Genomic DNA, 62194 nt, shown 5'->3' on the forward strand with positions numbered 1-62194 from the left:
TGTACTTTTTGATACGACAATACTTCTCATGCCACTCCATCACTCCCTGTGTACTGTTTGATACGACAGTACTTCCCATGCCACTCCGTCACTCCCAGTGTACTGTTTCATATGACAGTGCCTCCAATGCCACTCTGTCATTCCCAGTGTACTTTTTGATACGACAGTACTTCCCATGCCACTCCGTCACTCCCGGTGTACTTTTTGATACAACAGTACTTCTCATGTCACCCCGTCACTCCCAGGGTACTGTTTGATACGACAGTACTTCCCATGCCACTCCGTCACTCCCGTGTGTACTTTTTGATGCGAGAGTACTTCCCATGCCACTCCGGCACTCCCAGTGTACTTTTTGATACAACAGTACTTCTCACGCCACCCCGTCACTCCCAGTGTACTGTTTGATACGACAGTAATTCTCATGCCACTCCGTCACTCCCAGTGTACTTTTTGATACGACAGTGCCTCCTGTGCCACTCCGTTACTCCCAGTGTACTGTTTGGTACGACAGTACTTCTCATGCCACTCAATCACTCCCAGTGTACTGTTTGATACGACAGTACTTCCCATGCCACTCCGTCACTCCCATTGTACTGCTTGATACAACAGTACTTCTCATGCCACTCCGTCACCACAGTGTACTGTTTGATACGACAGTACTTCTCATGCCACTCCGTTACTCCCAGTGTACTGTTTGATACTACAGTGATTCCCATGCCACTCCGTCACTCCCACTGTACTCTTTGATACGACAGTGCTTCCCATGCCACTCCGTCACTCCAATTGTACTGTTTGATACGACAGTGCTTCCCATGCCACTCCGTCACCCCCAGTGTACTGTCTGATATGACAGTACTTCCCATGCCACATTGTCACTCCCATTGTATTGTTTGGTACGACAGTACTTCTCATGCCACTCCGTTACCCCCAGTGTACTGTTTGATACTACAGTACTTCCCGTGCCACTGTTTGATACAAGAGTGCTTCTCGTGCCACTCCGTCACTCCCAGTGTACTGTTTGTTACGACAGTGCTTCTCGTGCCACTCCGTCACTCCCAGTGTACTGTTTGATACGACAGTGCTTCTCGTTCCACTCCGTCACTCCCGGTGTACTGTTTGGTACGATGCTTCTCATGCCACTCCGTCATTCTCAGTGTACTGTTTGTTACGACAGTGCTTCTCGTGCCACTCCGTCGCTCCCAGTGTACTGTTTGTTACGACAGTGCTTCTCATGCCACTCCGTCACTCCCAGTGTACTGTTGGATACGGCAGTGCTTCTCGTTCCACTCCGTCACTTCCAGTGTACTGTTTGATACGATGCTTCTCATGCCACTCCGTCATTCCCAGTGTACTGTTTGTTACGACAGTGCGTTTCAGGCCACAACTCCTTTACGACAGTGCTTCTCGTGCCACTCCGTCACTCCTAGCTTTAAATAGCAGATTTGGCTTCATCTAAATCTATAACTTTTGTAAGTCATTTTTTAGAGGCAGATTTGAAGAAATCAGGTGTTTTCTTCAGCAAAACGGACTGTAATTGTCTTTGACCTGCTTTTTCTCCTGAAACTTGCTTGTTGACAGACACTTTGCTTAGCATGGCTTTGCACCCTCAGGATTGATTTATATGAAAGTACATAAACGAGTGTATTGCATCTGTCGGAAATAAGATTTTCTTGATTTTAAGAGGGATCAGGAGTTTGCTAATATGTCTACTCCTTTTAAAGGCGATCACATAGGTCAAGATTTAAGCTTTCATTTTGAAGCTTACCTTAGTGGTATATCACAATGTAAAGCAGATGTACTGATTATTTGTACTTATTACCTATAAAGAAAAACAGTTGAGAACCATGGACGTGCATAAAATCTAGCAAATAAAAAAAATAAAAAATGAAAACCCACTCCCCTGCCTCTTCACCGATACGGGAGACAATTATGTTACTTTCACTCAGGTTCAGCCTTCGTGAAAATATTGAACTGTCTCCCTTATCGTTAAAGAGATTTTACATATCACACTGAAAACAAATAAATGTCCTCTATATAATTTTGTTACTTTTAACTGTTCATTTTCTTGCTAAAGGAAATTCTATCATATGTCTTAAACATTGGTCAGTTATCCTTCACAGGAAATATACAATTGTCAACAATCATAAGGAAGAAAGTGATTAAATATATAAAGAATGTACAGAAGTATGAATCTGCAGCAGATAATTAGTTGCAGGTGTGGTCAAGAAAGAATGTTGTTGTATGCAATTGTTTTGGTAATTTTTGCGGAATATCTAGCATTTCATGATGGCTCATTTATCAAAGGCCGGTAACTTACCTGTATGAGAGTGTTCCCGTTCGGACGTTGAGACGACGACATGGCTTTTCCCAGCATTCGCGAGAGCGGTCTGAGGAACGAGTATTGCGTCGAAATAATTATGTTGAAAAATTAGCTAAATTTATGATGTTTGACACTATCACGTAATTTTTTTTTTTTTACTGCATTGATAGTATATTGTAAATTTTAAAACATGTTGAATTTGTAACAAAACATATATAATGATCGAGACATATGCTCAGTGTGTATTCAAAGGCTAAATATATTGGCTGAAATTAACACAATGGCAGGGGGAGGGGTGGGTGACGAGGGCTTGAGCTCCAAGTGTCTGTGTTTCCGACCGACAAGTACATGTATAAACTGATGGATCAGAACAAATACCGAGCGGAGTCCGCTATTATCTTATTTGATTTGGGTTTTATGCGGTCAATAGATCATCTTACTATAGATATATTTTCTTGTGTTTTTCTTATTCGTAATATACAGTACAAAGGTTGCGAACAATGTTTTTTTATTTTGGGGGGTAAAATGTTCAAATGTTTGTATCAGCTTTTGTAACAGTTAGAACGTATATAAACCTATATATTTTTGTAAAGGTCTAGTAAATCTCTAAACAGATAAAACAAAACTGACGTGAGAACTACTCAAGGGAATAAAATGTATTACCCATCATAATTTTTATCGCATGGGATATCCCAATATACCCCCTAAATTACCGCTTTTTATACAGTATCCTCTGATTTAAAGATATAATTACGTTTAAGTACTTTCCAATATAATAACAAATACAAACCTTTTAAGATTCAAGTGCATAGAATTTTATAAAGAGTTAACTCTACCTTATACACATTCTATATATATACACTAAATAATAGCTATACGGTGAAATATTAATATGCAAATAAATCGATGCCTCATTTCACATTTAGTAAATAACCATTTCACATTTATAGTCTTACACGAGATTCGTAAATATATCTAAAACGTCCTCAATCGTTTCAAAAGAGTCACTTACAAAGGTTATCTCCATACCACTATAGTCTAAACACGATATATCGATCGCCATTATATTGGTATTCAATGCAAATTACTTCCCGGTTTATTACAAGGAAAAACTTGAGATTTTCATCGAACTAGAATAATCTGGAATAATTTATAACGGTTTTGATCATTTTCAGACTGATCACTATGGATTTTCAACTCTCTTAGCAGGTATTTTAACTATCAATCTGTACTATAGTATTTTATACAGTGTATGAGCTTAAAACTAGCGTATTTTTAACGTGAAAACTAAAGTATGTCGTTTGTAGAAAGGGTATGTAATACTTAAAATACACCTTAGGCTTTGTATTTCTTTTGTTTTCCACTGCTGAAACTTGAATGCGAAACCGAAAGTAGGTACATCGGTGTCGATGTAACTAACAGCAGAACGGTCATTGAATTTTTTTCATCCTTTCTTATTATGCTCTCAGAACGGGAAGCGTATAGTCACTGCTCCGTCCGTCCATGCGTCCGTCCCGCAAGTTTTGTCACAAGTTGGAATATTTCTCAGCAACCACTGATTGGAATTTAGCGAAACTTCATATATTTAGCGAAACTTCATAGGAGAGGAGATGCGCATAATATCTTCGTGTTCCAGCCGGATGATTTTCACTGAGTTATTGCCCTTCAATTATTCAACATTACTATACTAAAGTGCAATTCTTGTAGCAACAACAGGTTGGAATTTAGCGAAACTTCATAGAAAGCTTTAATATCAAGAGAAGATGCACACATTGTCTTCGTTTTCCGGCAGAATGCTTCTTCACTGAGTTATTGCCTTTTGACTCTTTAACATTAGTATACTATAGTACTTTTCATGCAACCATAGGTTGGAATTTAACGAAACTTCATAGGAAGCTTCAATTTAAAAAAAAAAGGGATGCACATATTGTCTATACTTTTCTTTTGGTGCGGATGGTCTTTCATTGAGTTACTGCCTTTTGATTATTCAACATTAGTATACTATACTAAACAGCAAAAGAAACTATCCAGATGTATAACAGGTATGTTTTGAAATAAAAAATTGATTTTTCAAATTTGAATTGTTTCTTCGTACCAAAATTACACTTGAAGATCTTCACGTGATAAATTTTTAAAAATCAATCAACCACGAAGTCAGTAGTCCCACAATAGCCGTTTGAAAGGCTATATCTTCTGCGCGTCAGATGCATTGTAACATCCCAATTGGGCGCTCGCGCTAAACTTGATTCAGTCGTGGGTGCAACCAACAATATTTTTTAAACTTTTTGCTGTTTTTCCGGTTAGTCAATTATCAATATTTCCAATAACAATAAAATTTCACAAAGAATATTGTTAATTACAGGCGTACATGAATTTCGTGCAAAACGGCTATTGTGGGACTGCTGACTTCACGGTTGATTGATTTCTTAAAATTTTACACGTGAAGTTCCGTTCAAGTGTAATGTGACATGAAAAACACAAGTGATTTATAAATTAAAGTTTTTTAATAAAAAAGACCCCAGTTATAAAACTGGATAGTTTCTTTTGCTGTTCAGTATATATTACAATTCTTTTCCGTAGTATTTGTCAGCAACCACTGATTGGAATGTAGTGAAACCATAGGAAACTTCAAAACAAGAGGAAATGCGCATGTTGGCTTCATGTACCTGTTGGATAATTTTTCTCTGAAATATTGTCCTTTGATTATTCAACAGTAGTATAGGCACTTGAAATAGAGATCAATGTATTTTAGCATCTCATATATTGTATTATCTGTACCGGTATTGATTCACACATATAATGTGTAGGTTTTGCATAGCAACTGCGTCGATGTTTTTCTATTTCTTCACTTATTTTATATCTAGGCACATACAAACGCACGCACACACTCATGTAGGCACGCATGCACGCATGTACTTATGCGCGCACACAAAACACATGCAACACACACATGATTTTCCAATCTCCTATATATACATTCCTCTTGTATAAATTCGCACGCACGTATACACACACACGCGCGTTAATTATATTGACACTCAGTAAATTTATAAGAAGCAGCCATAATCACTCTTCAAAGATAATACATCTCAAAAGTTTTTTTACAATAGTTTTACTGTGATTTATCAATAGTTTTGAGTAAGTAGGGAAGATAATGAACATTTTACGGTTTAAGAGAATGAGATACATAAAGCTATATAAAATGGCCATTTACTTGTACATATTTCCTATTTTATGTTTTTATATGAGTATAAAATATAAAAAGGATGAGACTTTAATGCTGGCTCGTCTCGACGAGACAGTATTACGATAGGATTTTACTATTAAATCTACCTAAAAGGCAGAACATCTCCTAAACCTAGCTCTCAGCTTTTTACTTTCATTACAAATGCAAGCCAGCAACCAAGAAAACAAAATAGCGTTTCCTTTACGAGAAGTGTCCAATCGAAAGCAGGCTTACAAAAAGTGACCAATCGAAAGCTGGTTTACGAAAAAGTCATGTAATCCACATAGGCCGCAACCATCTTATATTAATGAACACAAAGAAGCTCAATGACAGGCAAAGGACCAATCTATGCAAGTAGAAAATGCATCGATTGCCTGTCCCTTATTGTAGTTGTTGAAATTATGCAGAAAGATTCAGATTGCTCCTTTTCTGGAAAAAATGAATGAATATACGCCTCAGAACTATGTAGACAAGATCTGAAATAGTAATAAGGCAAAATTTCAAGGCGTTATCAACACAGAATACAGTACCCTTCGTTCCTTTTCGGTTCTTCTTGTTTAATTTTTCGTTTTTTCCCTTCCTTCCTTTTCGGCTCTTCTCGTAAAATGTTTCGGTTTTTGCAACTCTCTACACTAGAGGTTCCCGCAAAAACGCAAGAAAAACAGAAAAAAACGTACTTATATTACGCTATATGATATCCATCGCCATGAATGTACAAGAGAGAGGAAGTTGGTTTTCTTTTTAATGCTAAGCAAAAAGCAAGGGAATTTCTGGTAAAATGCTCACGTTCAGGCATTGAACACATAACCTGTGTACCCACAATAAATGTTCTACCACTGACCTATCCAGGCATCACAGACCCTATAATTTTCACTGGCATATCACTGTGCTTCATAACTGCCCTGTTAGAACAAGAGCTAAGCGAGCCACTTTCTAGCTTTTTTAAAAGCTAAACTTGTAAACGATCTTATCTTAAAAGACAAATGGGTTGCTTAATTTAATAATCCCTTGCTTGTTGAGTTTATTACCTTTTATGTAATTAATCCAAAGACCATACTAGGGGATAATAATGGAGGTTGATTATTGGAGAGGTCTATCAAGACCTTTAGGAGGATTTAGACTAATCTATTAATTTTACGTCGTTAGATTTCACTTTCTAGCGCAAATTACGGTGAGCCAGTCTAAAATGGCCCAATGCGCTTGCGCACAAGTAAGAAATCCTCTAAGACGAAAGAAAATGTTCGTTTAAAATAAAGAATATAGTGTAATACTATTGTTACAAATGTTGGAAACAGTTCAGTTATTAACAAAAGTATATAAATATATATTTACTATTCTTTGTTCGCAGTATTCAAAGATATGCATGATGATATGAACTGAGTCACGTTAAAATGTATTTCGTTCAATTAAATGAATTTATTGTTTAATTGGCGGGTTCGTTTGCCCCGTTCGGAAGATCTGCTGGAATAAGAAGAGTTCTTCCGAGCTTCTGTGTTTTCCACCTGATGGTCGGAGATGTTAATCACGTGATCAAAACAAGGCGGCATTTCGACATATAAACCTTACAAACTGAGTAATAAACTAGAACAATTAAAATGTTTAGAATCTCTTTTTCGAATAGCACATTAACAATAAAAATCTCCGAAAAAAATACATTTAAAAAATAATGATGATATATTTTTTTCACTTTCGGCAGACGTCCGTTCAATTAGGATTTTCTTCTAAGCTTTTCTAAAGCTTCTCGGAAGATATTCTCTTGGGCCAAAATGAAAGGTGCAGTTAACAAACAAGCTTGTCAGTTTAGGTTCTCGCAAAAATGGTAAGATGCTAATTTGGCAGCTTTCACCATAGCCAAGTTCAGTGTACAATTATTGCAGTTGTAGCTTTTGAACCTTTTTAAATGGAATTCAGTAACTAGGAAATGCTGGGCCTACAGTTGATCATAACCTGAAGATGACTTATTGATTTTGAGGTCATTAGGTCATCGTCACAGTGACTATGGCCCCTTATAGGTCACAGTGACCTGCAACAGGGAAACTGTTTTTCGACTATAGCACACATAATAACAATTGTTATCATATTAGTATCATTTCTTTATTCACATGCATGCATTGCATAATAAAGTAGTTCAAGAAGCATAAATAATTGTAACTGTTTATGGTTTTCGAGAAAATATTGATGTTATCAAGTACCCCACCCATGTGTAGTAACATTGTGAGTACATTTTTGTTTCACGAATCCCCCTATGAATGTTTCTTTCTTGCTTCTGACTTTGACATACACATGATTGGTGTTTAAACCTTTCAACTCCAATGCCGACTAGTCTGTTTTAGGAATATGTATGTATAAATGTGGTTAGAAGTTCTGTTCTGAATTTTGACAGCTATGTTCTGAATTTTGACACCCCAACGCTTTATGACAAAGATGGTAGTAGTAGTATAATAGTATAGTAATAGTAGTAGTGGTATAGTAGTAGTAGTAGTAGTAGTAGTAGTAGTAGTATAGTAGTACAGTAATAGTAGTAGTATAGTAGTAGTAGTCGTAGTAGTATAGTAGTCGTAATAGTATAGTAGTAGTAGTAGTAATAGTATAGTAGTAGTAGTATAGTAGTAGTAGTAGTAGTAGTATAGTAGTAGTAGTAGTAGTAGTATAGTAGTAGTAGTGGTATAGTAGTAGTAGAAGTATAGTAGTAGTAGAAGTATAGTAGTAGTAGTAGTAGTACAGCAGTAGTAGTAGTAGTAGTATAGTAGTAGTAGTAGTATAGTAGTAGTAGTAGTAGTAGTAGTATAGTAGTAGTAGTAGTGTAGTAGTAGTAGTATAGTAGTAGTAGTATAGTAGTAGAATAGTAGTAGTAGTAGTAGTAGTAGTATAGTAGTAGTAGTAGTATAGTAGTATAGTAGTAGTATTAGTAGTAGTAGTAGTAGTAGTATAGTAGTAGTAGTAGTAGTATAGTAGTATAGTAGTAGTAGTAGTAGTAGTAGTAGTATAGTAGTAGTAGTAGTATAGTAGTATAGTAGTACAGTAGTAGAAGTAGAATAGTAGTAGTAGTAGTAGTATAGTAGTAGTAGTAGTAGAAGTAGTATAGTAGTAGTAGTAGTAGTAGTATAGTAGTAGTAGTAGTAGTAGTAGTAGCATAGTAGTATAGTAGTAGTAGTACGTATGTATAAATGTGGTTAGAAGTTCTGTTCTGAATTTTGACAGCTATGTTCTGAATTTTGACACCCCAACGCTTTATGACAAAGATGGTAGTAGTATAATAGTATAGTAATAGTAGTAGTGGTATAGTATAGTAGTAGTAGTCGTACTAGTATAGTAGTCGTAGTAGTATAGTAGTAGTAGTAGTAGTAGTATAGTAGTAGTAGTAGTAGTAGTAGTAGTATAGTAGTAGTAGTAGTATAGTAGTAGTATATAAGTAGTAGTAGTATAGTAGTAGTAGTATAGTAGTAGTATAGTAGTAGTAGTAGTAGTAGTATAGTAGTAGTAGTAGTAGTAGTAGTATAGTAGTAGTAGTAGTATAGTAATAGTAGTAGTAGTAGTAGTAGTATAGTAGTAGTAGTATAGTAGTAGTAGTATAGTAGTAGTAGTAGTATAGTAGTAGTAGTATAGTAGTAGTATAAGTATAGTAGGAGTAGTAGTATAGTAGTAAGAGTAGTATAGTAGAAGTAGTATAGTAGAAGTAGTATAGTAGTAGTAGTAGTATAGTAGTATAATAGTATAGTAATACTAGTAGTATAGTAGTCGTAGTAGTATAGTAGTAGTAGTATAGTAGTAGTAGTATAGTCGTAGTATATTAGTAGTAGTATAGTAGTAGTAGTAGTAGTATAGTAGTAGTAGTAGTAGTATAGTAGTAGTAGTTGTATAGTAGTAGTAGTAGTATAGTAGTATAGTAGTAGTAGTAGTATAGTAATAGTAGCAGTAGTAGTATAGTAGTAGTAGTATAGTAGTAGTAGTAGTATAGTAGTAGTAGTATAGTAGTAGTAGTATAGTAGTAGTATAGTAGTAGTAGTAGTAGTAGTATAGTAGTAGTAGTAGTAGTAGTAGTATAGTAGTAGTAGTAGTATAGTAATAGTAGTAGTAGTAGTAGTAGTATAGTAGTAGTAGTATAGTAGTAGTAATAGTAGTATAGTAGTAGTAGTAGTAGTAGTATAGTAGTAGTAGTATAGTAGTAGTATAAGTATAGTAGGAGTAGTAGTATAGTAGTAAGAGTAGTATAGTAGAAGTAGTATAGTAGAAGTAGTATAGTAGTAGTAGTATAATAGTATAGTAATACTAGTAGTATAGTAGTCGTAGTAGTATAGTAGTAGTAGTATAGTAGTAGTAGTATAGTCGTAGTATATTAGTAGTAGTATAGTAGTAGTAGTAGTAGTATAGTAGTAGTAGTAGTAGTAGTAGTATAGTAGTAGTAGTTGTATAGTAGTAGTAGTAGTATAGTAGTATAGTAGTAGTAGTAGTATAGTAATAGTAGCAGTAGTAGTATAGTAGTAGTAGTATAGTAGTAGTAGTAGTATAGTAGTAGTAGTATAGTAGTAGTAGTATAGCAGTAGTAGTAGTATAGTAGTAGTAGTAGTAGTAGTAGTAGTATAGTAATAGTAGTAGTGGTACTAGTAGTAGTAGTATAGTAGTAGTAGTATAGTAGTAGTAGTAGTAGTAGTAGAAGTAGTAGTATAGTCGTAGTAGTATAGTCGTAGTAGTAATAGTCGTAGTAGTATAGTAGTAGTATAGTAGTAGTAGTTGTTGTAGTAGTAGTAGTAGTAGTAATAGTAGCAGTAGTATTTGTTGGGTTTAACGTCTCGCCGACACAATTATAGGTCATATGGCGAGTTTCCAGCTTTGATGGTGGTGGAAGACCCCAGTGCCCTCCGTGCATTTTTCATTACGAGCGGGCAAGCGGGCACCTGGTTAGAACCACCGACCTTCCGTAAGCCAACTGGATAGCTTCCTCACATGATGAATTCAACGCCCCGAGTGAAGCTCGAAACCACATCGATGAGGAACAAGTGGTTTGAAGTCAGCGGCTTCAACCACTCGGCCACGGAGCCCCTAGTAGTAGTAATAGTGGTAGCAGTTGTAGTAGTAGTAGTAGTAGTAGTAGTAGTAAGTAGTAGTAGTTGTTGTAGTAGTAGTAAATAGTAGTAGTAGTAAGTAACATAGTAGTAGTAAGTATTATCAGTAGTAGTAGTAAGTAGTAGTGGTAGCAGTTGTAGTTGTAGTAGTAAGTAGTAGTAGTAGTTGTAGTAGTAGTAAGTAGTAGTACTAAGTAGTAGTAGTTGTTGTTGTAGTAGTTAGTAATAGTAGTAGTGAAAGTAGTAGTAGTAGTAGTAGTAGTAGTAAGTAATATAAGCAGCAGCAGCAGTAGTAGTAAGTAGTAGTAGTACTTTAGTGGTAGTAGTAGCAGTAAAATGGTAGTAGTAAGTCGAAGTAGTTGTAGTAAGTAGTAGTAGTCGTAGTAGAAGTAGTAAGTAGTAGTAGTAAGTACTAGTAGTAAGTATTAGTAGTAGTAAGTAGTATAATAGTAGTAGTAAGTAGTAGTAGTATTAGTAAGTAGTATTAATAGTAGTAGTAATAGTAGTAGTAGAAGTAGTTAGTAGTAGTAGTAGTAGTAGTAGTGGTGAATGCAGTTAGTAACTGTAGTTGGTAGTAGTAGGGGTTCTCTCACTGTCCATTGGTCAACCTCTTGATTGTTATCACACTTAAGCTGGCTGTGTAACTCGAACTAACTTATCGTCTGCTTAGTTTGCAGAACAAAGATACTAAAGAAATGGCTTTTAAGAGATTATCGAAATTGCTCTGGGAAAGAATTTATTCCTGACTAAAAACATACAACTGTATAAACTCTGTCCAGCCAAAAAATAAATGAATAATAAAGCCAATGATAAATTGATAATAATAAATAATAAATTTAATAAAACTACCGAGTTTGTGTAGCATAGTAGAAGTAGTAGTAGTAGTAGTAGAGTTAGTAGATAGTAGTAGTCGGTCTGGAAGTTAGTTGTAGTAGAAGTAGTAGTTGTTAGTAGTAGTAGTAGTAGTACAAGTAGCAGTAGAATTAACAGTAGCAGTAGTAGTTAATAGTAATAGTAGCAGAAATTAGTAGAAGTAGTTAGTAGTAGTAGTTAATAGAAATAGTAGCAGTTTGTAGTAGTAGTAGTTAGTAGATGTAGTAATAATAGTAGTAATAGTACTAGCAGTTAGTAGAAATAGTAGAAGTAGAAGTATTAGTAGTAGTAGTCGTAGTTATTAGTAGTAGTGGTAGGGAGGGATATGGTTAGAAACACCAGGATAAAATCTATTCAGTTTAGGTTATTGCATTAAAATATTATTGTAATGGTTTTTGCAGGAACTGGAACACACTTACCATGGCAGCAATGTTTGAATTCAAAGACCTGCAAATGGCAGCCAAGAATGTTGCTTTTAAATCTGACGACATGTTAAAAACTTTTGAAGAACAAATACAGAAACTGGAAAACGCAATAATTAACGTACGTAAAACTCTTCCACCATATTTCAGATTTACAAATATTACCAAACGGTTTTTTTTAATTTTTATTGCACGGGTAATTTTATTGACTTTAAAGCAACTGAAATAATGTGGTTTTAACTTGACATATATCTGGTTAGCATTCAATACGTTGTGTGTTCCATCTCAAAATAAATCCTATAACAGTATACAAATGAATTGTTTGTCTACTTGTTGCTAGCCTTTATATTCAAACAACATTAAAATAATCTTTCTGATTTAATGTTAAGATAAAAAAACAAACATTTTTTGTGTGTCGCCCATAAAACATCGCCCTGTACTTGGCCTCATTGTTGTTATGGGGTGTATTAAATCTTTAATTGTAACAGACTTTTTATTAAAAGAATGTTTGCTTTGGAACTGAGATGACCATTCCAAGTTTGTATATACAGACCTATCAGTCTAGTTACAAGATTTTCTTTTCTTTTTTCAACACTTTGTCGTAATACCATACTATGAAATCATTAATATTCGTGGGGGACTAATTTTCGTGGATTTCGTGGTTGAGTCAATCCACGAAATTTAATCCCAACGAACAAGTAAAATTCTCATTCATTTTATGTTCAAAAGTTGAAATCCACGAATTCATATCCCCACGAAATTGCCGTTTTGACCAAAACCACGAAATTTCATGCCCACGAAATTTAATGATTTTACAGTATACCAAAACAAAATCCTATATAAACTTCATGGACACATACAACCCGATCCTTACCTTGACTTTAACATAACACTTCTTCGAGTAACCGCTTTCTGGTTGCTATTGGTAAGGCCTATGTATATGCATAGGAAAATGTCCTCTGTCGCATAGAACTTCAGCGTTACAAGATTTTAAACGACTTCAAATACATTACAAACATATCGCTGTATCATCTCTGTTATGTACACGTGTAGGACCCCCAAATGTAAAAATGGTCACATATGTAAAAATGGTAACAAACGTAAAATAATTTTACCGTATATGTAAAAACTTTCTACAAAATTTAATGTAAAACAGAGTTGTTACAAATGTAAAAACGTTGCTGGTGACATATGTAAGAGAAAAGCGTCACAAACGTAAAAACAAAATTTTGGTCACAGATGTAAAATCAATTTTCTACAAATGTAAAACGCAATTTTCGCAGTCACCCTGTCAATTCATCTGTATGAAATAGTTACGACTTTACAGCCGGAGTGTTCTATACAGTGATATATATTTTTAACTTTTGCAAAACATTTTTTTTTACACGAAATACACCTTTTTTGGATAACATTCTTAGATCACGGGGACATAACCCTCCATCATCTTTACGGATATGCGTCAAAATATGTCTTGCACATCTACACTTCACATTAACTATTTTATTGTAATCCGTTGAAATTTGAAGAAGTTCGCACCACAAAATGCAAACGTTACCTGCTTCTACGTTTTAATTGTTATGGATAAAAGTTTGAGGGACCTATACCCAAAGGTTCCCTAGTTATTGATCGGAAGCCGTTTTACTGTTCAATGTCACTGTGACAATGATCTGAGACCTACTACTGACTCCAAAGTAGGGATCATCTACTCTATGACACCAATTATCATATGACGTCTGAATTTGAAACGATGTTAAAATAACTAAAGTAGACCGGGAACGTTATGACCGAGTCTTGCATGTGTTCTATCAACACTTATTAATTCCCGTAACATCTAAACCATTCTTAATATTTTCGTTATTTTCCCAGCTATTTCAATCCCGATTTATTTTCTTTAATTTATTCACTTCAACGGAAAAGTGCATTTGTCTGACGGCATAAAAACAAGTATCCCACTTGGACACCTTTTTTTCGCTATATTATTCACTTATGTGTCGTGATAAAACACGAGCTGTCACTGTAAAATGCAAAACGCCCTTAAAATTTAAATCATTGCTCAGAATGGGCCTTAACTCATGAAAAATGAAAGGTAGAGTTATGTAACATGCATACATTACAGAGTATCCTTATGATAATAAAAACTTTTATAGTTCAGGAGATTAGTTGATCTAGACATACAATTTAACGTAAGAAAACAACCGAGAAGATGAAGATCCAGTCTGAACCAGTTTTTATATTTAAAGTAAAAAGTTAAAATGAAAGCTTGAACAAGCAAGGTTTTAAAAGAGCTGTTGCACCTTTGTGTAACAGTATGACCCCCACCCCTTCCCCATCCTAACGCCGCAGCCCTGCTAATTCCTGTCTTCGAAGGTTTTTCATGAACTGACTGTTGTCTGACTGACTGTTGTCTGTCTTTTCCTGGCACGTGCTGGTTATGAACGTAGAAAAATGGCACGAAATTGTGGCATGAGGTGGAGTGGGGAAATGTATGTCAATTTTCTGATGAACTGTACGCACTTGTGTATTTGCGTAACGGCAGCTAGGCCCCTAAAATTCCACAGTTCTGCCAAAAGTGAGTTAAAGTTAAAAGCATGTTACTTGTAGTACATACATACTTTATGGTAGTGAATACATATTTTAACAGCCTGGGCACATTTCCGGATCGAGCTATTTATGTGTTTTAGTAGCCTTACCAAAGTGTTGATGGATCAGTTAATGATTTAAACGTTAGATCTTACCGTCTACTATTATATAATGATCATTTTGTCAGAAAAAAAAATAAAATGGGTAAAAAAAGTTCCTCGTGTGCGAGTCGAACCCACGGCCCTACGTTAACATTCAGTTTAGCCTCGTTAAACTACTTTACAAGTGAGTGCTGGTTTTCTTGAAATTGAGCGTGGGCTTATAAATTTGATATAAAGAGGTTCCGTGTCAATAAACAAAGCTTATTTGAAACAAGAAATATCTTTTATAAATGGTCGGCGAATTGTAATAAGGAAAGAAGTTTCTGAAATTTTCATCTAACATTCATCTTTCATCTACCATTTTTCAAATTGCAAAACTAAACACCACACTTTAACAATTTAAATGGTTCTCTTTTAATTTTTCACAAAGGTTTCGTAGGGTTGCAATTTTGTTTCGTTTATCCTTAGACGAATAATTACAGCAGTAGTTTGATGAAGATTCATCAAGCGGTTCATGAGAAGAGGTCATTAAAAGTGTTTATATTTTTAGCTAAATCGGTCCCTATCCCCATTTGTAACAAAATAGCAGGAGACCTTACGATATTGTTACACACCAAGTTTGATAAAAATCCATTACATTTTAGTGGTTAATGCGAAGAAAGGCATATTTACTTTTAGCTATAGTGGCCCCTAATAGGGCCCACGTTCCTATATAAATAGATTTGGAAGAAGACCTTATAATGATGCTCCAGACCAAGTATGACAAAGATCCATCAAGCTGTTCATGAGACGCTGTCTAAAGGCATTTCTAGTTTTAGCTCTAGCAGCGCCTAAAAGAGGTCAAATGTCCCGACTGAACAGTTGGCTGTGGGCCTAATAAAGATGCTACAAATCAAGTTTGATGAGAATACATGAGAAAAAATCAATTAAAGGATTTTTTATTTTTAGCTTTAGCGGCCCCTAAAATATGCCAACTGATCCCGCTTTAACAAATGCATATTCGCTATTCATGAATCTTTGGACAATGACGTCACACCTATAAAAAAAGTGAAGGTCAAGGGACACATACAACTGTAATTATTTCAATATTTCTGTTTCATAAGCAAAGTATCACGTAGATAAACTGTATTCAGCGTACCTTCATTTTAATGTTATGATTATATAGCATACGTAACAAAACAGATTTCAGCTGAGTTCAATATTTGCATACCATACTAAAGAAAAATATTCATATATAATAAATCAGTTAAATAATTTATAACAAATATATCAAAGCAAACAAGTACTCATTTTAATATGCAATCTGAATAAGTCACAAAAGCAAGAAACCTTTTCATATACAGACGACAATTGTAACAAGGACAATCTTTTTAAAGGCACTTCTCTACATAGAAGACTCTTATCACACCCTTATTCATGTGATACGCAGACCGTATTTAGCTCTTTCTTTAATTTGATATATGTTTGTATTTGAACAGGTTTTTTTATCACATTTATTAAACTTACTTATCATTTTGAAATATATCAATGTTCTTGCCAAATATACTGAGCGAAAGTTAGGTTTAAAATGTGAACAGTGTCGTTTGGAATAAACGCTTTGTCTACATTTCACTCAGTGTAGCACAATCAGCAGAGTGAAACAAATTGACACTCTCGTCCAATCAGGCAGAGTGTTGCATAAATCTTTCATTTTGATAAATTATCTATAATGCATTATCAAGTAGTTTGATTTGCAAACTGAAGTCACGTGGCATGAGTCGGTCAAGGTCACGAATTCGTTCTTATAACGGCATTCGCCGAAAAAATAGAACGAATTACTTATCTGAATAATTATCTTATTTAGCATTCTTTCTTGTTTTTGACTGACGAAAAATAGGTTTTTATACTAAAATCAGGAGTTGCGCATTGTTGTGGAGTGTCATTTTATAATATTTTATACATCTCATTTCATGTTTTACAACATTTCTAAAATGACAACGAGTCAATGTAAACATAGGCTGTATTTCACGTCCAAGAAGCATGCTCCTTGTGGAACTGTTTTCCGAAAAAACATCTGTTATCACTACTCCTTCCCCTCCCCCCCCCCCACCCTTCCTTTACTATTCGCCGCGAGGAGCATTGTCTTCTATATTTTATTCAGAAGGAACATACAAACTGTGGGGCGGACAAGCCCATTACTACACACACGAGCGCACACTACACATATCACTGTGTAGACCACTCGGCTATATATTTTTGTTTTAGATAATAGAAGGCGAAACTATTTCATATAGATGAAATCACATGTTGACGACTGCGAAAATTGTGTTTTACATTTGTAGGTAGTTGATTTTACATATGTGACCAAAATTTTGTTTTTACATTTGTGACGCTTTTTTATTACATATGTCACCAGCAACGTTTTTACATTTGTAACAACTCGGTTTTACATTTGTAGAAAGTTTTTAAATATACGGTATTTTACGTTTGTTACCATTTTTACATATGCGACCATTTTTACATTTGGGGGTCCTACATACACGTCATTCCCCATTATCTTCACATTTTATCTCTTTTTATATCGATGACTCGTTGTTTACTGATAAAGCCTGTCCTAGTTTTGAGTATGTCAATAAGTTCTTTATAGACTATGGTTTTTAGGAGTTTCCATAAACAGGATTGCACACTATTTTCAAGTCTGGGTTATTCTGGGATTTTCCAGAATCTTCTTTTTATTCTTGGTGATAGACGAAAGTGATGCAACCTTCCATGATGGTTTAAATAAGAAGCTGTCTAAGGACAGGGGAGGACCTAAAGTAAGGTTTTATTGAAAAAAAAAACAAAAAAACTTTCCTGTATTTTGTAATAGCAAAAATTTACCACTTTGAACATTAACATTGTGGATTTGAAAATGTATCATTAAAGAGTGGACTTATTTCCGTTTGATAATGAGAAGTTTGTGGAGCCATCCCAGTAGATGTTCCTGTTAGCTAAAAAATCTGATTTACTACTTGCCAAGGATTATAACATGTCTGAAGTAAAGTCATGCATGCAAACAAGAGATTAAGAAATTTTGTTCAATACTTCATGGACGAACAGTTTTGATTCATCTGCTAAGTCATTTGTTGTTGAATTTCAATCTGATTTAAAATTAAAATGAATGCAATTAAAGCTGGAATATCAAGAGAGAGACGAAGAAAATGTAAGGAAATGACCTAGCTGGAGATAAAGTAGGGTAACTGACACACCATGTTTGGATAAAAAAACTGATCCAACAGAGTAGGAATACTGTCTTTTACCCCTCATGTCCAGTTAACCGTTTTATAGCTAAAATACCCATTGAGAGTGATATTGTGTCAGGCATACATTTGTCTGATACTATTATCTATGACACATTTAATTCTGAGACAGATAATTCTGTTTTTTCAAATCCGTCTGACTCAGACAACTTCTCTGATCATTCTCTATTCAATGACCAATGTCATAACTCCCTGAGGACGTGCATCAAACCGCCCTTCTAATCTCAAACATGTTCCTAAATTACAAGACAGTTTAAAAAATGTCAATCCTACCAGGCGAATTCCTATTACACATTAAACATGGACAAAATATTAACAGGAAAATAAGCCACATTCAAAGAAGGCAGCCGCCCATACAGCACTACAAATGGAAATATGGTTATGTGTAACTGTAACACAGTGACTGAACACTTGCACACATACACATGTGAAACACGAATATGCTCTTGTAACTTTTTGTTAAACAGAAAAAGTGTAAACCCACAGGTCGCCCAACACGACAGAACTGAAAATGTTGCAAGCTTAGTTTGATTGAGCCTGTTTCTGGATGGTAGTGGAAATGTTTGCTACAAAGACACTGGTCCAAAAGCAACATTATTTTGATTTAGCTGAAAATCCGTCGGACTGATTACTGCATTTTTAGAATGTGGCTTTCTTTGTTGTTGTTTTTTTTCCACATTTTGCTTTCACGTTGTTTTTTTCTGTAAGCAATATATTTGATATTTTACTCTCTTGAGTCTGCTTTGCATTAGAACTACACATGAAGCTCGCACACCATATTCTAGACAAATAAAACATCCCACATTTACTCAAAACTATCATCAGCATATTACTTATTTATATCTCACATTGCATGTGTAAGGAATTCATCTCGCGGGTATAATGTTTACAATGTTCTGTAACTTTAGAACATGGTGGGAGTTTGCCCGCAGTTTAAGCTCGTCAGTGGAGTGCCAAGTCGGCGCCACACGTTGTTCCTTCATGTGTTTGTTTTGTCCATGTTGTTTATCTGTCTCCGTTCGTCTCTATGTATGTTTAGCATATGTCTGTCGGGCTCAACATAAATAGATACACTACACTATGACTGTTTTGGCGTTCTATTGAATCTTTGTTCTTGTTTGATTTAACTATCTATTCATATCTATAACATTCCATACCCATATATATTGGAAACCAGGTCAATCAATGTGTACTGTCCTGTGTTCACGTCCAAAGTAAGTTTTGTGTACATATTCTATCACATGCCAATAAATTGCTATTAATCTTATGTGTTCCTGAATAGGAGGAAATGAAGAGAATACATATAAATGGGTTTTTTTTAAAATTTGAGGAAGCCCTCGGGCCATTATTCATTTTCCGGGCCGATTATTACCTCCCGGCCCGGCTCTGTCGTGTATTAACCTCTAAATAATGCATCAAGCAATACGATAACAGGATAATTTCCAGTATAAAGGGGGGTGGGGGTCCCAGTTAGGTGTCTGCGCAAAATGCTTTTTGATTTTATTTATACTTTGTGGTAATATACCAGCATGTATTAAGTTTCATTAAGGTAGTTCTGCACGTTTGATAAACCGGAAGTGATGGCGTAACGTCATTTATCCGGAAAACGTGGAATAAAACCTGGATTCGGCGTACGGTAATGAAAATCATTTTATCAATTAATAGCAGCCTATGAGTAAATTTATTACAATGGCACTGTTACTGTCTTTCGAAAGTTAAAATATGATATTAAAACATCTGACACGTTAAAAATTCAAAATAATATCTTAAAATTAGCGTGTTCACTTTAATCATGGTCAAATATATCTCAAAATTAAGCACACGGACCTATACATTTTATTTCACCACATTATAGACCATATGTTTATTTACAACTGTGGGAAGTTTCATTAAATTCTACATTGTAGAAAAAATTCTATTCGCGAAAATGTTATAAAAGTAATGATTTTCCCATAGACTTCCATTATGAAAAATTGCGCTAGGTCTAATTTTTTCAAATCAGTCTAGCAAAAAATAAAGCACACGACCCTATCTTTTTTATTTGCTGAATTTTCTAGATATATTCTGAAGTTTTGAAAAATCAGAGTTTAATCAAATTCTACATTGTAGAAAATATTTCGATCCAAACGTGCAGAACTACCTTAACAAGTGTTACTGTTACCAGTTTTGACTTACTTTTATAGATATTCACATTTAAAGTGGGTGGGGTAATCTGACATGTGACCAGCCAGGAACACGATTTCTGTTATTTTTTTTTTAAATGGTTCAAACTTTTTACCTGAAACTTTCATGATTAAATAACTAGGCAATGGCCATTCACACAACATGTTGCATTTTAAATTGTACTGAATACTTTTTTCATCACAGAGCCACAAAGTGGTCTAATCAAATTTACTGATTTTCAATGGACGAACTTTACCAAAAAGCTAAAACATTTTTCATTTTTGAGATATTAAGGTGTTATTTTCAGCAGATATTGTAAACTAAATAAACATTAAAATGACAGTATATCAGTTTACCCTGATTAATATTAGAAGAGTGGTACACTCTCAAACTGGGAAAAAGTGGGTGGGGTAAATAAATATTCGAAGCGACACTACAAAAATTGTGCAGTTGTTACGAAATGGCCTCAGATTGTCTATTACTATCTTAATTTTATTAAATACAGCATTGATTGATAAATTTTAACAAAAAATTTCCCACTTTATACATGTGTGTCATGGAAAAAGCATGGACCTTGAACATGACTTGTAGACGAACCAAATTAACCCTGAAAGCTCAAAGTATTTAACAAAAAGTTTTGCCTGAGGCAGAATATTTTGAGGAATGCTATTGTTCAAATTAACATTAAATTTTCTGCATTGATTTTTCCATGGCACACATGTATAAAGTCTTATTAAAGAGAAATATTTTTTTGTTAAAATTTATCAACCAAGTCTGTATTTAATAAAACTAGAATGTGTCTGTAGGACACATGGAGTAGACACCTCCCCACCCCTCCCCCGCCTCCCCCCACCCCGACTGGTACATTTGTCACAAATAAGGGGAAATAATTCAAATGTTTGCAGTCTTAATGGGGTATAGCCTCAAAAAAAGTATGAAAAGGATTCAATATTCTATACCATATACTTTTTGAGCTATGAGCATCACAAACAAAAAATCCACTAATTTTGGCTATTTCAAGGGTTATAACTCTGTAATGAATGCTAAAATTCTCAAGAAGAATGCCATGTGTGCAAAGGTCACATTATGATAAAGACTCAAGCAAGGTTTCATAAATTTACATTTAAATACTTCTGAGTAAGGCACCGAGAATACTTCTGAGTATGGCATATAATTAGGTAAAAATGTGCATTTGTTTACTATTTCAGGGGCCATAACTCTAGAAATAGGGGGCAGACCCAGATAAAAAATAGTAGGTGCGAAAGTTCATATCATGATAAACACTCATCAATTTATATCAAATACTTTTTGAGCTAGGCGTGTCACAAGGTGAAAATGTGCATTTTTGACTATTTCAGGGACCATAACTCTAGAAATAGGATGTGGACCCAGATTAAAAATAGGAGATGTGCAAGTTCATATCATGATTAAGACTAATGCAAGGTTTCATGAATCTATATCAAGTGCTTTTTGAGCTAGGCGTGTCACAAGGTGAAATTGTGCATTTTTTACTATTTCAGTGTCCATAACTATAGAAATAGGGGGCGGAGCCAGACGAAAAATAGGAGGTGTGCTAGTTCATATCATTATAAAGACTTATGCAACATTTCATCAATTTATATCAAATACTTTTTGAGCTAGGCGTGTCACAAGGTGAAAATTTGCAATTTTTTACTATTTCAGGGGCAGTAACTCTAAAATTAGGGGGCGGAGCCAGACGAAAAATAGAAGGTGTGCAAGTCCATATCATGATAAAGACTCTTGCAAGGTTTCATCAATTTGTATCAAATACTTTTCAAGCTAGGCGCGTCACGATCTTTGGACGGACGCACGGACGGATGGACGGACAGACGCACGGACAAGAGCAAATTTATATGCCCCCACCATTCATGGGGGCACAATTAAGATAGTAATAGACAATCTGAGGCCATTTCGTAACAACTGCACAATTTTTTGTAGTGTTGCTTCGAATATTTTTTACCCCACCCACTTTTAACCAGTTTGAGAGTGTACCAGTCTTCTAATATTAATCAGAGTATACTGATATACTGTCATTTTTATGTTTATTTAGTTTACAATATCTGCTGAAAATAACACCTTAATATCTCAACTAATAAAAAATGTTTTAGCTTTTTGGTGAAATTCGTCCATTGAAAATCAGTAAATTTGATTAGACCACTTTGTGGCTCTGTGGTGAAAAAAGTAAAAAAGTATTCAGTACAATTTAAAATGCAACATGCTGTGTGAATGTCCATTGCATAGTTATTTTATCATGAAAGTTTCAGGTAAAAAGTTAGAACCATTTTTAAAAAAATAACAGAAATCGTGTTCCTGGCTGGTCACATGTCAGATTACCCCACCCACTTTAAATGTGAATATCTATAAAAGTAAGTCAAAACTGGTAACAGTAACACTTGTTAATGAAACTTAATACATGCTGGTATATTACCACAAAGTATAAAGTAAATCAAAAAACATTTTGCGCAGACACCTAACTGGGCCCCCCCCCCCCCCCTATACTACTTATTGTAGGCAATCATGTAATAACATTGTTTATTTTGCTAATGTATAGATGTATAGATTTATAGAGGTATGAGCTGATGTGGGTTTTTTTTTTTCAGAAAAAAATCACTGCATTTAACAGTGCTGTCAAAGATATTCAAGAATTTTTGAAGGGAGTCAAATATCAAAAGAGTGTTAAGGAGTTTACAAGCAAGCTTTCTAGTTTGGACATGACTGTGGTAAGTAAACCTCAAACATTCATGTGGGACGGAACAATTTCTGTAGTGCAGTATAAATCAGATGATGATGTTTCATTCCATTTTATGAGCGTTCAGTATAACTTAAAGGCAAAATATGCATAAATGTCGTAAGAATTTGCTCAAAACAAAGTAATAAGATGAGAATCATGGTACCAAACGGGCAAATATATTAGACCATTTCAGTCGCGCATTTCTCACCTAAAACGCACAGTTCGGCAAATGGTTACTATGCATATTGAGCAACTGGTATACTCAACATCACTAATCTGTGGTTTGCACACTGGCCTTCCGATCCTGAGGTCGGGGTTCGATCCCCGGCAGCTACTCGGGAATTTTCAGAAACGCTTTTCAGTGTTTCCCACCCAACTAGAGGTGTACTGGTCAGGAACCCAGGCAATCCTTGCGTGTATCAGTGCTATACACTGGGCACGTTAAAGAACCAGGCTGTCTATTCGCAACGAGCTAGGCTAAGTTAGCCGGACAAGCCTGTATCTGATTTCTGATCTCTCTGTGGGGGCTTTGTCTCACTCTGTCCCTCTGGTCAGATCGCTCTGTGTCTGTACTAGTAGAGGATGATTTCGCGCCCTGTGTGGCTGCAGTTGCTGTAAAGCGCCTTTGAACGTGTTTATCATGAAAAGGGCGCTATATAAATCTGGTATAATAATAATCTCGCGTCATCACTAATTTCGCGGTATTTGAGTTGCGCCACCTACGTGGTGTTTACCGGGGAAGTTCGTGACCTATTTTACTCATGCAGGCGAAAAATGTTCCTACCTGCAGTAACATTGCTAAATATCTGTCAATATTTATTAAAATCGTATTTTTCACACATCTATTGCAAAAATCCATGAATTAAGCAATATTTGCAATGTTTATAAGTTCGTCTACCAGCTGATCGGCATTTGTCCTCATTAATTATGCAAATTAAGTCCCGCCTATAGGTTAGAGGACACAAAATTTTAAGTAACATCCCCCAGCTACACAAAAATGAATGAAATATCGGTATCAGGCGAAACATCAAAACGTCTTAACTCGACGGATTTTAAGGGGGAGGAAGGGATGGGGGCCCCTGACCATCTCCTCAAAATACACCCACGATACTGAGCAGTGAATTTTAACATGTTAGATAACTATCAAATAGAAAATATTAAGTAATAGTACGATTCTTAGGCTCCGCTACATTATGACCACGCCCGCGACCTTGTGATTTACTTGCAAAATATCTGGTGTGTCCGCTGCCCAGAGGAGAATATTTTCGATAGTGCCAATGTAAACAGATAATATAAAACGTTTAAATTGGCGTTTAATGACTTTTGAGTGTTCCTGTTAGTTTGACTTAGATAGCTTTTCAATGTCTGAATGTTTGAATTATATTTAGTGTTTTTAAACCTATGATAGTTTGATTGACACAATTGTTGACCTATACCGCGACATTAGTGATGTGACGTCACATGATAACAATGGCTGACTATTGTTGTTCGAAGTACACATGGATGTTTCTTGAATGATATCTTATTCATTTTCACACAGTTATTGATGCATATGACATGAAATATTGTGGTAAAGACAAGAAATACACTGTTGTGTTGTTTCTTGTTTAATGTCGTTACGTCGAATGTCAAGTACCGCGACATTACAGATGAACGGTATAATTTATTTTCTGTCATGCACCTGTCACATTTTCTCAGTCATTATGTTTCTTATGACAGAGCTACTTATTTTAAGTTTACATTAACGTTTATAGAAACATCTTGTTAACCTTCCCAACTGACATTCCGGTCCAGACGACAAGGCCGTGTGCACATGTTGGTGAAACGTAAACAAACAAACACAGAATGTGCAGTAGCCACTGTTGAAGTCATGAATCTTGAAGTCGAGGGTTCGCTTCCTGGCCGCGTTATACAGAAAAAAAACAACGTCATATGGTACTAGAAGGCTCAGCATTAAGAAGATAGTACTAGGACTGGTCAGCCCGGTGTCTGTATATTGTGACTGGGAGGAGTATCTCGTAACGTGTCTACGGCGTGATATTTCACTGAGGCAGAAATATAAAGTTTGGATTGTGCTTACCGCTACAAATAGACACCGTCGTTTATATGACTAAAATTGTCGAAAAAGACGTTAAACCCAAGCAGAATCTATTTGTTGTCATTTGTTGGACCTTCAGGGCTTTTTTAATGCGTGAGTTATTCGGCAGGATTTACACATGCTTTAATACCAGAAAAATTAGTCCTTGTAATTATTATGTTGCTGTATTTAATGGTTTCATCACTGTTCAGAATTATGAATTTCAAACATACATGCATTATAGTGATATATTTTATGTTCACTAATAAAATATTTACTGTAAAATTAAAAAATGGCATTTACAAAAACTAACAAAAAAGGAAATATACTGATATTTTAAATAAGATTTAAATTCATGAAATTGTAGAAAAAGTTGTCAGTTTGAACTATATTAAAAAGTAGATATCCAAGTAATGAGAAATACATATCAACTTAATGGATATGAAATGAAGAAAACTTGATAGTTATCATTTTGTAACATTAAGAAATATCATAAAATATCCCAAATATGATAAACATATAGTAATACTACACTGTGCTAAGACATTATGTGACAAAAATACTTAATAAATTTTGAACCAAAATAATATATTCTAAATCTTATTAAATAATTTAGAATAATAAAGTTACACTAAACCATTAAAAATAAAAATAATACTAGAAAACTAGAAAAATACTACACTGCAATGTCATAATTAAGATGTGACTGGCGATATTTTCATTCTAATGTAACTTAAATTAGCATATTTGCTCTCTAATTGGTCAACTGTTATGAATAATGTTTTGCTTTATAACATGTTATTTACAAACATGGAAGGCGAATGACAAATACTAGGCTATCAAAACTGGGTCATTTCAACTTGTCAGACATATTAACTGTAGCAGAAGTCTCTATCAAGTATAGTGGTATTAGCAACCAGCCTACATGTTGTCGTTTGTAACAATTTCATGAATAGTATCACTTTATTTTTATAAATAATAATTTCATTACAATTTGAACGTGAATCATTTTGTATAATTTCATTGTAAATACTCTTAAGTCTCCTGCTAGAGTATGGACTTTTGACAAAGAAAGGTTCTGCCTTCTTCGTAGCCTTTGATACATAATTAGTTTAATATTCAGACTTCTATAGACATTGTCATCCATGAATTATATGAATTATATATACGCCCGATTACCTGACTCAGGACTCCGTGAACCATATATTCTGTGGTAGGTAGGTACCGGGTAGGATTTATATACTTCCGTATAACGCAACTATTTCTGAAATTCAAAGAACACTTTTTTACAGAACTTGCTTCTTATCTAAGCTAAGCGTTATGATCCTTTGACTGAACAGAATGATAGTATTGCGATTTCTGTTGATATTTACTCTCCAATACTAGTTATATCAATGATACAGCTTACTTTATGATATTCATTCATATGGTTTAGAAGATACGGAGTAGATACGAATTTAAACTATCTGATCTTTGTTTAGCAGCAGTTGTTAACCTCATTCATACGATATGCAGAGTGCACAACGCAGATCGTAATGCCGAAGGTCAAAGTCTACCTTAGCAGTCAAATACAAATAGCTTCAATTGGTGTTGGCTCCGCTAGAGGGATTTCCATAAAACTAACATCAATTGTAACCTAATCAGGACAACTTGCAGAGTGTACAACCCAGGTCATTATTTTCAAAGTCAAGGTCAACTGGAAGATCAAAGGTCATGATCACAACATTTTAATTTCCTTGTATCAAAGCGGCGTCTATGGGTATTAATCAGCATTAATGAAAGCTTAAGTTTTATTTGCAATAAATATTTTTATCTATATATTTCAGAAAAGCACAAGAGGAAACAAATTTTCTGCCATTAAACTGTGAGTATTCATGTTTTCAGAATGCAAATAAAACATATATATTTTCTAATCAGTTACGAAATGTCGTATATGCATGCTTGATATAACTGGCATATTAGGGGCAGCAATGGCTCAACATACATTGACGTTTATGTAAACTAAGACAATGTTTGTTTGTGTGCACAATTATTGGAATTATTAAAGTTTTAATTGCAAATATGGCAAGTCCTGTAAGAGTTGCTTTATCTAAATATTCTTGCATAAAATGTAAACAAACAAGGATTTTTCCTTGGAGCCAGATTGTTTTTTCGGCGCAGCCGTATCAAGTTCGATCTCATGAGCTACAAGAAACTATACCACTTCACTAAGTTGGCAAATCAGATTTCCTGTTATCTATCATAAAGTCTGTCGTCTGGTCCCACCTGAACGTGTTATAATAATACTGATACTATGCTTTGCGAGCGGAGCGAGCAGAAGATTTCTTCTAGAATGATCTGTGGTCTGAATTTTAAGCGCTGGCCGTCTTTAGGTGGTACTTTGTGTGCACCCCTAAATCAGATAACGATAAGCAATATGGATACCATATTTTCATGTCTTGCACCAGGGTTCGGGAGACTATGAGAGGGGAAACTCTGTTTTGAAGGTTGGGGTACGGGGTCCTCCCACCAGACAATTTTGATATTTTAAAAGCTGGAGTCTGGTTAGTTTTGAGAAAAAGAAATATGTTATAAACTGAAGCTCCACATTGTTATCTAGAGAAAAGGGTATATCCTGACATAATAAACTTAATGCAAGATATAATCAGTCTTTTCTAAGGTAAGTAAAATCAAGGAGTGGCTGGGTACAAAAAATGGAGCAGCAACATATTGTAGTTGAATTCATGTAGTTATTTCAGTTCAGCCATTTGTGTTAAGGTATAGGTCCATATTTCGGAGAAAAAAGTTCGAACGTCATCAAATCATAGAAAGAAATCATTGTATTACATGAAAATTTAACAGCATATAAAACATTTATATTATTCTACAAAATCATTGTCAATTTATTAATGTATGTATTGAATTCTGGAGAGGGACTGCATGAAGGGGCCACATTCTGGACAGTTCAGCGCCTTTAAAAACTCACTATTTTGAAAAAGCTGTTACATATCTTCGTTTTGATGCATTTGCAACATCAAGCGAGTGTTTAAACTTTACATAACTAGGTAAAACGTCGTTTTTGACAATTGTTTACATTTATTTCTTTACAAATGGCATTCTTATTCAAAGGGGGACAACTCATTAAGAATATTTTAAGTATCCAACTCTGTGGGACAGAACAGTAAAGCATGTATTTGACAGATAAGTTGTGTGTCAAGGTGCTGTTCATTTACTAAAAAAATCTGTTATTTTGTGATATACTGCTAAACCTTAATCAATTTAAATTTGATGTGTTGTATAACTTGTATAACAAAGTCGTGTACATCATCAGACAGGTATATATATGTCGGCCTATATATATATATATATATATATATATATATATATATATATATACCATGAGTGAAGGAGCGATAGTAAGGGTTGGGGAGAGTATGTTAGGGGAGACGCCCTACTTAAAGGTGGGGGTACGGAGGGGCCAAATTCTGTATTCTAGAATATTTTAACACTGGTTTCATGATTTTGCCAGTTACCTTAGGTTTAAAATATATAATGACGAGTTGGGCTTCAAAAACAAATATGTTTTGAGAAGGGATTTTAGTAGAGCGAATGACGAATTAGGCTTCAGTAGAGCGTGAGAGCATTGTAGGTCCAGTGTTACCATAGATGATTTTCGAATATTTCAAAAGCCAAATGTTGGTGCCCATTCATGTCCCACCACACACACACACACACACGCACACTCGCGCGCGCACGCACGCACCCACACACACACACATTTGTGCTCCTACGCCTACGTACACTGAACAGTAAATTTTTGTTTGTTTGTTTTGAGTTTAACGCCGTTTTCCAACAGTATTTCAGTTATGTAACGGCGGGCAGTTAACCTAACCAGTGTTCCTGGATTCTGTACCAGTACAAACCTATTCTCCGCAAGTAACTGCCAACTTCCCCACATGAATCAGAGGTGGAGGACGAATGATTTTAGACACAATGTGTTTTATGAAATCGTCATACGCCTTTCCCAGGGATCGAACTAACGACCCCGTAATCCGTAGATCTGCGCTCTCCTTATTGAGCTAAGCGGACGGGCTGTACAGTTAATAGTTCATGAAATGACATATATAATGTACTCAAAATTAGGCCATACGACATTAATATTTTAAAATCAATCTTACTCTCTTCTTCAGCAGTGTTAACAGTTAAACGTCGATGGAAATTGCGTTTTCCTTAATACTAAACACATAGTGTTATGCAATGATATATTCATGTTATATACTAACCCTGTTACGTAACTATAAATATTAAATTTAAAAGCAATTTAAAAGTAAAGAATAATGTTATAAGTTTAATGGAAATAATATTGTCGTATAAATCTGACCTGGAGCAAGATATTTTTCAGTGATGTGAAAGTCTTGTTTTTCCAGATTATGAATATTTTTGAAGTAAAGTTACGCTTTTGTTTTCATAAAAATACTCCCCTCTCCACCCCACTCTCAAGAATATCAAGTGGTTGGCCCAAAACGATAACAGTTTCTCATTGACATTTAAGGGATAGTGATATGGCGGTTGATGGAGAAAAAATCGGCGAGCGAAAAATGAGCGGCAGCAGTGAGAGAGGGTAAGTTTCTGCTTCAGTGCATATTTTGTTCGTTCTTACTGAATGAGAGGCCACCACATTCGGAGAAACTCAGAAAAGGAAACATTTTCTTGCAGTCGGTAATTGTACCGCTGCTTTAGCTCACCGGAGCAACAGATGGACTTTACTGATCAGTCACCGTCCTCGTTCTTCCGTCCGCCGGTGTCAACATCTTATTCCAACAGCATCTCCTCTCAAACCACAAATAGAAAGCTGATACAACAGAACCTGGGTATCCATTGGGTGGTCCTCTTCCGGTCTTAAACTTTCTCTATAATTATTATGTATGTAGAGGAAACTTTAATAATCAGAAACTGTTGGCCCGATCTTATAATAATTTCACACCAACTCTCCACATATTTTGCCCTTATACTTATTCGTCTAAACACTTGGCCACCAGAGGGTGTGGCCCCTTTTCTCTATATAAATATAGTAGAAAATTTAAAACACTTCTGATCAGAAACTGCTGACTGGTTTTTAAAATAATTTTACACGAATATTCCCTGGGTGACCTTTTGCAAAAAGTATTCGTATTAACCTGCTTCGTGAAAAACACGGCCACCAGAGCTAAAATAGAAATAAAATCTTCAGACATCTCTTCCAGTTTTAAAATGTTTTTACAGAAATATTCATTGGGTGAACCGTCAACCAAGACGATTTGGTAAATTTAAAAATAAAACGTGGCCATGAGAGAGCGTGATCATATTTTCGTATATGATTAAAAATCTTTTTGTCAATAACTATTGTCAACAACATGGCAAGATTTATAAATATTACTTGGTTGACTCCCTACCAAAATTGATCCAATTATTCCGATTCGTCGAACATGGCCACCCGAGCTAAAATAAAATAACTCCCCAAACATCTCAATCTAAACGTAGGTCCTATTTGAAAATAAAATACACAGATTCTGAAATATTCCTTGGGTGAACAACTACCAAGGATGTTCATATCACCGGTATTCTGACTTGTCAAAAACACATCTGCCATAGCTTAAATAACTTCAAACGCCATCTTTAACCACTGGTCTCATTTTGACATAATTTCACAGAAATGTTTCTTTGGTGTCCCTCTACTACAGTTGCTAAAAGCCGTCTTGATTTGTCAAAAACATGGTTGCTAAGGGCTGCTTTAAGAGAAATTTTCTTCTTTGAACTGTCTGCAGAAATGTTTTTTTTTATGTTACTAGAATACCTGTTTTGAGCTCTGAAACTCTTGTGAGCGATACAGGGTCATTATGACGCTCCTTTTAGTTAAAGAAGCAAAGTAAAACTTCTAATACATTCATCCACTTAACATTTATAACAAAAACGAAAATTTTTGTAATAAAAATATCTGAAATATGCTCTGAACAACAATATTCCTTATTTTATATCCAATTGCAGTCATCATGAATTCCAAAGAGCCCCGGAACGAAAGAATCTTCAAAGATTGACACCTGATTCTTGGTATGTATTAGTACATACATTTTATTGCCTTTGAAATGAGAGTTAAATAGGCTTAAGCTGATCTGTATCATAAAGTAGCATTGAATTGACTTCAGTATCCCGGAGGGAAGGATATGAAACACAGGTAAAATGTCCTCAAAATATCATTACACATTTTTGATATTCTGAAGTAACGTCTAATACGTATTGTTGCCGTTAACTGTTGACCATACGCTGTATTATTCTACTACTGGTATACTATAGCATGTAAATATTTGCTTTGAATATCAGAAAAAAACATATCTTAAGAATTTTAGCAAGTACTGGTATTTAATATTTTACCATATTTGTCAAAAAGCATCGGGATGTCGGAACAAAATTTAAGGTTACGAAGTAGGCCCTGAGAAACAAAAATCAAACAACACCAAATCATAGAAAGAAAGATTTGTTTGACATGGAAATTAAACAGCATGTAAAACATGTATATTACATTACAAAACAAGTGTCAGTATACTGATATAAACACTGAATTCCAGAAAATGACTGCCTATAGGGGCCCCACTTCCGGACAGTCAAACGCCTTTAAAAACACACCATTTTCAAAGAACTGTTACACATGTTCGTTTTGATGCATTTGCAATAGCGTGCGAGTGGTGAAATTTCACATAACAAGGTGGAACACAGTTTTCAGCAATTGTTTACCTTTATCTCTTTACAAATGGCATTCATTTTCAAAGGGAAACAACTTTTTCTCGACGATTACTTAAAATAATCGGAAAAAGTTGTCTCGCTTTGAAAATGAATGCCATTTGTACTTAAAATAATCAGAAAAAGTTATCTCCCTTTGAAAATGACTAATCTTTGTTTATTTCAATAGATTTTACTTGTTTTCGATCTGATGACATGTAAAAATAACAACAATGTCATTAAAACAATTTTATATATGTCAACAAATATACAGTGTGCCACCATCAATATTACGTCATCATTAAACTCGCGGTAGACTGGTTTACAATTCAATATTTTTTAAGGAAGGTTACAGTATGATAAATTTTCTGGTACAAAAGCTGCATTATTGTATGTTCACTTTGTCAAACAATGTAAAATGAAATAACAGTTTTATAACAACAAATAACAAGCATTTGTAGTTTGTTCCTGATAACAAATTACTCTTCAGTACAATGTTCACAATAGAATGTGCTACCCCTTCTTAGCACTCTGACCTCACTGCAGTGAGTCAAATGAACTCAGTGCCCACAATGATCACATTGGCTCCATTTCAAAATAATTAGGCCAGGATAACCCCTTAACTGTGGTGGGAAATTTTTCCCACATACACAACACGGTTCCTCATCCTCTGACTCATCACTTGAGGACCCTGCAGTATCCAAGTTAATTGGACCACTTGTTTTTCCTGAAGTACCAGAGGTGGATGGTTTTGGGGAAAGCTGAACTTTTTTACTAGGGGTGGGTTTCTTTTGCTTTCTGTTACTTTCTATAGATGTTTCCTTTTCCAATTTAGCATTTGACCTTTTTTCTATCTCAGTAAGGGTCTCCAAATTTGTAGAGGACAATAGATTGCCCTGATCTTTGAAAGGTGGGGAAAATTTCTTTGTAGGTCTTTGGACTACTTTGTTAATTGTTCTACTTGCTAGGAATTTGTCTGCTAGGTCAAGGTTTACTTCCTGTATTGTCACTGTTTTCTTTTGAGTTTTGAGCAACAGGGTTTTGTTCAGGTGTATTTACCATTTCATGCTTGTCTTGGAAACAAGTTGGGTCTTCTGTAGTAGGGTATATGGTTGCAGGCGCAGTCTGGGCTGGTGTAATAACCTGTCTGCAGAATGGATATATGCCTGCTTTGCTAAAGGCACTGGTAATATTCTCAGGAGAGAAAGCTCGTGCATAGGGCTTTGCAGTTAGCTGAGCAACCTCATACCTAGTAATATTTACCCCTGGGTTTGAGTGCATATACGACTTGCATTCACGGTAATAGTAATTCATTGGCCCGAATATGCCTACATCAAGAGGATGTGTGATGTGGCTCGAATGAGGGGGTAGCACAAATAATAATACATTGTGATCTTTTGCCCAGTTTGTTAGTGTAAGTGAAAAATGGGACTTGTGCCCATCATACAATATGAGAGTTTTAGGCAAGTCCTGACCCCTAGAGAGTCCCACATGCTTTGCAAAGTGTCCAGTGAGGTAAGTTTCAAATAACTCCCTGTTTACAAATCCACTCTCGGACATTCCTGCATCAGATCCCGGAGCAGCACCCTGTAACAGACTATCATACCACCTCTTACCCGGAAATATGTAAAGTGGCGGCACATGGTTGCCGACCGCATTGGCAGCACCTATAACTGTCACAGTCTTTGACCGTTCAGAGGTGATAGACTGCGGTTTTATATCTGTACCACAAATAATTTTAGGGGGTGTGTGCTCTGTGGAGAAACCTGATTCATCAACATTGTAAATTCTCTCTGAAGAATTCATTAGATTATTGTCAAGAAGAATAGTCTCTAATTCTGAGAAGTATGCTTGTATTGTTTCATCAGATGCAGCTTTAGCCCTTTTAAGGGATAGTTTTTGTGGCTTTACGACTAAGCTCATCCTATCGTGACAGAAAAGAGTACACCCATCCTTGACTCAGGCCTGCCTTTGCCCTTACTGACTTCCCAATTGAACGAGCATAATCTGCTGCTACATTATGCAAATCAGTTATGCAGTATCCATAACCAATCTTGGACATATGCACTATATGGTCCACTAACATTTTCTCTTCAGCATCAGAAAATAATCTTGCTGCACCGAGTGTACAATCTACTGTTACATTATTCCTAGTTCTGTCTCTCAGTGTGGACTCAGGCACCTTATAAACCCTGGAGGCACGATATACAGAAACACCAGATAATGTAGCTTGATAAGCCCTCTTTAAATTCTCCCTGTCGTATGGCTTCTGTCTACCAACTTTAAGCTTAGATCTGTAAGAAAAAAAACGAGCTATGCCTTGACCATTTCATATCATGAATAGATGGAAAAAAAATTAGTTGTTTTATACCTACGGACACAGTCTAGGATAATTTACATAAAATTTAGTGCTACTACACCTGTGGGCGTAACAGACGAACTTAGTATAACTTGGATTTATGGAGTAACAGGTGCAGTTTTGTATGAACTTTTGTAATGTTTTGACAGAAAACATCTTTTTATGTTAAATTGTTATGTAACTCACCAAGATTCCACTCATATCTGTGTAACTATCGATTTTCTTGCGAAACAAAAAATCTGGGTCAACTTTGACAGATGTAAACACCGGCTAGGTGGCGCAACTCAAATACCGCTATACTAGTGATGACGCGAGATTAGTGATGTCGAGTATACTTAATAACTTTCTTATCGCGAATGAAAAAGGAAACATTTGTTAATTCGTCTACACAGTCAAAAAGCTACCAAATAATAACCATTTAAAACAACCTAATAGTCACTTAAAACAACATGAGAGATCACGATGGTTCTCGCTGATCTACATCAAGATCTGTTTAGAAAGAGACAACTTATGTTTTGACTTTGACATATGATTTCTCGTTTTTATTGGAATTACTGTGTAGTATTAGCTGATTCCAAACATAATTTCTATATGCCACCGTTATTTAAAAAATGTTCAAACATTTCAAATTTCTGTTTAATGCTTCTAAATGGTCAGGTCATCGGTTAATTGAAAATACGGAAAACTTCTTGTATGTTCATTAAATAACAAGCAGATCACTTATCATGGCAATAAGCTCAGGAAAGGTTTGTTCAAATTCCATCCTAAGGTTAGAAAAAATTTATGAGAGTGTTTTATGTTAATTTAAACATGGTTTGTGGGGCATTAGCATTTTCCTAAGGATCTTCGTATAGACTTTATTATCATTTTTACCTTTTTGTGGAACAAAACCTATTTTAACGAAAACTTATTTTAACGAAGTTAAGAAAGGTCCCAGCGATGGTGTTATAAGTTAAATCTGGTGAATTAAAAGAACAAAATACTTTTTCAAAGATACCACACACACCAACTATCGTGCATATTCTTTGACTACCTTTTAAGACCAGATACATTCCGTTTAAGCATTGTTCTTTAGTGTAATTGGACAACAATATACAGAAAACCCATCTCAAGAAAAGGGCCTTGTATACTAGGCCGGTTATTTTACCAGAAACAATGTCAGAACCTTAAACTAATTCCAAAATAAAGTTTTGCTGGTGATTTATAATCTTTAGTTACTTGTACAATACAGGAAAGAAGTCCTTAAAAGAAATCCTAGCCAAACCCTGAAAATTAAGTGATATCTAAGGGCGTCTTCCTTTAGATTTAAATTAAACTAAGTATTGCAAAATTATCTAAAATAAAATCATTTAAACGAAGCATTACTATCATTTCTTTCTTCGAACGCATGCATTAAATAATAAGGCAGTTCAAGAAGCAGCTTATAAATAATTGCCGTAACTGATAGAGATAAATTCAGAAAGCGAATACCCTCTTACAGCATTCCATGAAAAACATATTACTGAAAAACTGTCATAAAATGGAATTACATATAATTTTGGGGAATTACATATCGTGTTACCTTTTTCCTCGATAAAGGGATCTTCATGAAAAATACAAATACATATCACTATAGGACAGAGCATTTCTACTTGATTTTGTTAAAAGTAAGAAACAATAAACCATTGCACGGTCCTTTTGTACATAACTTGTGAATATTTCGAAATTAGATTTCTTTCAAAATATATAGTGTCCTCAGGAAACCAAAAGCGACGGGGGATATCAGTACATCGAATTTGCTTTTATTTGTATATTTCAAAACAATAAGGCATTTGTCTAGATTTGTTAAAACCGTTTTCAGTTTGATTTCCAGCAAACAACCATCTGACGTTGAATACTGCTGCCAAGAAGTTCAAAAATTGTACGACAAGCTCAAAATAGCATGTGACAAACACCAGAAAACGGATGAAAGCCCATTGCTACAGCAGGGCAAAGAAGAAGCTAAAGACCAAAAGAAACACTTACAAACAATCATAGAAGCTGCAGATAAACAGGTTAACAAGTAGGTTTGACATTTTAATTTAGTTTATTTCTCGGCTTAATCCATAAATCCTGAAAGGGAAGAATATGTATAACCTTTTTACTCCTTTTATAGACAAAATATCTTTTGTTAAAAGTCATACGTAAACAAGAGCTATATGTAAGATAACGTATTTCGCCCCGATTAATTGACCGAACATATTTACCCTAGAAAGGCCGCTAAATTTGTATATAGAGCTTATAACCGTAGGCGAACGGTGTTGTATTCGTAAACATTTCTTCTCATTTCATCATACTGATTATTGTTGTAATTTGATATTTTATGACATTGTTGATTTAATGTTCAAATTATATTACTTAACATTATCTATCTAACTGCCATACCATTGATACCAATATAACTGTAACATACGTGATTTAAATGTGATATATTTAAAGTTATTTCAGTCAGGTTACATATAGGTCCATTGGGCCGGGTACTGTCACTTTGTTTTGTCATGTTATGAAATAATATTTGCTGTTTTATGTACATGTCACTATAATAAAATATTTACTTACTTACTTACTTATTTCAATCAAACTAAACTTGATGAAATTGTATGCCGTGTTATGACTGTAAATAACAAAGATCAATTTGTTTTTGTCGAGAACCAGCGTGTACCTTTAATGTCATTAACCTAGAATCTGGCTATGTAAATTATCCAGTTATCTACAGAAAAAAAGTAAAAAAGAAACGAAAAGAACGTTATTCTCTGTTTCACCTTAAGTTTCATCTTGTCTTATCATGTATGGACAATGTGTAATAAGCAGTAATATACTTCTAATTTAGCATAAAGCCTGTTACTAAAATTGGATAATGGCATCAGGTTATGTTTTCGATAGCCGATGTTTTTAACATTATTCCATTTAAGAGTGTTTTAATAGCAGTGAACTGTCTAAACATCATCCCTTTTAAGAGTATCATCCGACATTTTTTGAATTCATACTATCATTCTCAAATATTGGTAATGTAAAGAAACTCCTACCACCCCCGTTAGATAATCGCCAATAGATTTCATTTTTATGGCATTTCTCATGCGTTTGAAAAATATGTTGTCGAGTAATGTATGATATGATTCCAGTGTTTTTCCCACTGATTTGTGAATGGTGTGGATGCCTTTACGATTGAGAAAAAATCTGCCTGAACGCATGCCTTTCACATTGTTTATAGGTGGTAACTTGTATTAAAATGTTAATCTTATGTTCATAAAAGTGGTAAGTTAGTATTTTTTTTAAAGGAGGAAGCATACCTTTAAATTTTATGTGCGCATGCCGATCCGAAACAAACCTTAGGATTTACGACAACGTTTACGAAAAAAACAAATTTGTTTGTATATTCATTCTTCTGAAACAGAATCATAAACCTGTGTCCTATCTGATGCTAAATGGTAAAATAATTCTAAAATAATGATTTAATTACCACAGAAACGCTAAAATGACGCCATCGACGTCACGACGTTACGTGTCATTTACCGGACAAAATTGATACCCTTTAACTTGGAAGTACGTAATTCTGAGCATTTTATTTTATTTGAGCTAGTTTTAAAACAGCCAATATTTGCCGAAAAAGTTTTTTTGAGTCTTTCACTTTGAACAATGGTAACTATTTAGCGGCTTTTATGTACCTATATTTAAATGTCATGCAGAATGTATGAAAATGGATGATGGTAACTGATGTAATTTGGAATATAGCTGAGGGCAAGGTTAATCATTCCTGTCATTTTCGAATAGAGATTTGGCAGGTTCATTTGTAATACCTATTTTTCTGTTTCTACTGATAATTTGGTTCTTATAACCTAAAATTATGCTCTAAAATTGTTCAAATTTCAGAAGACAATGGTGATTTCTTTAACTAAATAAATATTACCATCGAAACGAGCACCTTGACCTATATATCCAAATGTAAAATTTTAATCCGTTGATTCTGGTCTATGATAGGATCACAGTTTCAGCTTTTTACCTGTATTTAAACACTTTCTACGAGAATAATAATTGTAAGCACAATGATTTTTCTGTAAAACAGTCGGATGAGGAGTACTGCTGTAAATATTTTAAGCTATGATATTTGTTTAGATAAATGCAGATAAAACGAACGTATAACTAACTTTGAAAATGAAATGCCTTGAAGCTACATTAAACTAGAAAGATAGGTTTATTTAATCTTTTTCTAAGAAAATACAGTCAAAAGCCAGATATAACATATTTTAAACATCTCTGTTGCCATGGTTACCTTGTAAAGTGTTGCTACTCTGCTAATAAAGTTACTCTAATATTCCATTCTGGTCGTAAAGAGAATGGCACTGAAGCTGCCGAAAGACCCATTATCATACGTAGTTATTTAAAAATGAGATGTGTCACAATGGAAACACGAGCCCCGCGACATATTTAAAGGTTGATTTAGAAAGCTAACGAGCATTCTAATACAATTATCGACTATACAGACTTATACGGATAACAGTGGAATCAACATGCACTTAAAAGTGTTAAATACCCGTATTTTCCTTCTTTATTTAATATAAAAAAACTTTGGAGAGTCATGTATTTCAACCGTGGATAGAACTGTACTTGAAGTATAAGAGATAAACGAACTTGAGATTGTAGCAGCTAAAACATTGAATTACCAGAAATAAAATAACTTGCTACGGTTCAATAGATTTGAATCTACTCTTGCTACAAGGTAAACTACCTCCTTAACATTGGGAAGTTTAGCTTTGAAAAGGGAAAAACATACTATTTTGCACTTGACTTGTGGCCCAACTTCGGTCCCAAATCAGCCTTTAAAACACTTGTATCATATAAGATGTATTGTACTAGCTCAGTCCAATTTTACAAAGCCACAAAATACACATAAAAGTATACGTTTAACTAAATACTCGATTTTCTATCACATTTGAAATATTTATAGAAATAGTTTAGTTCCCTAGCTGATGTTTCAATTGTAAAAGGTTTGAATGAAGTGTGCACTTTTCGATTTTGTAGAAATTGTCATTTTTTTCCAAACAGTATATGTCTAATGTACTTTTAGCATTCAAGATATTGCAAAAACTATTGAGGGGGCATTAGAATCTTCGATTAGTGTATAAACGTAAATTAATAGGGGACGAGACGGTAACTTCCGTATATAGTTTTTCGTCTTTGTTGTCTGCATATACCAAGACAATTTTTTCGATGTTTCCCGGTTCCGGTTCCGGTTTATGTACAGTCCGCAGACTGGTTGTCTGCATCAGCAACAGAACACCCTGAATCAGACACAGAAACTCGTAAGCCGTACCAACATGATTCTTTTATTTCTTTTTCGATATGAAAAATGTATGTGCGACTGAAAAACACTTTTTAAACAGTAAGGAAATGTAAAAGCCGTCGAGTTTCTGCGTGGAGTGCAAACAAACAAACAAAATCCTAAAGCGGCGAATGACGTCACCGTCACACCAGCTTCCGTAAATTTTGCACATAATCATAATCCGCCCGGTGAACACATGCATGTGAAACCAATGGCTTCATAAAACGTCATCATATTCAGTGCGTTTTCAACATGGCGGTCGAGCGGACATTGGAATCGTTGTTGGACGAATTTCGAGTTACAACGGTGTTCGGGTATGTGGTGTAAAACAGCATGATTCGCACCACACAATTTCAAAATTTCGATGAAGTTGCGGGTTTCTTCTCAGTGAAAATGTTAAGACTGATTTTCATAAATATAGATCTGCATTTTTTATGGAATGGCTCAAATTAGGCTTAAATTATGTGTTGTTCCTCATTTGTAGAATTGCGAACCATTTCTTGAGTTTAATAGGTACAAAAATACGAATTTACTGCGCTCCTTACGGTCAAGAAAGGCTATCTAAATGTGCAAGAATAAATTTAGTGCACTCACTTGTATTTTCCCCATATTGAACCTATGTTGCTTCCGGGTACGACTAAACACTGCTTTTGAGACAAAAGTTCCCCAAAACTATTTAGCCACTGAAACCTAGCGTCAGGAGTTCTAATTACTCCCTACACGCCAGAGCCGGGCCGTGAGGTGATAATCGGCCCGGAAAATGAATAATGGCCCGAGGGCTGTATTAACCTCTAAACGTTATAAGGGGTGCAGCTGGAAATTCTAAATTATTCTACGAGTTTTGAATTACAAGGAGAGTATAAGCGATTTAATCATATACATTTATTTCTTCCACAAATACGTTACAGCGCATTTTTCGTGACAAATGTGAATGATCCAAGTTAATTAAAAATTTGGATAACTATAAAGTTAAACTATTTCTATAATATCTTTGAAATAATCTAATAGAAAATCAAGTATTTAGTTAAACTCAGCTTACTTAAATAATAGCTTTTTACTACATTTTAAAGGGCTACTGGTGTTAAATATAATTTAGGTTTTCGCTGAACATATTTACTGCATTTGTGTCTAAGGCGTAGTGTCAGGTCTTTGTTTGTTTGTAGAAAACCTGCTTTTTTCATTTAAAGTTATTCTCTTAAAGAAAAAGTAAATAATTTATATTATCAGTAGATTGTACAAAATCAAATACAAAGTAAAACGTTACAATAATAGATCTTAGAATAGAAAAGTGGAAACTCCACAGGTCGCTCAACACGACAAAAACGAAAATGTTGCAGGCTCGGTTTGATTGAGCCTGTTCATGGACGGTAGTGGAAATGCATGCTACCGTCCACGCCCTCTAGCCCCGGGTTGAGCAGAACTCAACATTTACTCATGTTACAAGTACACGAAATCAGTTTAGAAACATCCGCAGATGTATTCATATGGCGGTGCGTATGGAACTTTCAATGTTACACTAGCGTGTAATTCCATGTAAAGCGGCGTATGGTCCCCAGTTAAAATAATTGGCTTGCCCTAAACGAGAAAACAATGGGCAGAACTAAACAAACTGGAATTTAAAATAAGGATCTGAGGTTATGGAGCCTGCATATCACAGAAACTGCTTAAAGACAAAATTAAAAAGCAGGCACCATATCCAAGGGGTGATTATACAATACCCAAAGCTGTGAAAGCGGGAGTATTGGAATCACCCAGGCCAAAATGTTCAAGCTGATAAACCAAACAGTACCAATAACACGACATAAAAGTCGTGCTGAACGATCTGAGAAAATCGAAATATAACAGCCCTGATTGAATGCACAGGGAGACATTTTACGGCCGCCACACGCAAACTGAACACAAAACAGATTTATTTTATGAATTTCAGAAGCTGGAAAAAACTATTGAAATGATGAACTTTGACCGTAAATATTTTGAAATCAAACCTGAACACACATGAACACGGAGACCATCTAGTACAGGCTATTAATTTTCCAAAAAGTACCATCATTTTGACATTGGCCAGAAATCGCATATAAGTCTGAAGCTGGCCACAAACTGTAGAAGACAACTACAGTGTTTTGAAAAGGGGTTGCGTTCTTTTAAGTTAAGGATGTTGAGTTCCTTACGACGAGCGTTGCATTTGTCCTCTCAGGAACATGTGCTTACTGTTTTGAAGCTTCATGAATACAGTTTTGGTGAACAAAAAGTATTTTTTGAAATTCTAGACCAAATACTAAAATGATATCATTTAAATTCCAGCAATGTGCAAAGGTTACTGCCTCTATCCAAAACATTATAAGTATAAAGTTTCTGTTAAACATGTAGTTTTGTCAATGCGTGCGGTCTTCAATATAATGGTAATCAAGTAATGTGCATTACAAGTCCAAGTTTATGTAGCGTAAGAATTGAGTAGAGAAAACACGTTCGGTTTTGAGAGGTTATTGTAAAACTAGATTTAAATATCTCTGTATAACGTATTTTATTTTTCAGACTCGTAGATCTTCTTGACATGTCAAGGTAAACACTACATTAATTGTATGATGTATTATTATTTTCTCTGCCATGTCATGCTGTTGCGTTGTTACATCTGCCAGAACAAAAAAACGGAAACAGGGCCGATCATTTTTGTCGTGTCGACGTCTCAACCAGCACGACAACACGAGGACACAACAAAAGTAGGGCGACGACCCGTCAAAACATTATGTTGTATTTTCGCCCTATTTTGTCGTGTCCTTGTTCTTGAGCTGCACCACTTGACCATGCGAGTACACGAGAAAGTAACATTCTAACGTGATATTATGCTGGCTGGGGCGACAACCCGATCACACTTGTTTCAACTTCCGTTTACATACACAGTTAAATAATACATATACAGATTTTAACTAATGAAGGTAATAGAAAGTAAGCACAAGTCGATTAGTACCAATCTTAGCCAAAATATTATCATACATATTTCTCTATCGGCCATGGTATTGCATATGTATAATTAATTGCGCAACAATATCCTCGTATTGTAGCTTAGCGCCCAATCAGCACGACATAATTTATTTTTGTTATAAAGTGTTCAATAATTTTGTTCTCGGATGTCTTTATGTTTCATAAAAACAAGCATAACATTTTTTAAATGTTTATTTCACCCCCTTTCTCACAAAAACGTTTCTAAATATATCTTAACTTCAACTTATATTATTTCAGGGGTACCAGCAAAGTAAAGGAGATAAAACAAGAAAAGCATATTCAAATTGTTACAGATAAAAAAGAACAGGAATCAAAAGCAAAGTATTTCATATTTTACTATAGTTAGATATATTTGTATATTTATATGCATCCTAGTAAAAATCTTATAATGTAGGTAAATAGATGTATCTGCAAAAATTCATTAGATTTTGATCTGAGTTAGGTTTTTTTTCTTCAGAAAATGAATTCAAAGTTTTTTGAAAAGAAGTTTTACTTGTAGACTGACAGCAATCACGGATTCGCTAGATAAGTTGAAGAAGCAAATTGAGGACTGCAGTTACGATGTGACGGTATTTCAGAAATTGAAAGTCAAGGATGAAACGCATGATGATATGAACAAGTGTAAGGCTTGTTTGACCGACATTTGCATGAAACTGAAAAACAGAAATGACAAAGAAAAAAGGTAGGTTCCACATTTCGTAGTTGAAAGAACCTTTGTATTCCTTGTTTGTTCGATTTGATTTTGTGTGCTTTCTTTGTGCCTGTCCGTGCTTGCGTGAATGTGTGTGTGTATGTGTGTGTGTGCGCGCGCGCGTGTGTGTGTGTGTGTGTGTGTGTGTACCAGTCTTGTGTATGTCCGGGTTCTGTGGTTGCTGTTTGTGGGAGGGGGCTGCGTTTTGAAACGTTGTTTTACCTCGTGGATATTCATCCATACTTTGTCTCCTTGCTTTTTACGAAGAATAAAGGATAAACTAGAAATGGGCCGTACGTCACACTTCATGTTTCCCTATATCAAGACAAGTAGACGTGTACTAGACACAGGTTCGTAACTCGAAGGCCAATGTACACTTACAGGTCAAAGGTTTACAAGGCCTGTTGCGTGTCCGATCCACACAACTGTTCCTTATAATACATAATCGTGCTGCTCAAAATTCCATGGCTAGAGCTTCAAGGTCAAAGTCACACCCTGAGGTCACATGTTAACCGAATCTGTTCTGTTTTTGATCAACAACTCTTATATAGTTCCTAGTATATCAATATAGTAGGATGTGTAAATTACAACAAAATTATATGTAATCCATTCTATTTACACTCATACCATTTTGAGATAGAGTTTACTTTATAATTCCAACACATTTTTCTTAATAAACGTTCCATAGTATCTGAGACAGCCGCTGCAGGCATGAATTAAAATCTAATCGTTTGAACAATACCAGCTGTTAGAATTTATGGCTACTTGTTTGTTTTGACACTAGTTGTTTAGTTTGACCAACATTCTGCCCGTTATATTTATTTCATATGACAAGATATGACATTTTAGTGGATCCTACTTACAAAGCTATTGATTTCAATAATAGACGTACAATGTTAACATCTACTTACTGTTAAAAGACCTTGTGTTCGAATAGACAGGACCATCTTTGGTTTTTGCACTGAACAAGTAGACGGAAGTACATCCCACTACTTTTTAATGATTTCACAAATACTAGGTACGGAGTAATACTCTCACCAAAGACTTTGTTACAAGTAGTTAGAGCTTGTTTTGTGTGAGACATCACACTTTCTTATAAGTGCATTATTAACTACGTCATTAAGGTAGGAGTAAGTGACGCAGTGGTTAGCAGGTAGGACAATAACACCAGCGATCCGGGTTCGATTGATTTAGGGTCGTAGCTGATATCCCGACTAGTGTTCAGTGCTGTGTTATTTACTTAAATAGGTACTGTAATATCAAGCAATATCTACCTTGACTGGATGCCTGGGAGGTACATATGACAGACACCTGCCGTGGGCTCGGCTGGACATAAGTTGTTTCATGCATTCCATGTAGGGACTTTCATAGACTACCCACGTTCAACAAGAAACTTCTTCTTTTTTTAGATACTTTCCTTCTTTACGTTATATACATAAAGTTTATAAAGAATCATTGGAAGTATCATCGTCGGAAATGATATTGCGATAAAGTTTTTCTGGACTATATGAATTATCATTTTACATGGCATAGGATAGCAAGGCTAGTATTCTAAATACTTGTGGTTATCTGGTTACAAATTACTGGGATTTCTTGCACACTTTCTTGAACCACAATGCATATACTGTATCCATGGTCTAATATGTCATATAAACATATTAATTTTTGTAGCGGTCCGGCAGACGTTTATTATTTTTTCCAGCATAATTCATCATTCAGCATCAAAACTCAGGCAGTTTAATAAAATTGTTCAAACGGTTAAATATACAAACACATTTAGTTTGTCGTAAAAGTTTCGTAAAGACTCGGCCTTTGATTCCGGATGTAAATATATACATTGGCTAACGTGGTTTGTTTATGGTAAAACTGAACCTCCTGGGGAGGCACAAGGCTTTTAGTTTAGGCGTATTCTTTATTGTCACCATGGTGAACTATAGAACGGTTATTCGACTCTGTCGGATTCAGACTGGCAAATATAGGCGTATTGTCACCCTTACCTCGGTGAACTTTAACATGCCGTTGCAAAAGGACATAGCTACCTGGCCGTAATGATTCATAGAACAATGATAAAGTAATATGACCGTGTCATTTATATCCTAATCAATCTATTTCTACCAAACGATCAAGTCAATATATTCTGACATGGGGACCTGTTTAGCTACGCGACCTGTTGCGTTGAAACTCGCAGCAAATACTGTTTGACAGGAGCAATTCCCAGACAGTATTCAGAATAATCCCTGGTATCGGGTTTATGCTAATTTAAGTTGTCATGACAACTTCATTAAACAATAAGAAGCAGCAGTGCAGAGATATGTATGTTCTCGCACCTTAAATATGTTAGCAAACATTTTCATAACTACTTTACATTAATCAAACTTGGGCGACCTGTGGTTTTCCACTTTTTTATTTTTTATACATTTAGACAATTATATCTTAATACATATGAAAACTTCAACGAAATCAAAATGTGCAAAGATATAATTTCATTCGCTTTACGATCTGTACTCGTTTTAAAATTCAAAGAAACACATAAAAATAATGTTTTTATAAAACGAATAAATATCATTTATACGGATACAGAGTTGCTGATGTTGACTTTTCACCGATATTTGGTCAAATATCAAACCAAATATAGATTTTTCCCCAAGATAAGACAGGATAAATTTGTTAAATTGTTCATATCTTACAACGAAATTCGCTCATTTGTAAATTTTAGACATTGATATACTGAAATTAGGTTGAGGCTATGTAATAAACGAGTAGGTGAGTTGGGTTTTACAGCGAATCGACACAGAAAGGTGATATATCGACGTGAAATGATGTCACAGCATCACACTACTAGTATTTCCTTGAAATTTTCATCTGGTGTTTTCAACATAGCCTAAATATGTGAACAATTTCAAGAATATACTATTAGTAATATGGAAGATATTGACAAAGCTATTTAGGGGGCTTTAAAAGTTTTGTGAAGTGTATAACGTGTTCAAAAGGGTTTAAGAGAATATATTCAAAACTACAAACGACCACGTATTCAAAACACAATCAACTACTTAACTAAACATGAACATCAAAATTAAGATGCAAAACAGATATAAATATGAAACGTCAAAAGACATATAGGGTAGACTGTCGTTTACTGTACTATAACAACGTAACGGGCCAATTATAACAGAATACATAGCAGTATAATCCGCAGCAGAACCGCTAACACCGTGAAAGTTTGGCCCAATGCTGCTTTTTATACAATCTCAAATAGTTTATGAACCAGTGGATAAAATTTGTTCTGTGCTGTATACTTCATTGATAGCCAACGGAGCTCCTTCAGTATCATGGGCAAACTGTATTTCTTCAGTACAGATTTCGATAACTCACTGTCAACGGGCATCGTTTTATGTCGATCACTAAGATATGACGACATTGAAGTGGTTAATGGGGTCAATCGCAGCGGATAGATTTATTAATGTGAATATTTTGCAGCTGAATGATTTGTGCAGGACGTTGAGTAATTAAATCTGTAAGAAGATACCTGACCTGACGAAATTCAGTATACTATTTTGCACACATAATGCAGTCAATCATGAAGCTTGCTTTCATTTTGTTGTCGATCTAGAAGCGCATCCTTCACATAAATATTATGTATGACTTTACACCATCGACAAATAAGATCATCTGCAATATTGTTTTAAGGTTATTTTCAGTTTGCGTACCAGAAAACGTTGACATTATATTGTGATTTATCTCGTTTTCAGTTCTTGCGTGGGCTAGGTGCTTAGTAAACAGTTACTGTAAATCTGTACTTAAGATTACACATTGCATGCATTCCAGACATTTATTAATGTCTTTGTACTTTTTCTGTTTGTATCTTTAATCATTTTAAAAATTCTTCCATGTTACTGAAATATTTGTTTAGATGTAAAAGGTGAAATACGGTTTGCTTGTTTTACTTTTAAGACAGACTACCGAAAAGGAAAAGATTAGGAATGATTGGGAGAAACAATGTCAACTTATTAAGAAGATTTTGCTTAAACTGAAGACTGACAGCGATGATAATGGGAACCAGAAAGAAGAACCAACTGATACGACTTCAGCATTAAAGGAACTGGAAACTAAGATATTAGAAAATAAGAAATCTCTGAAGGAGTAAGCATTTGGGATACTTTTGTTAATTGATATATGATGTAGAATTGATAAATTACCTGGTTATGACTATCAAATTGATAAGTAGATCCATATGAAGAACTGAATGGAGCCAAAATCAATAGTAAATTCGGTTTGATTAAGTCTGTTCATGAGAGGTGTTAAAACGTGTGAAGAACCTAGTGCCCCTTAGCACCGGTTGAAGAGGAACTCTTATTACAGAATGACATTGAATGGATTCCATGTTCTCAAAGGACCTGAAATATAAACAACTCTCTATATCTTTCTTATATAAATGTGAAGTCTGGTAAATAAATCCTGAAAATGAACTATTGAACAGTTTTCTGATACCAATATTTCCAGATTCAACGAAATGCAAGAACATTTTATATCTGAAATCAACCTTCTAAAGGAGGAGATAACGCGTTTTGATGACGAGACCGAAGTCACTATTAAAGGAAATGCAACAAAATCTAATATTCTACAAGAGATAAGAAATGTACGGAAAGCCCTAAATGCGAAAAAGAAAGAAATAGCAAACGACGAGAAAAACAGGTATGTTTAGAATGTTTATCTCTAAACGGAAATGCATTGTTAATAGTGTATTACTTCTAACACTATTAACAGTCCCAGACCAATTATTTCGTCCCCGAAAATAAAGGATGTTACTGGATGTTTTTCAAAACGCTTTTAATAACGACATAAGAAACTATCCAGATGTATAACTGGGGTAGTTTTTAATAAAAAAACTTAAAATTTTAAATTTGACTTGTTTTCTTTATACCACATTACACTTGAAGAACTTCACGTGTTGAATTTAATAAACCGATCAACCGTTAAGTCAGTAGCCCCACAATAGCAGTTTTGCTTGACATTCTGGCAATATCTTCTGTGCGACTGGTGCATTGTAACATCACAATTGCGCGCTCGCGCTGAATTTGATTCAGTCGTGCCATGCAACCAGCAATATTTTTTTTTAACTTTATGCTGTTTTTCGAGTGAGTCAATCATCAATGTTTCCAGTGACAATAAAATTTCACAAAGAAAATCGTTAATAACACGCGCACATGAATTTCGTGCAAAACAGCTGTTCTGGGACTACTTGTTCTGGGACTACTGACTTCACGGTTGATTGAGGGCTGTTATATTTCGATCTTCTCAGATCGTTCAACACGACTTTTATGTCGTGTTATTAGTACTATTTAGTTTCTCAGCACGACCACTTTTCGGCCAATACTCCCGCTTTCATAGCTTTGGGTATTGTATAATCACCCTTGGATATGGTGCCTGCTTTTTAATTTTGTCTTTTGGCAGTTCCAGTGATATGCAGGCTCCATAACCTCAGATCCCCTTCCTAAATTCCAGTTTGTTTAGTTATGCCAATTGTTTTCTTGTAAGGGCAAACCCATTATTTTATCTGGGGACCATACGCCGCTTTTCATGGAATTACACGCTAGTGTATCATTGAAGGTTCCATGTGCACCGCCGTATGAACACATCTGCGAATTTCTCTAATTTTTTGTGTACTTTTAGCATGTGTAAATGTTGAGTTCTGCTCAACCCGGGGCTAGAGGGCGTGGACGGTAGCATGCATTTCCACTACCGTCCATGAACAGGCTCAATCAAACCGAGCCTGCAACATTTTCGTTTTTGTCGTGTTGAGCGACCTGTGGAGTTTCCACTTTTTCTATTTTTAAATCTAACTCGTGAAGATCTTTAAGTGTAATATGGTATGAAGAAAACAAGTCAAATTTATAAATTTAAGTTCTGCATTAAAAAATACCCCAGTTATACATCTGGATAGTTTCTTTTGCTGTTCAGTATAGTTTTGCCGCTACAGGGGTCGGTGTTTTACAAAGAAATAAAGGGAGTATTAAATAGTATCATTCTCAAATAGTGCCGAAGATTACACATTATTATTACGTAGTTGGCTGAAATTGTAGTCTCTGAGGTCATAGTTCAGATGTGTATACTGCAAGGAAACCTTACAAAAATCTAAAAGAATGCGACTTGTTTGTTTTAGCTAAGCTATCAATACCAAGTTTACCAAGTTGTTGCCAAATGTTCGCGCACATTTATGGGACACATGGAAACTACTCAACAGTGCAGGCAATATAGTTGAGGCATAACTGGATATGTTTTGCTAAGGTATATTACAGGACTTAAGGATATACTTAGTGGAAATGCATGAAATTTCCAGTGTTTTTTTTTCAGTTTTGTATATCTGATTAGATTATAATGCTGAGAAAATGGTGTGTAAAAACCGTATTTTCATCAAACACATCAAAGCTGTTACTTGAAGAAATCATTCACTCTAAACTCACATTTGCAGTTGAATCTGTTACGTTCATAAATGACACTTGTTACGATGTTCATGTATATGGGCCTCGGACCTCCTAGATGAAAATAAATGAAAACTGAAACTTGCGTTATTTTGAGTGTCTTGATAAACTATGAAGCAACCTATAAAAGGAATATATTGGACATAACCGAAACAACAACAAAATATGAACCAAATAGTCCATGGGTTATGAATGGATTGAAGAGAGAAAATGAGCAATATGCGGTGAAAACAATACCAGGATAAAATAAAGAGAATGTTAGCATTATTATACCAACTGATGCATTCTGATCATCCGCATATCATAACTTTCATAAGTTTTTGCAGTGTTAACTACCATTTTAAATGGCCTTAATAAAATAAGCAATACTGACAAAAATCACGCAACAACAAACATTAGAATGACGTCACACACTTGATATGAGATTCAGAGGTACATATTGACAAATATTGACGTTTCCGGTTCAATTGTTACATAGCGGAGAGTAAAAACGAGTATGTAATACATGTAGTTACATATAATGATATCAGACCTCTCTCATAGAGGATATAAGATGTGTCATTCACTTTATTTCACTTTGTGTCATCTTTTCCGACTGGTATATCTCGGTTCATTTCGCATACATTATAGATTTTCACTTATTCTAATATGACTAACAATTCTTTAATCATCACAACGATGTTATGTTGACGTCACGTCAACGTGATATTTAGTGCCATGTAGGCATCAAGAATTTCATGAAATATTTTACTTAATTAATGTTTTAAACGAAATGTCACATTGCACAAATCTGTTGATTAATTTACACACATACTGAGTTAATTATTCGCTTTGCTGAATAATTCGCAATAATTTTCGCCCGAACTGAACTCTGCCGCAAGACGTATTACCAATTCCGGCCCTGGCGTGTATAAACAAAGACCTACTATTGGCGCCATGCTTGCGCGAAGAAACAGTTCCGTCATATTTGATATAAATTGTACAATAGAGAACATATTAGAATCGAAATAATTTATAGCAAAACAGTGCTTTATCACTATTTATACACTCGGGTGGTTATACGTTGTCCGAAAAAATTAATACGCCCGATGTATAACCGGCCATCGTGTATAAATAGTGATAAAGCACTGTTTTGCTATAAATTATTTCTTAAATGACAGTATACGTAGAACCTTAGATACACACTAAATAAAGTCTATTTTTGTTTTGCTTTTGTTTGATGTAACGTCGCACTGACAATTTTATGTCGTAAAGCGACTTTCCAGCTTTGATGCTGGAGGAAGATCCCAGGTGCCCCTCAGGTCATTATTTCATCACGGGCGGGCACTTGGGTAGAACCACTGACATTCCGTAAGTCAGCTTAATGGCTTCCTCACATGAAGAATCAGCGCAGTGTGAGGCTCGAATCTACATGGGTCAGAGGCAAGTGATTTAAAGTCTGCTACCTTAACCATTGGACCATGGAGACCCTTAAATAAAGTCTATAAATTGATTTTCAGTGAAAAATGAAAACGGGTTTATAAATGATATAATTATTTTTCACAACAAAGCCTATTATGATATATACTCGTACGTATGTATATGATTTACAATAAGATGTTTTTGTAAGCGTATTTATTGAAAAGAAGCCATTTTACATTTGGATAACAAAGTGAAGTTCATCCAGTATACTACACGTTTGCTTGAAACAAAATGTTAATGTTGTAACACATAAAATTAAGGATAATGAATGGTGCAATACATTGATATGTAGTACCTATGCGTACTTACTGTTAATGTTGTAATAACTTTTAGTTGAATATGAAATTATTGTCCCAGATTATATTCTTGGTGAACTGGCGTTCACTTACTGTGCTGTCTTCCCATAGAGAAAAATGCATAACTTTAAATGAGCTACACAAGTAATTATTTGAAACGTGAACTATACACGTACCTAGGTAGTCACACGGACTTATTAGAAAGAGGAAAACATTTATGCTTTAATTTCACTGTTTTATTATTATAACATATCTTTGCAAAATAAATGCAAGTACAAACGAATTTTAGTTCAGTTCCATTTAAACATTGCAATCTTTTCAAAATCGGATCGAACTGAAAAATAATTCAAACGGGTGGCATCTCTGGGTTTTGAAGTTATTAAACAGTAATACATGGCTAAATTGTAGCGATAACATATAAAATGCAATCGTATTTAAATCTAAAACAAATTATTTTCACTATTTTGCTTTATGTTAACACAGAAAAGGTATTTGCGAAATGTTTGAATCATCATTACTTTCTCTCTTTTTTTGTCAATTCAAAATTTAGTTAGAACCAATTGGTTCCAGGGTAGCTCTTTAAATTATAAAATTATATCATTTTTCTTTGTCAGCAAATCGAAGAGTACCAAACTGCGGAAGCATGTTAACAGCTTGTGGAAAATAGCGTTTAATACAGATATGGATGTTGCAAATGCTGGAGGTGACGATGGCAAGACGCATGATGCATTGCAAATGTTAAATATGATCGTTCCTGAATTAGAAAAGTAAATAAATATTTACATTCAAAATGTTTATCAAGCAGTGAAAGAGACATTTCTTTAGAAATGAAAATGTAACTTTTAACAATCGTTGTTTTTAGTTTACACGAGACTGATTTTTCTTGAAAACCAGTAAAGCATATATCTGTAAGAGATTACCAATAAATTAGATATGCATAGTTGAATTTTTGAAAGACTTGGCACAAATAACCACAACAGTAAGACAAAATATCCGATGAAACATTCAGACACCAAGCAGAAATGTCAAGGTCACGTGTAGAAGCCAATTCTTTTTCACTCACATTCTTTGTATGCATGGATATTCAAATAACCTTGCAACATAATTCATCATAAGATGGTAACATATCGTGTTTAAGACCGTTACCCTACTTTAAATATCGCGGTCATTTTTCTTGTCCGCTGTATAAAGTTTTATACATGCACTGAAATGATTCACCGTAAGAAGACAACATATCGCATTTAAGACCCATACCCCCACATTAAAGGTCAAAGTTGACATATCTGGACAGTGGCTTTTTTGTGAATTGATGGATATTCAAGTAACAAGAGACAAACAATTTACCATAACTAAAACATTTTTTAAAGACCAATGCCCCATAGCTTAAAGGTCAAGGTCACTCTTAGAAGTCAAAATTTTACATTTACTACTTTTGTATGAATAAATTAATATTTATTTTAACTTGGCAAAAACATTTACCATTACTAGATGAGTAGTTGCGTGTTAAAGCCCTAGCTCAAAGGTCAATGTAGCTTTTAGAAGAAAATATTTTACTTAATTTGCTTTGTTTGTTCATTCTGTATCTATTTTGCATGTTTGTTGACATGATGTTTATTCAAAACACCGTAGCACAAACATTTATCGTAATAAGACATGTGTCGAGTGCAAGCTTTAGACAGCTAAATGAAAGGTCAAAATCAAACGTGGAGGTGAAAGATTCATGCTATTTTACTTGTCGGGTCTATAGGATGGAATTATATTCAAATAACTTTATACAAACTTCTACCATAACAAGACAATGCATCGTTTTCTCATTTAAAGGTTTTTTTTAAAGTTCATAATTTCAGTATACGCGTTTTATTGCCATAGTGCCATTACTCACAAGACACACTGTTATGTCTTAACATTGCATAGTGGGGCGTATGTTTCTATGGGTGCCTCCTATGGGCACATTTCTTATCGAACATCTGTTTGTAGTCATGTAGTAAGACAACACTAATGTCTCTGGTTTCTTTAAGTAATTTAAACGCTTTTTGCCATTGCCATCTATGGTATTTTTATCCAATATGGTCTCTGCATGATTTGTATTAAGATCAGTCATTTGAAACACTGTCTTACGTAAAAAAATCCTAAAGCAGCAAGTTTCATCAGAAACGTTCCGTATATTTAATTACGCTTCATTCAAGTATAATTAATTTAGGTATCTTAGTTAGTCAGACCGTTCTTATAATGATATGTGTATCATATAAAATTCCCAACTAGATTTATATTTAAGGTTGATCTATATCAAATGTTTTCCTTAAAAAATCAGGTTTGAGAAAATTTCATTCGAAGTGGAGGATGCAAGTGAGAAGATTCATATTGATGTGATTGGAGCACCGCCTTTTTTGAAAGATACCGAAGAATTGAAAACACCAATAGGTGTTTTGATAAATGTTCTCAAAACTCTAAAAAGGTAGGTATGACAATAAATCCTAATACATGGCTACTTAGTAGCTCGGGTTATATTTGATTTATATTTTTGATTGAACATTAGACGGATAAAAACACAGACGCCACTGCTGGTGTGCAACAGTTAAGAACATGTGTTTCTTGCCGCCTACCTAACGGGGAAAGATAGGTGATATTGACGTCGTCATTTGACGTAATATTATAACGTCATAATGTGCAATTTTAAATTTGCAGTATCTTAGAAAATGTTGCAATAATATTATTTGTAGTCGAGGAAAAGGATCTAACATATCTGCATAAGGCAGGTGTTTTCCCAACCCTCGGGACAGCATGAGTAAAACTCCTCGATAGCGGTTTGTATTCCATTCCATGCTGTCCCTCAGGTTTGGAAAACCATGTCTTTCACAGGTAGTCATATAAGATCCTTATAATCCATTGATATTTTGATTTCATTTTAAATTTACGGTATGTATCTTTTATAAAAAAGGCGTTTAATCAAATTGTTCAGTTTCAGTTTTGTGATTGCATATGTCATGTTTTGTTATTTTCCTACATATCTGCGATGTGTCACATGTTTAATTGTAAAGCGCCTTTGAACGTATATTACATATGAAAAGGGCGCTCAACAAATCTGGTATAATAATAATAATAATAATGTATTAAAGCGTCGAATTCATTTTTATGTCTATTGGTCACACGATAGTTATCGTACAAAAGTAAATTAATCTATATTTAATGAAATTGTTTAGTTAAATATGTTATGTGGTGCTCAGATATGGCAGACGTTTTAAAATGCTCGTAATAAAAAAGCAATTTAAAGCAAATGTGAAAGGATATCAGACTTGTTCTTGTGTATAATCAATATTTGGAAGATTACTGTAGTATATATATGAACTTGATGGGTAAAAAAGGAACACACAAGCCTACATTGACGATGAAGATCACTTAAGTAAAATATTACAACCATAGCGAATTAGTAACACAAGTGGCGATCAGCGTGGTTAGTGACAGTGATTACTCGGCCAGTGGAGCTATTAGTGAAGCAAATAGTAATCTGTATGAACAACAGATGAACGGTCTGTAAACAGAGGTTTGTCTGGTGTATTTTTAAAGTCTATAAAAAAAGTCTGTTCCAACTTTATAGTGTACACATTCAAATAACAACATGGTCTTCGGTGATATTTTTGAAGGCAGCTGCAGTATCAAAAAGAGTCAAAATGGTATGTAGAAAATGTTTGAGAGCAAACTGGTTAAATTGCGAAACGAACTAATGGAAAATATTGACACTAAAGTAAAAACTTGTGCATGCGCTGTTGAGGAGAGACATGCGTATTATGGCTCGTGAAAAAGGTCGAAAACTTAACAAAAATAGTGATAGTGTGACAATATTACTAACATCAGTGTCAAGATAAACCTTTACATCGTGCAAGAAGCAGGTGTATCCCGAATCTACCGGAAGCCAGCATAACAAACTTCGGCAGAGAATAATGTGGATCACGCAAGCCCCTGCTGTTGTAATTGCCTATGTAGCTACCATATATTTGATTTTAGCACCATACAAAGTAATCGAAACAAGTAGCGATAGTGAACTGACTGTCTTTACTATCAAAAACCTTGATTCAAACCAGTACGTCAGTGTTTTCCTGATGAATCGCCGTAGCCTTTGAGCTATTAAGAGCGCCTCCTAATGGAAACAGCTGCCTTACTTATTTATGTCTACTATTCATTATGAATTTGTCTGACTGTCACCCCAACCAAGGACCTCGCACATCTAAGTATCCTTTCCTTGTGTGCAGCCCTAAAAGCAGCATATGGTTAATTGGTGATATGCAATTGCCAGATATTAAATGGGAAACGAACAGTATTTATTGGAAATCAATAGAAAAAGAAATTAATGAAGATTTTTATAAACTCTTGAAAATACTGGACCAGACCAAATGGTGGATACTTCAACAAAGAACAATACGGTGCTTGATCTTTTGCGACTAATAGACTGTCTTAGGTAATCAGTTGTAAAGTGATAGCAGGCATCAGTGATCACGACATGGTTTTGTAGAGTCTGATGCCAGTGTTAAGTATTAGCGACCTTTGAAGAGGAAGGTATTTTTTATAGAAGAAAGCTGACATGAACACATTCAAACTTGTCAGAATTAAGTGCTGACTGCATATACCACAACCTAACCAATACAGATATTAATTCTCTTTGATACTCAGTTTTTACCAAAACTCAGGAACTCATAGAACAGTGCGTACCGAGCAAAACGACTTCATCCAGATATAGTCCGCCATAGATTTCCAGAAATGTAAAACTTTTTTTTCTGCCTAGAAAAAGAACTACTGCAAGAAAGCAAAAGCTAGTGGCAAGAAATCTGACTGGGAAATGTTTTAACCCCACAAACAAATGTCAGCAAGAGTGCGAGACAACACACTACATTACATCAGTGACATGCTAGATGAAGACAGTAAGAGTAATCCAAACTATATAAAATATAAAAGTGAGATCATAATGGTGTCGCGCATTGAAGCAATAATGGTACCATGATTAGCGATATTAGAATTAAAGCCAATATTCTTAATAATCAGTTGATATATGTTTTTCACAGTGGAAGGTACAAATAATATACCAAATCTTAATGACCAGTTTAGTGAGGTTTCACCTATTTTTGTAAAATAGGAATCGTGTTCTTAAAACGCCGAAAGACATGCCCGGACAACGTTTCAGGTCTATTTTTGAAAAGTGTCTTTGAGAAGATGTGGACATACTTGTGTTTATTTTCCATACATCATTAGATACTGGTAAACTCCCAGAAGCATGGTAGAAAGAAGATATTATTACTCCTCTGTTGAAAAACAATAAACAGAATTAAACTATCTAATTATTGCAAAGTGTATTTGACATTTGTAGTACATTTCTTGAACATGTAATCCACAGCCACTAATTTCGCATTGGGACAACCATAGTATTCTTAGTGAAGCACATTATTATTATTATTATACCAGATTTATATGCAGCGCCCTTTTCATGATAAACACGCTTTACATATAGCAAACGCAGCCACACAGGGCGCGAAGTTCATCCTCTACTAGTACAGACACAGAGCGAACTGACCAGAGGGACAGAGTAGAACATATGGAGAGAACTTTAAGAGACAGACTTGTCCGGCTAACTTAGCCTAGCTCTTTGCGAATAGACAGTCTGGTGCTTTAACGTACCCGGTGTATAGCACCGATACATGCGAAGCCGTCTTTCCTGGAAAGAACCAGTACAGGCAACTTCCAGGTTGATGCTAATGGTCGTATCCAGCAACGTACAGTTCGTTTTTGTAAACACCATGTTTGTAAACATTAAAGACTGCGTTTTATAACCTTAACTCCGGCTTCCATAATTTAGTGTTTCTAGTATAAAAAAACGTGAGCTCAAGCTAAAACAAAACATAATCAGAAAGTAGAAAGGTCATTTTTTAAGTAAAGAAGTTTTGAAATTGAAAACCTGTAAACACGTATGACCTATTAATCGAACTGTACACGCCACGAAAGCAAAATGGTTTGGTTTTAAAAGAACAGAACAGACAGTCATCGTAATGCACCAAAAGCTTTGCGCGGAACTGGATTATTTGTGAAAGACTTATGAACAAGCAGTACGATATTGAAATCGTTGATAGGTCAGTTAGTGGTTGACACGAGCGTAATTCCTTCATTGTGGGGAAAATAAATTATTTTCCCCATTTTAAAAGATCAGTACGTGTTACGTTAAACTAAAAAAGTAATAGTTAATTATTATGTATGAGCAAACTTAAGCAGTTCATTTATAGATACAAAAGTTACAAAATATCTAGAAAACAACGGAATACTAGCCGAGAAACAGAATGGATCGAACAGACCGTGCGAGGACCACATTTTCCTACCTCTGATTTTGCAGTCTTTATAGATCTGAAGAAAAGTTTTGTTTTTATGGATAGAGATAATTATGCTGTTTTAAAAATTACTACTAAATAACATTGATGGAAAGATATACAACTCTGTTTTGAATATACATTTGTATATACTAACACTTCTGATTTGGATAAAGACTGACAGACTGGTTCGACTGCACACCGGGCTTGAAAAAGCCTGTAATCTTTCGCCAACGCTCTTTCCAATATTCTCTAATGACCTTGTTCAGAAAATCAATGGCCTTTTAGTATTGGAATACCAGTAGGTGATATTCAGACATCACTTCTTCGATAAGCCGATGACAGAGTGTTAATAACAGACACAGATTTTGAACTACAGTCAATGCTTAACACACTTCAACAATGGCTTAAGCGTTAGAGAGATATTATTACTACCAACAAATCGTGTGTTAATTTTATAAGACGTAGATCGCAGGAAACAGAAACTTTGTTCAAAATTGGTAATTATATGCTACAAACAGTAAATAAATGCAAATGCCAAGGAGTAAATTTCCAAGGTAACTTTAATGAAAACTCTATCTAAAGGAGCAGAGCACGACGTGCTCTGGGAAGTCGTATTAGCAGAGTTCACCATCAGAAAAACTTCGTTTTAAGATCGCTTGAGAAACTATACAAATCATGTGTTGTTCCTATACTGTTGACCCTGTGGGTGAAGAATGCGACAGTATCAACCGATAGACAGTGTACAATACAGGCGTTACAGTATTTTCTTGGAGTCCAAACATTTACGCATATACTTGCGCTTTAAGGGGAGACTACTTGGCTACCGAGCATTTTCAGGAGATGAGGGTGCATAATGTTTCTTGAATAGACTTTTCACAATGAACTATCACAGAATAACCAGACATGTGTGTTTAATTATGACTATAATACTGGCAGAAATAACTGGACCAGTGATATGAAACAGATTTTACAAGATATTTGACAAGATATGGGATTATCTTAAAACTTCAGTACTAAAACCGTTATACAATTCTCAAATACTAAAGACTTAAAACGTAATGAATGGTCACACGGTATCCGAATGGTATCTAAACTATGAATTTACTCGTTATTCAAACAAGAATTTCAGTGTGTACAGTATGTCCTCATCAAGAAGATAAGCAATATGAAAGAGCAATGTTATGTCAATTAAGATGTGAGACCCTACCTCGCGAAAAGGCAAATTTAAGACTTTGTACTTTTTGCTACCTTGGTGCTATTGAAGATGAAACACACTTTCTGCTTGAATGTTAACTGCATCTTGACTTGAGAGCTGGTACGTTCGAAAATATAATCTTGTGTGATTAATATACAAGTTTATCTAGCACACAGAAACTTTTCTTCTTGTTAAATGGATACCCGAGAAAAGTGTCAAGATTTATACCTCAGTCCCACCAGAGTAGGAAGTCTGTTTAATATATTGGAGAGGTTATTCTTTGGTGCATATTAATGATATTTCATATATATTGCACACTGATACGTAATCATACATGCAATTATGCTACCATTTGTTTTTTCAACTTTACTACTTTATACATCAAAGGAAATAATATGTATATCAGTTTTTCCAACAGCAGCCATATTATTGTATCTAACTATACATAAAATGTGTATACATTTTCACGTACGTTATGTTTCTTGTTTGAATAGATGAGTTATAGGCCCACAGGGCCGGATGCTTTCTTTCATACGTTTGAAATGTTATGTTTATTAATATGTAATGCACATGTCACTATAATAAATAATGTACTCTTACTTACTATGTTAAACTCCGTAATTGTAATTTCAGTTGCCACGCAGAAACGAGCCTCTTCGTTGTCAAGTTTTCTGAGCTGGAAAGCGCAATGTCCATAGAAAGAAGTAACAAAACAATTTCCGAAAAGTGTAAGCTGATGACAAAAGACGCCCTGAGGTGACTAAATTAGCGTTTATTTGAATATAAGGATTAATTACTTATGATATGTTTTTCAAGACAGGAAATATTTGTATAAGGCATATATTACCACCAAACGGATAATATTGATGTATGTTATTATATTATTGATTGGATATTATATATACTGATCAAACCATCTAACGCACCTTTGGTATTTATGGCGAGATCATTCATAATACTTATGGACATTTATCAAATTTCTAGTGTAGACAGGCAAAGATAAAGAAATTGTTTTGTTTTTGACGAAGTTTCCTTGCCTCATAATGAAAAATTTTTGTCTCACTCTGTCCCTCTGGTCAGATCGCTCTGTGTCTGTACTACTCTCTCTCTCTCTCCCTCTCTCTCTCTCTCTCTCTCTCTCTCTCCAAAATGTACTGTTGTTGAACAATACGGATAATATAGCGGGAAAAAGATGTCGTCATAAACATTCTCCTGAAGGTCCATATTAATGGTGAAACCGGTTGAGACTTTTAACTTGTATATTTTACTGAATTAAACCATGTAATATCAAAAAAGGGATTTCCTTCAATCTTTTTCCCGCTATATATATATATATATATATATATATATATATATATATATATATATATATATATATTGCTAGCCTGATATGTGTTGATATTTTTAACCACTCTTATATTTATAGATAATGCAAACGTGAGATAAAATTGACTAAGACCGGTTTGCTTTTTAAGGTTCTTTTTTATTGTTTCGCATGTTCAGTATTTCTAAGGACGCATTTTTTGCCATTGCCCGTCCAACTATCACTTGATAGAATTTCAGTTTATTTCGTAAGATTGTGTATACACATTTTGTCGAATTATATTGCTAGTTTCCCAACTGTTATCGTATAAGGGGCGTACAATTGATATTCTTTTATAGGTGGAAGACTGAAAATCACGATATGAATGATATTCTGGGGAAATGTCTGAAACTTCTTCCTATGGCTTATTCTGGGCTGATATCTGAGCCGTACTGGTTTTCAGAGCCTCACATTAAAATGGAAACTATTGAAAAGCGTTACCCAGAATGGTTACATAATGTTGCATATGCTATAAGTAATATTCGCGGCTGCATTAAGGAAAATAAAGACAGGTATACATTTTATGATTTAACATTTTCTGTCTATGCTCCGAGTTTAGACTTTAACATTCCAACAGAGGGAAATAGTTTCGTGATTTTCTTATTCATTATGTTTATTTCATTGAACCAATATTTCCAATTATATGGTCATTTACAATAAATGTATTCAGCCAATAAAAGTGTATTTCTAGAATGAATAAATCATCAGTTACGTTTGTTTAGAAATAAATCATATGCAAAAATATTTTATATTTGTCTCTTGTACGCTTGTAGTGTATGTTATAGCAATGTTAACAAAAGTACAAATTCCATGTTATACCTGTTTTACTTAAATTTTGGCACTTTTGCGCTCCCGTGGTGACATTCATTATTGTCTAGTTTAAATTTGCCATCATCGTTTGAACAGGGTTTGATTCGGCCTTTGTTCTGTGATTTTATCATTGCCAGCCTGAAACAAACTGAAACGGCTTAGAACACAAAACTTTCAAATCTGAGTTGAGACATTTTACCGGCTCAGAGATATCGAAATATGATCAAAATTGAGATTTTCACCCTTTATTAACACCTGAGCATTTACCGTTACAAACTACTGAAATATGACTAGAAAGTCAAAAGTGAGAAAATTTAAATTAAGCAATCATTGTTTTTGTTTATAGCTCATAGCTATGAGCATTTAATATTTCCATATAAAAGAAAATTTTGTGGTCAAGGAAATGCCCTCTTCTGTATGTAGAGCAGAAACAACAAAGGGACATATCATGTTAGATATTTTCTATTTGGGTGTATTTCATTATACATTCAGTAGTGATATGGGTTGCTAAACACTGTTCCCTTAAGATATAGAATATCTGCAACTATATAAGCTCTTGCTGAGACAATCTACCACTTCGGTATAACATCAGAGTCTATAGCCAGGTAGTGTAAGTGCACCCTTATTATCTTAAAATCTTCATTTGGAGAACTGGAACAATCTTGTGACTGTGACATATTCAGAGTACTCCAGATTATCGGTAGCTTATTGCAGTTTTCGTGTAATAATTTTTTCCAAAATTTCAAATCGGTTAAACTAACTAATAGATATTTTGCAGTACTAGTGAAATAAAGCGTAGGCTACATCAAATTGAAAAATTATTCATCGATTTTTTTCCGAAAAAGCGAAAAAAAGTTAGTATTTTTTGAAAAACTCTGGAGCGAGCCAAGAGCAGAAAAATATATTTGTCTTGTTTTGGCTCTCGATTAACTAATGAAATCCTTAAAATAGAATTACAGACCTTTTACGTTAAAATAATTTGCCATGGATTGGGAAAACAAGGGTACACTTTGGTTTGGGTACGTTAAGGTTTAGGAGTATATCACCAAAACACAGACATTTTTGTTCTGCTGTACTGTCCCGTACGATGGATACTTAAAATGTTCTGAAACAGTTGTCCTCCTTTAAAAATGAATGTCATTTGTAAAGAAGTTAAAATAAACAATTGCTAAAAACTGTGTTCCACCTAGTTATGTGAAATTTCAACACTCGTACGTTATTGCAATGCATCAAAACGAACATATGTAACAGTTCTTTGAAAATAGTGA

The 62194-nt window shown here is 34.8% G+C and overlaps 1 protein-coding gene across 1 annotated transcript; it reads left to right on the forward strand.

Annotated features, from left to right (window-relative positions):
• Nucleotides 1-3435: 3435 nt before the first annotated feature.
• LOC128552715 (uncharacterized) lies at nt 3436-60628 on the forward strand (the record flags this gene model as incomplete). The annotated part of the gene is made up of 16 exons (XM_053533762.1): nt 3436-3529; nt 11884-12025; nt 22648-22767; nt 26682-26719; nt 29387-29455; nt 30859-30921; nt 35799-35987; nt 41817-41843; nt 42522-42605; nt 42784-42966; nt 46927-47115; nt 47476-47667; nt 51826-51978; nt 53523-53666; nt 59387-59509; nt 60416-60628. Coding segments are annotated over exons 2-16 (1910 nt in total), but the record flags the coding sequence as incomplete, so codon positions are not given.
• Nucleotides 60629-62194: the final 1566 nt, after the last annotated feature.

The sequence above is a fragment of the Mercenaria mercenaria genome, unplaced genomic scaffold (assembly GCF_021730395.1).
Source record: "Mercenaria mercenaria strain notata unplaced genomic scaffold, MADL_Memer_1 contig_3078, whole genome shotgun sequence".
NCBI classification, from domain to species: Eukaryota; Metazoa; Mollusca; class Bivalvia; order Venerida; family Veneridae; genus Mercenaria; species Mercenaria mercenaria.